Source organism: Vitis vinifera, chromosome 3 (assembly GCF_030704535.1).
Source record: "Vitis vinifera cultivar Pinot Noir 40024 chromosome 3, ASM3070453v1".
Taxonomy (NCBI): domain Eukaryota; kingdom Viridiplantae; phylum Streptophyta; class Magnoliopsida; order Vitales; family Vitaceae; genus Vitis; species Vitis vinifera.
The window spans coordinates 20,499,674-20,561,200 of NC_081807.1; the positions used below are offsets into that span (position 1 = coordinate 20,499,674).

The following is a 61,527-nucleotide window of genomic DNA, read 5'->3' on the forward strand; positions in this document are numbered from 1 at the left end:
ATCAACATTACAATTTTATCACAAATATTTGAATTTTTAAGATCTAAAATTCAAAGGTTGTTAGGGAATGATTATTAGAGGATTAAAATTATTTCTTAATGCTTAAAAGAACTTTCCTAATAAAAATTAAATACTTAATGAAATTATAAAAACACTTGAAATAATTGTTGCACTAGAACCTTGAATCCTTGATACGGGATTCTTCCAAAAATTAAATTATTATTTTTTATAACACATTGCTAAAAACACTTCTCTTATATATAAAAATGCTAATGAATGTCCATAAATGTGTTTTTAATAAACTCACTTTGATAAAAATAATAAAAAAATTAAGAAAGACTTTCATTAAAATCACCCAAAATAAAGTTTTAATAAAATATATTTCTTAAATTTTTTTTAAAAAAATCAATAAATAGGATAACAATTAATAATAACATATTAACTTCAAAAACAAACTCTTGAACATCATAATCCAAATTATAAAATACAAATCACAAGAGGCTAATAAATAAATATCATTAGTCTAAGTTATAAAAGGTAAATCACAAGAGGGCAAGAAGAAGAAAAGATGTCATGAATGAGCTAAGAAAGCTACACATTTGATGAGTGGGATTAAGAAGACCAAGTCAAAGAAAATGAAATTATTTCCAAAAAAAGAAAAAAAAAATTTCAATGTACTTATCTATCAGAATCTTAACTATAGATTATGCTTTTAAGTATATGATAATCTATTAAAGTTTTTCAAACTAATTTAATAAAAAAAATTAATATAAAAAACTTAAAATATTAATTTATTCAATGTATTTATTTCTTATAATTTTGATCAGGTACTAACCAATCTATGATTATGGATAATTATTTACATTAACTTAGTAATAATATTATCACTAATATTATTTACATATACTTGAATAGCATTTTTTTATATTTTTAAATGACACCTTATATATGAAGACAAATTTATCATTAAAATATTTTCAAGGCAATGTTATTTTTAGTAGTATTTAATTTTGAGAAAATAAATGTGTTTAGAAAATTTATGCTGCATTTGTGCTCTTTTAACTCTTTTATGGATGGCAATATCCAGCAAATTAACCTTAATTAATTAGGTAAAAATCACTTGTTCATTTCATCTATTAAGTGTTAAATTCAAATGATCTCAATTAAAATATTTTTATTATATTTTGTCAATGTCTATGTGTAGACCCCGCATTTTACTCAATGCGTTCCCACTCAAAGGCGAAACTCGTTTTTTATTTTATTTGATGAAAATTTGATTTTTAGAAAAAAAGACTTGGAGTCGCCACTTATTTTTGTTTTATTTTAAAAGGGCGAACAAAATAAGAAAGAAAACCCTATGTGCGACTCCTTATTTTGGAAAAGGTGATCTACGAAAAATCGGATCGGGTTCGGGGGTCAGGTTACTTATCGGGAAGGCACGGTAAAAAACCGTAGCACCCCTCGAAGTTCCTAAAGTCGGGTCTTTACTAATAAAATTGAAGCAATCATGGCAATGGATGAATAAATCAATGAATACCCAGAATAAATCATGCACATGTGAGAATCGGGACATGCATAGACAACGACTAGAGGGAAAATGGGTACATACCTAGGCAACGAGCCACCATGCGCTATCAATAGAGAGAGTTAGTGCACACTTTAGGAATAATCTCATGCATGCCAGAGAGTGGGATGAATCAATCATGTACGATAATCGAATCAAACAATCAATCAATCAATCATAAAGTCACCCATGTTGGGCCCCCACCAAAGCCCGTTTATTTTGCATGAATTAATGTCACAGATTCCATTTATTCTGGAATTATGAAAAATTCATTTATGCCTATTAAAATCAAGAGGAGCAGAAGATCGTTCGAAAACCAGAGCGAAATTAAAATTATTCGAGAGAAAATTGGATTTTTGAAATTTATTTGAAAAATTGGAATCTCGAAGATTACTGGAAAATTGGAGTTTTAGAGTTTATTTGAAGATCAGACTTTTAGAGATTAAATGTGAGAATGAGAATTTTAGAAATTAAATTTGAATGAGATTGGAATTTTGAAAATGATTTAAGAGTTCGGGATTTTAAATGAGTGGATAAGTGGATGAGTGAATAAGTAAATGAATGAAATAATAACAATGGTGAAATGATAAAGATTAGGTAAATAATTGCGAAAGATGGAATTTTTAGAGATTGAAGATTAAACTTAGAGATTAAAAAATTAAGAATTTATTTAGAGATGAGATCTTTGATATATGAATAACTAAATAAATAAATGGATGGGATAACATTAATACCGAGAATAATCATTAAACAGCGGTATATGAACGGTGGAGCTTTTGAAATTGGAAATTAGATTTGGAAGTCGGGTTCTAAAGAATTAAACTTTAACGATTAGAATAAATAAATAAATATGGAATAATAATGCCAATTAACGAAAATAATATTTAAACGAATAAAAAATGAGTAGTGGAATTTTTGAAATTGAAAATTAAATTAGGACGTTGGATTTTTTAAGATTTGGACTTTAAATAAATAAATAAATATGGGATAATAATTCTAATTAACGAAAATAAAATTTAGACGAATAGTGAAATTTTTAGGATTGAAAATTAAATTAGGACATTGGATTTTTGAAGGATTGAGCTTTAAATAAATAGATAAATATGGGATAATAATTCTAATCGATGAAAATAACATTTAAACGAATAGTGGGATTTTTAGGATTGAAAATTAAATTAGGACATTGAATTTTTGAAGGATTAGACTTTAAATAAATAAATAAATATGAGATAATAACTCTAATTAACGAAAATAATATTTAGACGAATAGTGGAATTTTTAGGATTAAAAAATTAAATTAGGGCATTGGATTTTTGAAGGATTAGACTTTAAATAAATAAATAAATAAATATGGGATAATAATTCTAATTAACGAAAATAACATTTAGGCGAATAGTGGAATTTTTAAGATTGAAAAATTAAATTAGGGCATTGGATTTTTGAAGAATTAAACTTTAATGAATGAGATTTTTAAAAGAGGATAAATAAATACATGCGAAATAATAATAATTAACAAACATGATATTTAAACGAATAAAATTGGGCAATGGAAATTTTGAGATTGAAGATTAAATTGGGACATTGGATTTTTGAAGGATTGGACTTTAAATAAATAAATAAATATGTGATGATAATTATAATTAATGAAAATAACATTTAGACGAATAGTGGAATTTTTAGGATTGAAAATTAAATTAGGACATTGGATTTTTGAAGGATTAGACTTTAAATAAATAGATAAATATGAGATAATAATTCTAATTGACGAAAATAACATTTAAACGAATAGTGGAATTTTTAGGATTGAAAAATTAAATTAGGGCATTGGATTTTTGAAGGATTAGACTTTAATGAATGAGATTTTTAAAAGAGGATAAATAAATACATGCGAAATAATAATAATAATTAACAAAAATAATATTTAAACGAATAAAATTGGACAGTGGAAATTTTGAGATTGAAAATTAAATTAGGAAGTCAGATTTTTGAAGAATTAAATTTTAATGATTAGAATTTTTAAAAGAATTAAATGAATAAATACAGAATAATGATAATGATAACAAGAATAATATCTAAACGGATGAAAGTAAATAGTCGAATATTTGAAATTGAAGATTAAATTAGGAAGTCAGATTTTCGATAAATGCCTTTGAGAGACATAAGTTTTGGAGATGGGATTTAAAATTTTGGAATGTAGAAAATTCATTGAGACCAACATGAATTGATTATATAAAATTTTTCATATATGATGATTAGACATAATTAAAGAAAGGAAGACGAAATATAAATTATTTTAAGTTTCAAAAACGATATTCCATCCTAATGATTTATCTTTTAGTTGTGTTTAAATTGAGTTAACAAAATAGGTAAAAATAAAATAAGATAAAAAATAAAAGTGAATGAATAAATTAATTAATTATGAATATTAGAGGTTTAAAAAAAACTTATTTAGAATTGAAGCAGCCAAATGGGCTGACTCAACATGGACTTGGGCCATGAGGGTGGCTGGCATGGAGAGCATGAGACCCTTCATCAACGTGCTTGGGCTTAGGCTCCTACTCAAGCCCATATCTGTCACCATGGGCAAGCCCAAGGCACCCATCTCCATCACAAACTTGGGCCTGGGCTCTAACTCAAACCCTTATCCATTGCCATCATGGGCAAGCCCAAAACCCATCTCCATCACAAACTTGGACCTGGTGCTCTAACTCAAGCCCAAATCCAATGCCATCATGGGCAAACCCAAGGCACCCATTCCCCTCACCGCCTACCCTCCTGCCTGGGCAACATCTCCCAGAGAAGGTCACTGCCGCAGACAGGACGAGAGGCGAGATAGCCATTGAGGTGGAGGGCTACGAGGCTTGAGGGGTCCCTGACACGAGCGCCACCGATGGAGACGGCAGGGACGACAGGGCGATGGAAATGACGGACCTCTCGTCATCCGAGAGGGCGGCGTCAATGGCAGAGTTCCTAGCGCGGCCGGGTGAGTCACATGCGGTGCAAGTGATTGGGGCGCTAGCGGGCGTGAGGTCCGGGGTTGCGTCACGCTTGACGCAGGGCAGCCAGCACCGCGAACGGGTCCGGCGAGGCTAAGCTGGGCCCGAATGAGGAGTGCGGTGGGGACTCCACGACTGACAGCAGCTGCTTGGGGGGAAAAAATGGCGATCGTGGGGGTTATCTGGGAGGACGTAGAGGGGTGGAGATACAACCCTTGGCACGTCGACGGCGGAGAGGCTCGCAAGAGGCGGTAGGTGAACTTCCGCCCATTGAAGAATGAGAGGGACGTGGGGGTTGTAGGGGGTGGCCATGCATGAGGTTTGAAAGGAATGAAGCCAAATATCAACCAACCAAATAAGGGGAAGGAATGGATGCTTTATAGCACCCTCAGACCGTCCTAAAGGTCAGAACCCTCCTATGGTCCCCCGTGCCTACTCCCTATCGGCCGTTCATGCTTGGAAATCAAGTGCAAACTAAGCAAAAAACAGAATAACATAATGAAAATGGGAGACAAGAAGATGGCCGGACCTAGACTTTCTGGGTGAAGATGGTCTTAGCTCTCTCTCTCCTCGCCTTCCTCTTCAAAGTGTGTCATCCTCCTTCCCGTTCACCGTTCGTCCCCCTTGGAGAACTCACACCCCCCTCTCAGCTATACCCATCTTCCTATTCATCCCATCAGCCAGCATGACTTCTTCCAACCACCCTCATGGGTAGCCATGCCTTTGGCCAGTTGTCCACGTCTCAGCTCATGCATGGGGTGGCTCCCCCCCCCCCCCCCCCACCCTTCTTCCACAAATGTAATGAAAAGGAGCCCCAAATCATTCTCCCAGGCCCTCCTTACTTCAAAAGGGGTCTACAAATATGCCCCTTTTCGGTAGAGTTTACAAGTGTAAGGAGCATGAACACTAGAGTGAAAGGAAAGTGTGAAAAGTGAGTGGAATGAAGTGAACTCTACTGAAGAACAAAGAAAGACCCTCGAAAGGTACATAAGTAAAACACAAGCTCGCTCAAGGCTCCAAGCAAAAAGGCTCTAATCCTAAGAGAAAAACATCTCTCAAGGTACCCCTAAAACTAACACCAAGGACCCAAACTCCCTATGAACTCATTGGACCATGTCATGTGTAGTAAAAAGGGGAAGCTAGGAGAACAAAGACGAATAGGCGATAAGCACAGGGTAACAAGGTGAGGAAATTGAGGATAAGTGCAAAGCCATGAAGGCAAGATGTGTAATGCCAGTGAATATGAATCCCAAGGACTGCGACCCTGAACGATACAGTTGAGGAGAAGTGACTCTGAACGTCAAAACATGGAAAGATGGTGACTCAAAATGCATGAATGGGTGTGCACAATGGCTTTGAATGCCAGAATGGAGGAAAATGGTGATAAGTCGAATGAAAGATAGGCATGGGGACTCTGAGTGTCAAACTGAAAATGCGGCCCCGAATGCCGAAATAAATTATGTAGCGACCCTGAATGCCAAAACGAAGATGTAATGGCTCTGAATGTCGAAACGAAGATGTGACTCTGAACACCGAACGAAACAAAGTATGGCTCTGAATGCCGGAATGAATTATGCAATGGCTTTGAACGTCGAATGAAGATGAGTAACGACTCTGAATACCAAGATGACCATGCGGCTCTAAACGCTAAATAGAAGATGAGTAATGGCTCTGAACGCCTGAACGAAGATAAGCGATGGCTCTGAATGCTGAAATGAAGATGTGACTCCGAACACCGAACAAAGCAAAACATGGCTCTAAATGCTGGAATGAATGATGCAATGGATCTGAACGTCAAATGAAGATGAGTAACGACTCTGAATACCGAGATGACCATGCTGCTATGAACGCCAAATAGAAGATGAGTAATGGCTCTGAACACCTGAACAAAGATAAGTGATGGCTTTGAAGGCCGAAATGGATGATGAGTAATGGCTCTGAATACCAAGATGACCATGCAGCTCTGAACGCCAAATAGAAGATGAGTAATGGCTCTGAACGCCTGAACGAAGATAAACGATGGCTCTGAATGTCGAAACGAATATGTGACTCCGAACACCGAACAAAGCAAAACATGGCTCTGAATGCCGAAATGAATGATGCAATGGCTCTGAACGTCGAATGAAGATGAGTAATGGCTTTGAATACCAAGATGACCATGCGGCTCTGAACGCCAAATAGAAGATGAGTAATGGCTCTGAACGCCTGAACGAAGATAAGTGATGGCTCTGAAGGCCAAAATGGATGATGAGTAATGGCTCTGAATACCAAGATGACCATGCGGCTTTGAACGCCAAATAGAAAATCGATGATGGCTCTGAATGCCGAAACTGAGAATGTGACTCTGAACGTCAAACTAAGAAGTGATGATGGCTCTGAACGCCGAATGAAGACGTAGCTCTGAATGTCGAACGAAGATGTGGCTCTGAACGTTGAACGAAGCAAAACATGACTTTGAATGCCGAAACGAAGACATATGGCTCTGAACACCAAATGAAGTAAAACACGGCTCTGAACACCAAATAAAGTAAAACACGGCTCTGAATGCCATATAGAAACAAAACACGGCTCTAAACGCCGAAACGAAGATAAGCAATGACTCTGAATGCCATGCAGAAACAAAACACGGCTCTGAACGCCGAAACGAAGACATGTAATGGCTCTGGATGCCGAAAGAAACAAAACACGGCTCTGAGTGCCGAAATGAAACAATGGCTCTGAACGCCAAACCAAAAGAAACATTGATGAATGCCAATCTAAAACAAAAGCTTTGAACGCCCAACTAAACTAGTAACTAGGAATGTCAAGCTGAGAAAGACGACTCTGAACGTCATAAACGAGAAGACACTGTGGCTTTGAACGCCAAAATTGAAACTGATAATGGCTCTGAAGATCAAAACTGGAGAGATGGCTCTGAACGCCGAATGAGGGTGAACTACGGCTCTGAACGCCGATTGAAAAACTAACAATGGCTCTGAACGCAGAAACTGAGAAACGATGGTGGCTCTGAATGCCGAACTGAAAGTGTGACATGATGACTCTGAATGTCGTAAACCGTGAATGAATAGTGGCTCTGAACGCCAAACTATAAGAAAATGATGAAAGAGAAATATGCCCCAGTGTAGCATGCCACCACAACCCTTAATCCGCTAGAAGGGTCTGAAAGAGACTCTATGAGTCCCGAAAGATGCTCTGCTAACGAGTTAGAATGATCAGGTTGATAGTGAACATAGTCTCATGACCCACCCGACGAAATCACGAGGTCTGTCGAAGTGTCACAATAAGCCGAACTCCTTTAACCCATAATGCTTTGCCAGAAGAATCTATCGTCATCCCGAACAGATAATCTGATAGTCTCAGGGAGTAGTTTGGTAAGAGACACACCACGATCTCGACATAACAATCTACCGAATAGTCCTGGCTAGTGGGGCAATCAAAACCCGAACATCGTGCTCCACTGAAAGCTCATCTCGACGAAAAGCACAAGAATAGTGACCAGTGAAGCAAATGCAATATATCTCGATCGAGTAATGAAAACTGTAACAGATCTGTGAGAGAATGATCATCTCCATAGCTAAAGTAGGGAAATATGCCCCAGTATGGCATCAGATATATCTGATCTGTCCTGATAACTCAAGAATAACCCCATGGGGACGTACAAAGGATCTGACTTGTACCCCACTGAAATGACGACGTGAGAATCCAGGCACGTGAGATAACCCTGTCCGAGAATCATGACTATATCAGAGAGTATGAACCTGGCTGAATGACTTAAGAGAGGCTCCTCGGAGTGTCAGGACAAAATGAAATCATATCATCGACCTGACGTGTATCTCATAACCGGGGATGATCACGCAAATCAAATGGGAATCTACAAATCCCAATCGAAATGGGTAATATGCCCCAGTGTGGCATCAAAACGTGATAGGTCGGAAAATCAGATGAGCTCAAATCATCCATGTCTGCAACTGAATCAGGCCCATAAATCAAAGGGGCGTCCCTTGGAAGGAAAGCATGATGACATCTAAGTGTCGAGAAGTGCAGGCCTAACTGGGCAACCTCCGAGAGGTTCCACTGAGGAATCATCGTAAAGATAGCAAATAGATCATCGTCTCAACGTACGTCTCACAAATGGGGATAAGCGCGTAACTCCACCAGGATCTATAAATCTCATCCTGAACGGTAATATGCCCCAGTATGGCATCGAACGTATGACAGGTCGAAGATCAGGCGACATGAAATCATCTATCATCGAACATGCGACATCCATGAAGATTCATAAATCTCATCTGAAATGGAAAACATGCCCTTGTATGGCATTAGGTGCACAACAGGTCAGAAGAACAAGTGGCATGAAATCATCTATCGTCGAACATGTGGCCTCCGTGAAGATCAGTAATTCTCATCTGAAATAGAAATATGCCCCAGTATGGCATCGGATGTGTGACAGGTCAGAAGAACAAGTGACATGAAACCATCTCTCATCAAACATTTAATCCTGGTCATCCGAATCCATAACTGAATCATGCCCACAGATCCAAGATGTACCGGCCGGATGGAGAAGCATGATGGCATCTAAGTGCCGAGAAGTGTGGGCCTAACTGGATGGCTCCAGGGAGGCTCTACTGAGGAATCATGATAAGGTAACAATCATGTCCACGTCTTAGTGAGCATCCAGTAAGTGATAATGATCGTGCAAGTCCAGGAGGATCCATAAACCTCTAAATGAAATGGGATATGCCCTAGTGTGGCACCAGAGGTACGATAGGTCAAAAATCGGGTGACGCCAAATCGTCCATCATCAAACGCATGATCCCAGTAATCCTAACACAACTGAATCAGACCTACACATCAAAGATGCGACTCCTAGAAAAAGAAGCATGACGATATCTAAATATCAACCAGACCTCAAACACTTGCCCAAGTAAAGGCTGTCGAAGACGACATCTGATCTCATGGCCTCAGGGTGGTCTTCAGACACGGGACGTAACGTAGGCTAGGGTGATAGGGTAATAGAAATGAAGGAAAACTAGGCTCAAATACCCAATGATCAGAAACCCATGCCCTCATATATGAAATGCAACATGTATAGTAAATCCCGTGAGCCATGGACCTGAGGATGCCTAACGCGAATATGATGTCAATAATAAGACAATGAGGCAAATCAAACTGATAATGAGATATGCAGGAACGATGAAAGGGAAACGTCAAATCTAGAATAGGTCAGTGTAATAAAAGAACACGGGATGAAGTGAATGAGATGAATCACAAGCAATGACGAAGATGACAGCGAAACAATGAATATATGAAGAAAGGTGGTGATCGACTCAGATCAAACATGAAGTGAAGTCACATCAATAATGAATGTAATGATGGAAAGGACAATGACTCGGAGTCTTTAGAAGAAGGTCACTCATCTCACTCACAAAGAGATATGACAAAACAAATACAAATAACATAGAATCCCAAAGAGCTCACATATGAACTCTCAATAACAAACATACTCGATAAAAATGACCCTCAGATATCAATATACACACTCAATGATCGAGAATACTACGCACATACACACGTGTTTATTTTTCTATTTTTTTTATTTTATTTTTATCATCATTTCAACCTTTTTTTTTTTTTACATATATACAAATACACATACCCTGAACATGAACAAATGAACCCCAATGATGATGTCGATAATGGATGGACACTATGTCAAGTGCTAAGGCAACAAAAACTCTATCTGACGAGATGACCTTCTCAAACTAAGGATCTCTAAACCAATGTCTATGAGATAGATGGTGGAAATGATGTGACTATCCTCCATGTGATGAACTGAGGAGGATCACCACTTAGGGTGGAGAGAATATGAAACAAAACAAGTAGTAGGTAGGATAAGGAAGAAGAGACGAGGAACACAACCAACGAGATGAGATGAAAATGCGGAAGTACAGTGATAGGAAAAGATAATGAGAAGAACGTGCTCCTAGGTCCAAGGCTCGTGAAACTCCTAAACAATGCATGCATACACTAAAGGGCCCCTATCCCGGTGTGAAAATGTGAGCAAGGCAATAAGAAAGAAAAGCTATAATGCGCATGCGAGACTCAATGGGCTAGCAACGGACCATGTATCAAAAGGGAATAACAAGGTATATGGCTAACCGAAATGATGGCCACCCTTCCTGCGACCATGGTCTCAAACATAGTACCTCTTTAACTGATCCACATTGGTCAGCTCTGAGAATCGGTTTCCATCTAAATCCATCAACCATGCAGTGCCCTCTGGGGTCAACTCCCTGATGAAATAAGGTCTGCTCCAGTTGGGTCTGAACTTCCCTCTAGGATCTCTGATCAATCCCCTGATGACTTTCAAAACCAAGTCACCTATCCGTAATGGTCGGGGCTTGACCCGTTTTTTGAAAGTGCGGGCCATCTTTCTCTGATATGCACGAACGTGGTCGGCTGCTCTCAAGCTCCTCTCATTTAGGAGATTAAGTTGATCAAATCGAGCCTGAGCCTAATCTGCCTCGGGAATCTGCTGCTCTAATGCTACCCTCAGTGAACCCATCTCGATCTCGACTAGTAGCACTGCCTCCATACCGTATACCAAAGAGTAAGGTGTGGCTTCTGTAGAGGTGCGAAAAGAAGTCCGATATGCCCACAATGCAAATGAAAGCTTCTCTGACCAATCCCGAGAAGTCTCAACCATCCTCCGTAAAATCTTCTTAATATTCTTATTTGTAGCCTCTACTATCCCATTCGTTTGCGGCTTGTACGCAGACGACCTATGATGCCAGATGTCGTATCCTTGTACTAAGGTGTCAACCTCTACTCTGATATGAACCCCTCTATCTGAAATCAACTCATGAGGGACTCTATAACAACAGATGATGTGTGATCTAATGAAACTAGCAACTCTAGATGATGTCTGATTACTACTCAAAAAGTGCTCTTTTATAGCTTGTTATAAACTCTTTTAAACACTTTTGAGTAGTAATTAATACCTTTTAACTCAATTGGCACGTTAAGGACCCTTGCAAATGTTTTTAATCAAAATTTGGCTAGTTTTGGTGTTTTTGGTAGCTTTTTGATCATTGAAGCAAGCCAAGAATGAGAGAGAACTTTGTGCAACCCTTGGGAATGAGTTTCCAAGCCAATCAAGAGATGCAAGGAAGAGGATCAGAGAAAGAAATCCATCATGAAGCAATTTTGCATGGTGATGCGAAATCTTCACATGCTATGCGAAATTCAAAGGATAGCAGTTGCAAGGAAAATTTGGAGCACTTCTTGGAGTCCATTTTCTCCATTCTATATATCATTTTGAAGCTCGGGAAGTTAGGATTCCAACGATTCAAACAGTGTGCAATTTGGAGCTGAAACGAAGAAGTTATGGCCAATTGAAGGAAACTGCACAAAGTTGAAGAGGAATTTCGCATTGACATTTCCTGATGCGAAAATTTTCGCATTGACATTCCCTGATGCAAAAAATTTTCATTCTGACTTTTCCCAATGCGAAAATTTTCGTAGCACACTTTCCCAATGCAAAAATTTTCGCACTGACTTTCTCCGATGCGAAATTTTTCACACCACCTTTCTCCAATGCGAAAATGTAATAGTTAGATATTTTACACCGACTCTATTAGATTTTTTACCTTAAGATATTTGGTGTAAATTATCAATTCTCTCCTTGTAATCAGTTGAAGATATTTTAAGATATTTAGGATATCTAATTAAAAGGTTGAAAATATCTCTCTTTATATATCCTAAGATATCCCCTTGTAATATATATCCCCGATACAATCCCTCATATCTCAGATATCTCTCATATCTCTCGTCTCTCTAAAGAGGAGAAGACATTGGAGTGGGGATCACTTGTACATGTTTTTAGTAAGAAATATACAGAGCATTGCTCTACCTTACCTACTCATTTTGATTGTATTTTTCATTCTAGCCAAACAACCTCTGAAGATGTTTTCTCAGAGGATGAGTGGCTAAACTTTTTGTCTCTTGGATGGAAGGGAGCTAGGTAAGGGACCCGACTACAAAAGTGGGAGTTTTCCTTGTTTCAGTTTTTAATGAAGAGAAAGTTGTGACCCGTTAATGGTTTTTATATTTTTAGTTAACTTAAAACGCCTTAAAATCACCTGAGTCAACACTTGGTAAGGCAAGTGGACTCCATCCATTGAGTTACACTAGTTTATCTCTTGCGAGCCTCTGGCAGCTGGTTTAAAGGTAAGATTTTCTATAATAGCCAACACTTGGTAAGCTTTTGGACTCTAAGGAGACATCCATTAGTTATCTCTTGCGAGCTTGTGAAGGGTAATCCAAAGTTAAGGATCACCTTGAATGACAAATGATAGGTGAGAGGCACGAGCCATTGCAAGATGCATAAGTGAGAGGGAATTAACGTTGAAACCATTAATGGGAAGCAACTGTAACACACCGGTTGGGAGGATAACTATAGATTAAATCCCTAATGCGAGGAAAGATCTGGAAATCTCCATTTTTGTATAAGGGGCCTGAACCTAGTGACCTGAAAATCCAAGAGACCCTTTTCTTTGTAATTAAAACTTAGTTACTATTTTTGGTTAGTTTACAACCAACCTTTTCCAAATCAAAGATTATGTTTTCTTTGAAAGCTAACTTAGAAAAGAAAAAGCACCAATCCAATTCTTTAAACTAATATCAGGTGTGAAATAAAAACCCATCCCAGTGAAAGATCCTAGAGCCACTATGCTATGCTATGCTAGCCGAGGCTATCCTAGTACATGGTGAAATATGTTATAAATTTTGTTGATTACTCCCGTCTGAGGACTGAATTAGAAGACACCAATTGGGCACGAATCAAAATGGTGTCGTTGCCGGGGATAGATCTCCATTCAAAAAGGCATTGTTGATATCAAGTTGTTGAATTTTCCAATTCCTTGATAATGCTATAGTGAGAACCACCCTAATTGTAGTAGGCTTCACAACAGGGCTAAATGTTTCTGTATAATCAAATCCAGCTGTTTGGTGAAACCCCTTTGCAACGAGTCTAGCTTTATATTTGTTAATAGAACCATCTGGATTTTCTTTAACTCTAAAAATCCACTTGCATCCTATTAATTTTCTACCAGCTGGAAGGTCAACCAAAGACCACATATTGTTTCTCAAGAGAGCAGAATATTCATCTATCATGGCTATTTTCCAATTCTCATTTTGCAAGACTTCATCAGTAGATTGAGGTTCTTTGGTAACACTGTATACTTTTGGTTTAAATATGCCCTTCTTAGATCTGGTAATCATATAGTGTGTATTTCCAACAGTACTTGGGATAGATGATGATACAATGGGAGCATTAGAGTCTTGACAGTTTTCCAAGTGAGTGGTTGTGTTAACAGGAGGAATGAAAGCAATGGGAGAGGGTGATGAGGCTGTAGAAATAGAAGAGACAAGTTGTTTAGAAGAAAGAATTGGTGGTGATTGACTAAAGGAGAGAGGTTGAGAAATGGAAGAATGTTGAGGTTGAGAGGAAAGAGATTCTGAAAATGGAAATAGATGTTCATAAAAAATAACATCTCTGGATATGAAAATTTTACCGGAGGGGTTTAAACACTTGTAGCCTTTATGAGTGAGGCTATAACATAGAAATGTACATTGTACAGACCGAAAGACAAGTTTATGGTTGTTATATGGTCTAGTGTTGGGATAGCAAGCACAACGAAAGATTCTAAGAGCCTTGTAATAAGGAACATGATTAAAAAGAAGCTGTAAGGGAGACTTACCATGTGAAACTCAAGAGGGCAACCTATTATGCAAGAATATAGATGTTCTTAATGATTCATCCTAATATTTGAAAGACATTAAGGCTCTAGCAAGTAACATAAGACCATTCTCAACAATATGTCTACGCTTCATTTCAGCTACACCATTTTGTTGGTGAGTGTGAGGACGAGAAATCCTATGAATAATACCATTTATAGTAAGGTAATCAGTAAAAGCACGAAATTCACTCTCCTCTCTCTCTCTCTCTCTCCCCCCCCCCTCAATCAGATTGTAGGCATTTAATTTTGAACCCTAATTGTAATTCAGCTTGAGCCTTGAAATTTTGAAAGGTTTGAAACGAATTATATTTGTTTCTTAAGAGGTAGATCCAAGTATACCTAGAAAAGGCATCCACAAAATAGATATAGTACTTATAGCCATTGGATGATTGAACAGGTGATGGTCCCCATAAGTCTGAGTACACTAGTTGTAGAGGTTCTTGATATTCAGATATAAAAGTAGGAAAGGGGAGCATATGTATTTTGCCAAGACAGCAAGCTTTACACACAAAATCGGGTAGAATTTTATTGAATTTGGAAAGTTTACAAAGACTCATAACATTTTGTACAATCTTGAAAGATGGATGACCAATTCTATCATGCCAAAGACCAACTGTAGAGCTACCATTATGAGATTGGAGATCTGAAACATGTACAGACACTTGACAGTTTGCACTAGGACCAGATTGATGGGAAGTGACACTTTGTGAAAGAGAAACTTGAGATGGAGCAGATTTTTGAAGCTAAATTTGTGATGAATCAAATGCATACAGGCCACCTTTAAGTTTGCCCTCCAGAACCACAATTTTGGAAACCTGATCTTTGGCAAGACAAAAATTAGGATGGAATTCAAAGAATACATTGTTGTCTCTAGCAAATTTAGATACACTCAACAAGTTCTTTGTGATTTTAGGAACATGAAGAAGATAATTTAAAGACAAAAGCTGAGAAGTGAAAGGAGAGGAAAACTGTGAAAGGTCAATATATTTAATAGAGATTCCCATACCATTGCCAACACGAACTTGCTCATTGCCATAGTATGGTGTGTGTTCAACCAGATTATTGGCATTTGCAGTCACATGGTTTGAGGCACCTGAGTCTGGATACCAATTAGTATCACAAATGTTTTCTGGTGTAGCCATTAGGAGTTGCATGTTAGACTTGTTGCCACCCTGAATCTATGTTTGAGGTGACTTTTGAAAACTAGAAGTGAAACCAAGAGTACGAGGACTCTGAAAACTAGGATCGTATCTGTAGTAACACCTATCTGTAGAATGACCAATCTTCATGCACACTTGGCATACCAGTTTTTCAGCATTAGCAGTAGCATTATTATTCCAAGTGTTCCAAGATCTCTAACCACCATTGTTAAAACCACCTCTACCTTGAAAACCATCCCTTCCTCTGGGAGAAAAATTATCTCTGCCAAAATTAGGGCTAAACTGATTGTTACTAGTGAAACCTCTACCTTGAGAAAAATTGCCTCTTCCAAAGTTACCCGAACCTTGTGTAATATTAACAGAAGCAGTTTCAGAGTCTAGCCTCTTGTTGTGTTTCTCAATCCTAGCTTCTTGTGCTAATAAAAGAGACTCAATTTCCTCTACTGAATAATCCTCAGTTCTAGAATTAATTATGAGAAAGAATGTGTCGTATTCACTAGGCAGTCCATCTGTGATAGCAGCAATGTGATCTTTCACAAAGAGATTCACACCAACAAAAACAAGTAGATCAACAAAACCACGAATTTTAAGCAAATATTCATTCATACTCAGAGATTCCTTTTTGGTGTTTTGAAGCAAGGTTTTATATTGTGAGATTTTAGCACGTGTTTGAGAAGCAAAATATACCTCCAATGTCTTCCAAATTTGAAAAGCAGATTCACAATTTACATACCTCGAAAGAACTTCTTCAGACATTGATGAAAGAAGCCAAGAAACTAAGAGTTGATCTTGTTGTTCCCAATCAAGAAAATCTTGATTCAATATTCCTCGAGATCGATCTTCTGAACTTCAAAATTTTAACGGTGGATCATGAACTCCAGTGACAAAGTGCTAAAGATTGTGACCACGAATTGCTGAGAAAATATGTTTTCTCCATATTAGAAAATTATGATTTTCCAGCTTAACTGAGGTAGAATGATTGAATGAAATAGAGACAGAATGACTAGAGGAAGAAGAAGCTAGGGTTTGTTGAAAGCTCTGATACCATGTTAGAACTAAGATAATAAAGAGAGAAAGAAGTGAGAAAGAGGGAAAGAAAGGGCTCAAATTCAATCTGGAAGAAATCCTCTGTGTTTTGTTTACAGAGCAAACCTCAATATTTATATTACAATATTTTGCCAAGGGTCACGATCCAAGTGGCCACGTGTTGCCTCATGACTGGTTGCTAGGGAATCACAATAGTGCTTTTGAGAGGCAATGAGAGGTCGACATGTGCCAATAATATTCCAAGAAAAGCTGTAGGCCGTTAGTGAGCTAGGTTGGTGCTTTTGCTGCCGTTTTGGGGGGATATTTTGTAAGGGTTTTTCTTTTAGGGCTGGGGAGGGGGGGCAAGGAGAGTATTCTGCATCCACAGGGAGGAGACTGTTTTGCTTGGAGAGTCTCTTGGAGAGCAAGTCAGGGAGTTGAGAGAAAAATAGTGTATTCTGTATCTACAGAGGAGATTTTTTCTTTAGTTTTGGAGGGAATTCGTTTAGCTTGAGGAGCAAGCTGCCAAAGTGAGGTTTGGGTGGTTGCTTTATAGAGACATTTTTTGGGAGAGGTTTTTCTTTGGCTTGGACAGCAAGCTAGCTAGGGACGGAGAGAGGAACGTGAGAGGGACACCTTGGAGAGGAGCAAGGTATTCTGTTGTCTGGGAGGAGATGTTTTGGTTGCTTGAGAGGTTACAGAGGGAGGGAGCTGTAGTGTGGTCACTAGAAGAGTAAGATTGCTTGGGCAAAGGGAGATCAACTGGATTTTTTTGGAAGGGAGACCTAGTCAGAGACAAGAAGAAACACGCAGTGGAATCATCCTGAAAGAAGGAGACTCATGTATTATTTCTATAGGCCAGTTCTTCCATGTTCATGCCATTTTATTGTGTTTTCTGGGTATCATGAGATTCTATTTTGGTGTTTGAATGTGTTTATTGGGGACTCTCGTTTGTTTTTATGGAATTTGAGCTTGCTTGCACTCGCCTTATGTTTGATTTCTAACTTGTTTTATGTCCTCTGTTTTGAGATTTCATATGAGATATTGGCATTCACATCTTGATTTCGTTTTAAAACTCATTTGAAATCTGCTTTGGCCCACTCCCGTCTGAGCTCATGGATTGATACATGAAATGAGGTTTGTTGGGGGTTCATTTGGTTCCCATTATTTGTGCTATGTTTGCTGTCTTCCCCTGTTCTTGGTGCTCTGCCATGGTGAGTATCAGATTTCCCATCTCTACCTGAAAGAGTAAGGCGCTGCCGGAGAAAATCTGGTTTGGGTGATTCTGAAGGAGCTCAGCATCAGAGTCTCTGGGAGATATCTGGACAAGGAAAACAGATAGGATTGCTTGGACAGTTTGAGTTGATGAATTTGTTGAAGCTGCATGTTCTGCCTTGTGTGGATCAATAGCAGTATTTGGTGCCTCTGATGCAATCTGTTCACTAGCTGTTAGTTGACTTGCCTCTGGTCCATTGTCCGACCTTTGGATAACTTCAGGACGTAACGGCGACTGATCTTTTGATTCGTGCCTCCTCTGAGGAAGCAACTATATATGATGGCAATATAGTACAAAATCTGGTTGAGGGGTTTGTGATTCATGACCGGAGTGCTCCTGGGGAAAATGAATTCCAGGAGATTAGTAGCCCTGGGTGTGTATCAAAAACTCTCAAGTTGATGGTGGTTAAGTTGGTTGATGGCTACCTTGCTGAAATGGTAACAGGCTTTTCAAGACCATCTCATGATGGACTTTACCACGCCATTGACATGTATATGAAGGAACACCCTGGAATCAGCATGAGTGAGAGAAAGAGAATACGCCGGCTAATGGACTGCAAGAGACTATCCACAGACACTTGCATGCACGCTGTACAAAATGAGCTGCTCTTGCGAGTTGTTGTGCAGGTCCTGTTCTTTGAGCAGGTTGGGGCAGCAGCATCATCAGCAGGCAGTAGTACATTTGATCTACCAGGGTCTGTTAGGGCCTTACTCCCAAGTGGATCCCATGGAAGCTCCAGGTCTGCAACAAAATCATGAAATTCCCCACCTATGCATGGCTATGCATGACCACAAGAATCTTCATAAACCATTCCACCCAAAATCCATCCCATTAAGCTTGAATCCCATGCCAAATCACTCCTGCCTGACTGCCTAAGACGTCATAGCCAGATCACCATGCACCATTTATCACTTCTCATGCCCCCCCATGCATATCATTTTTCCTTTTAACACCACATGTCCTTCATGCTTATATTCCAACCACCTCATTAACCTATTTCTCACTCCGCACCTCCATTCTTCATGCCATCCATGAAACCCACTGCTTTCATACCCATTCTCTACATCCCCATACCCATTCCACATAGTCATATCTCTTATACCCATTTTCTCTCACTACCCGTGTCTATGCTTCATAGCCCTTACCTCCATTCCCATGCAAACACCTCACTAATCACCACCCCATTCTCCATACCTGCCACCCATAATTTGCCTCGCGCAGTTTCATCACCACGCCTCCACATCTTGATACCTTTTTTTTTCTTCTCTTCCATACCATTTTCCGTTCATCTCCAATACCATACCCATCATCTACCCATAACACCCACCCCGTTACCACCCCGACATATCTAACGCCATGCACCATTCATCCCACCCCATGCATATCGTATTTCTTTTTAACACCACGTGTTTTCATACTCCTATCCCACTGCCCATTAAACCCATCCTTCGTCCTTCCTACTCATCCTACCCACATTCTTATTACCACATCATCTCATCACCTAACCTCCATATCCATATCTCATACCCCTCACGCATATACCCATCCAACCACACTACCAAACCCATTTTCTCCCACTACCCTTTCACTCATCTCACCACCGCGCCATTTTTTTTCCACCGTTCCCTCCATGCAAACTCTCTTCCATCTTCTCTCATACACGCGCAACCTTCATGCAAGCTTATTACCCATCTCGGCGTCTTCGACACTTGGCGGCTCCACATTGAAGGATGGAAATGGTGGAGATCCTGCCATCAGAATTGATCTCGGAACCACCTGCTCTTGTGTTGGAGTATGGCCACACGACCATGTTGCGATCATCACCAACCTCCAGGGCAGACATTACATGGTGCACTAGTAGATATTTCTGAAATTTTCAACAAGTCCAAAGAGGATGGTGCCAATAATGATGCATCGGGAGAGTTGAAGAAACTTGACAGCTTTGGGAAATGGATGGATAAAGAAATTGGTGGGGACTGTGATGATTCCTTGATGGCGTCTGCCTCTCGAAATTATTGGAATACACTTGATACGCAGAATGAAAACAAGGAGATTGGGCTTATTCTGAAGATGAAACAAAGGTTTCAATCATAGGTACATTTTTGGGAGGCATGGAGCATTCTACGGTTTCTACCAACACTAAATGGTGTTGTATGTTTGGGGAAATTGAGGTTTCTGATGAAGTTTTGACTAATAATGCCATCCGATGTCATGCTCCTTTGCATGCCCCTGGGCGTATTCCATTCTATGTCACTTATAGTAATCGGTTAGCCTGTAGTGAGGTTCAGGAGTTTGAATATCGTGAAAAACCATCAGGAGTTGCTTTTTCTATGGCTGTTAGAAGTACACCAGAAGATGATGTGTAGTTCTAAATACGACTGGCAAAAATGTTACATTTAGGCCAGGAGAGGAAAGGGTCATTGCACTTGTTAAACTGGGAACATCTCTAGATGTTCCATACACTTCTGATGCAACGTTGGGTAACATGCTCGGCAATATTCTTATTGATTCAAGCAAGTATGATTCTAAACGGCACCATCTCCATGTTCAAATGAGATAGTCGAAGCTGCCATTCCTTTTAGAGAAATAGCAGCTTACAGCGAGTCGTTCGAGAGAAACAACTCCATGCCAGATTACTGAAATTGCAAGTAAGCCTGGACTTGAATTGCTGAAGGTCAATGATAACTTCATGTCAGATGAGAGAGAACACCACTTGCCATCATCAATCTCACAATACAATGCCACATGCACCCCTGGGGACCCACTTTATGGTTTGCATGGCCTCATTGGGGCTACGTGTCATCTTCATTTTCTTCCTCTTTGATTTAAATTTATTTTTTTTTCCAAATCCCATTTTTCAAATAATTCTTTAGATTTTAGTTTTTTTTTAAAAAAAATAATTTCAAATCTCTCATTTTTCATCTTTAGCATTTTTCTTTGGTTTCGAAAATCCATTTTCCAATAAAAAAATATGCCGCCATTTTCTTATCGGTGAGCCTCATTTTCATATCTTCCATGATTTTGTTTAAAATTTTTTAAAATAAGCAAGAATCCAATTTCGCAATTCCAAGTGGTGGAGTTATTGGAATTGATTCATGCAAAATAAAATGGGCTTTGGTGGGGGCCCAACATCAGAAGAATAAAAATAAACCTGAGTGAAGTGCAAGATTTGTCATTGGTGACTTATTACACTATTTAGTGATGCATGCGTGCTATATTTTATGTCTATTAATTGTGCACTAACCTCACTTCTTGATAGCGCATTGAGGATCGTTGCTCAGATACGCATCCACTTCCCATTCTGGTCATTCTCTATACATGTTCTGATTGTCATATGTGCATGATCGATTTGAGTATCCATTGATTTTCTTATTGATTGTCATGTTAGCTGCATTTTATTAGTAGATACCTGACTTTAGAGACTTAGAAGGGTGCTACGGTCTTTACTGTACATTTCCAATAAGTAACCTAACCCCCGAACCCGATCCGATTTTTCATAGATAACCTTTTTCCCAAATAAGGAGTCACACTTAGGGTTTTCTTTCTTATTTGGTTTACCCTTTTAAAAATAAAACAAAAATAAGTGGCGACTCCAAGTCATTTTCCAAACAATAAATCATTTTCCAAAATAAAAATCGAGCTCACCATTGAGTGGAAGTGTATGAGCCGAAATACGGGGTCCACAGTTCCTTTTTTTTTTTTTTTTTCCTGACATCCAATAATAAAATCATTTTTCACTTATCTTATAAATTAAGTTTGGTAGCTAGAACGCACGAAGGAAAAAAATATGTATTAAGAAAATAAAATTTTCATTTTTTTATTGTCTTATAAAAAATACCAAAAATAAAATAAACATAATTAAAATTAATTATAAACTTATATTTTTAAAATTATTTTAAATAATAAATAAAAATAATTTATTAACTTTAAATCTTTTTTTTCTTCCATTTTTCTTTCCTTCTAATCTTGGTTTATGTTTGGTTTATGAAAAATATTAATGATAAAAATTACTAAGAAAAATTATTTTTTTCATATTTAGTTATCGTATGAAAATATAATATAATTAAAACTAGTTAGAAATTTTTACACTTCTAAATTATTTAATTTTTGTATTAATGAGTTAAAATATGTGAAATGAGTTTGAAATAACATATAAAAATAATTTATTAACTTCAAGACTATATTTGGTTTTGAGGAAAAATGTGAGGAAAAAAAAAATAATAATAATAATAATAAAACGGAATGAAAGAAAATTCTAAAAAATAAAAAAAATAAATTCGAAACCAATAAATTATTTTTATATATTTTTTTCATATTCATCTAACTTATTTTTCTTCATTATATAATTTTTGTGAGAAAATTGATAATTTTTGTCTTTTTGATGTTTTTTATTTATACATTTCCTCAAACTCTATTAAATAAATCGACTAAATTGGTCCTTTCTCTCATAAACACCTTCATATTTTACTCAGTGAGAGGTTTGAAAATATATTTGAGTTTATGTTTAAAAAACTTTCTTTTCTCCATCTCAAATCATCACTCAAAAAAAATGAAATGGAGTTTTTTTTTTAAAGTAGATATATATATATATATATATAAATGGATTTGAGTTTGTGCTTAAAAAACTCTAGGCCTTGGCAACTATTCTTAAAATGAATTTTGCAAACTTAAAAAATCAATTGGGTTTTGAAAATAGTTCTTTGAAAATTTATCTGATAAAGATGTTATTTTTTAAGATAAATTTAAGGTATTTTAAGCGTTTTTTTAGAATGTTTTGAGAAACAATTGAAAATATAATGAATATTTTAAAACTTTTACATTATATGTAAGTATATATTATCTTTATAGAGAATAACATTTATAGTTTAACTTTTAGATAGGATTTTATTCTTAAAAACAATTAAAAAGTATTAAAAATGTTTTCAAAAATTATATTGAAAACGGGTTTTAAAAACTATCGTCTTGCATATCTTCCTTTTCTCATTCTTCAACCATCATAATCATAATGATAACAAAAATAATGAAATTAGTTTTTTTTTTTTTCTTTTTATTGTGAAACATTAAAAAATGGGATTTGCTTCATGAAATTAGTAGCTTCACTGGTTTTTTTTTTGGTATTATTCTCAAAACTTTTCTGTTGTCGAGAACAACAAACATATCTCGATTTCGCAGGCAAACTAACCCTAAATTTTTTTTCCTCTAAAGATGATAATTCTGAATTCTGAATTGTCACACACTTTCATCACACCAGATAAACCTCTTACTTTTACGCTAAACCCGCACCCGGAATTAATATAAAATTGAAAAAAAAAATTCTTTCCCAAACTGCAAACCGAAGAGAAAAGGATCGATCGTAGGAAATAAATAAATAAATAAACCTTTGCCGGCCAGAATAAAATGAAATCAAACAACTTAAATGGTTGAGGAATAAAACAAACCGGTAGAGGACGTCAAAGCAGACGGCGGCGCGGGCGTGGCCAAGATGACTGAGGTCGTAAGCGGTGACACCGCAGGCGTACATGGACACTTTGCCATCGACAACAGGCTTGAAGATCTCCTTCTGCTGAGTCATGGTGTTGTACACTCTCAATTCCGTCGTCTCCGCCATCGAAGATACCGCCAAGCTATCCCTCAAAGGCTTGAAGAAGAAACCCGAACCCCTCAAGCCTTTTCAGGTTGAAACGGTAATACTCTTTTGATTATTGTAAGTTTTAAAACCGTGGAGTAAATAACGTCGAGTAAGATTTGCTGAAATTTCATAAATATATTTTTTTTTTTAAAAAAAAAGGGGGAAAAAAAAGGGGATCAGAGGAATTTGCTCTAACTTCATTCTCATGAAATTACTAAAATAGCCTTAAAATTTAAAATTCTTTAAATATTAAATTGTGTTGTGATAAAGAATCTTTTTGAGAACTGTCCTGGAAACCAAGGTTATCAAATTTTTAATAGAAAGCTTATTCTAAAAATGAGGTGTTTTTAACATATTTTAATTATTCTTTTTATTCTTTTCAATTATTTATTGAAAATATTTTTAAAAAAAAATTATTTTTGAAATCATTTCCAAACAAATCCTAACCTTCCTCAAGATTTGTTCTTTATACCTATTCATGTGAAGAATCTAAATATTATCACAAAAATTATAAGATAGTTCGACATTAGATTCTACACACATCTTAGTATGCTATAAATTGAAATAGTTTCTTTTATCAAACTTTTCAACTTCAAACTTTATTGTCAGTCCAGGTCTAACAACTTTAGCTTTGATACTAGTTTGTTATGGAAAACCATGAAAAGGAAAAATAATAGTAAGAAGAAAATAAAAGAACAAAATAAAAAACACATAAAATGTATAATGATTTATGTGGTTTAGCTTTGATACTAGTTTGTTATGGAAAACCATGAAAAGGAAAAATAATAGTAAGAAGAAAATAAGAGAACAAAATAAAAAACACATAAAATGTATAATGATTTATGTGGTTTAGCTTAAAGTCCATATCCATGGGAAAAGACAAAGAAAAACTTTCATTCTTTTTTTCAATGAGATTGCAATCCCAGGGCTTTCAAATCTCAGAGTCCCAATTACACCTAAATAAGGACTTTCTCTTTGTCAAAGACTTAAAAAATTAACTTAAAAGAGAATTTAACACACTTTCTAATATCTTTGTAATGCCTCAAACCCTTTATGCATTGGAAGTGGCATTTATATAAAGTAACTTTAGTATTTGTTGAGTGATGTCTTAGGTTCTTTGTGGTTTGTTATAAAACAGTTCTGCTCTTTATTGAGTGATATCTCATGCATGTTCTTTGTACTTCACAAGTGCTAGCTACATGGAATTGTTTTGTTCCTTGTTGAGTGATGCCTTAGGTTCTTTATGCTTTGGAAGTAGTGGCCACATATGAAGTATAATTAGTGAAGAGGAAAGAAAATATTATTATTTTTGTATGACAAACAAATATTTACTTTGTTTTTATTGTACCCCTTTATTTTGTATACTTTTAACATGTTGCCTTTTTTAAAACCTTAGGTTAGATTGATAAGAAATAAAACCTTTAGCTTTATGTTAATAGTATTAAGAACAAATTTTCTAATCCCAATTATACAAATTTTAACCAACTTACATATAGTACACCAATAGTTGTATTACAATTCACAAGTTCTCGGATTTTATGGTAAATGCTAAAAATGGATTTACAAGTGAACCAAATTGGAGACATGACCAATTAATGACTCAACCAATTTTATTGGCCATGCCTCTTTCCAAGAATTTCTAATGCTCTAATGCCGTTATTGAGTTGTGATTTGTTCAAATGCCTTTATAGTATTTCTATGGTAGTATTTTTAATGGAAAATGAAACTCTATATCTTTTAGCTATTTTTTTAGTAGTTTCATAAATAATTGTTAAGATTCTAAGCCTAATTTCTACATAAAATTGTCAAAACTATAATTATTGGTACAACATTGGAATTTATAGAAGCTTTGTTAGTAGCTAAACCAAATATATAACAAGGAATGGAAAATGAAACATTATCTAAGGTGTTGTTTGTTTTCTTACCTTTTTGCTGAAAACAACTTACTTTTAGATTTCAGATAGTTTATTTTTCTACTTTTTGTTGATTTATTACTTATTTCTTGAATTTTTTTACTTAATAGAAAAAGTTAAAATATTTGGCTTGTTTTTTTTTTTTTTTTTTATAATGTTAAAAGTAACATGTTGGTCTTCTTTACTTCTTATTTTTGAATAGAAATAAAATATTTAAAAAAACAAACAATTTAATACTTAATAGTACTAATTACTATTTAGTTTTAAGTTTTATTTAGAATTAAGTAAAAAAACAAACATTACCTAATCTTTATTTTTATTTTTATTTTTCTTTGTTTTTGGTTTTCTTTTATTTTTTTATTTTATTTTATAAAACCCCCATCACTTTTTAGAGTTGTACTATAAAGTATAAATATTTATAATTAAGGATAAAAAAATAAAGTTCTTTTTATTAAAATTTATGAAATGAAAACAAATATTTTCAGTCTACTCAATTGGATAGCAATTATATGAAATATTTACTCACTATAAAAGTAATACAACTAGATTGTTCTGGCGTGGACTGAGAACACCACTCAACTCTTTGGAAGACATTCAATATCTCTCATCGAGCGATTTGAATTTGCATCTTGAGTTGGAATTTACAAACACCTTTGTTTTTCCTGAATGATAGATCTCAATCACCTTATTGTCATCCTCAATAGGGAGAGGATGTTTCCATCTATTCCCGTCAATGCTCATATGGATATTGTTGACTGCACTATTGTAAAGCTCAAAGCGGATTGTTTCCACCTAAATTGGAAAGCAAAAATAGAACTTATCTTAATGAATTTTCTTATTTATAGTCTTGAGCATTGTAATGGTATAATAAAAATTAGAAGAAAATTCCCTAAACTAAAATAAGATCATATTTGCCATATGAGATGAATTTGTTTATAATGAAACCATGTGATTAATAACAAATATTCGAGTAACATTAAACACTACTATAATTGAAAATTGTTGTAAACATTATTGAATCAATGGTGCATCCTTGCAAACTATGGGTTATTCCACACATAAATAACTGATGGATATACCATAGAAAAAATTGTTTGCTTCAAGTTATTTTTGTTAAGCAGTATTTCAATTGAAACTTATGAGTTAACTTGTCAACATGGGTGTAGAAGTTGGCAATCTAGAATATAAACACACAATGTTTGTGTATTTTAGTTAGTTGCCAATTTTGTTCCATTTCTTATTGATTAGATTCAACTTACTTCTTTGGATCTTAATGGTTAAAAGGACTTCATGCTTCTATAGAATTGAGTTTGGGAGGGTACAAAGTCATCTAATTTGAGGCAAGAATGTATATATGGTTCGTAAAGCTTTTGAACTGACTAATACAAGAAATTAAGATGAAAATTACTTTCTGTTTTCTAATTCGATTTTACTACTTTTTTAATTCAAAAAATGATTTTTGGTAAGTTTTAAAATTGTGTTTGTTTCTAAATTGTAGTTTGATTCTAAAAAGATTTTTGGAATATTTTTAAAAAATTAAAAACTCTCCTAATTGGTTACTAGGGTTTTTAGAATATTTTACAATTAGGAAACTTTTCATAACAAAAGTGTAAGGTATTTTTAATATAAAAGAATTTGTTTTGTTGAAAATTATGGGACTTCAAGAAAATTCTAAGCGAAAAAGAAAAACCATAAAAGAGTAGTTGTCATCTCAAAGCTTCATCCTTCAACTCTCAAATCTTTCAAGATCCCTTTGAAAGTACATCTTGGTTTCAACAAATGTATGAATTCAAATTACTTCAACCTTGATAAAGGCTTCAAGGGATTCACTAAGCAACATAGAGAAGTGTTGCATTAGGGAAGTTAAGTGTAGGTGTTGCTGATCTAAGACCCTAGGGAGTAGGTCTATTGGGTTAAGTAAAACTATGTACCATTTTCTCATATTTAGTGAATTATTTGCAATTAAGACCACTTGTGGCTTTTACATCTCGTAGGTTGCTAGGTGGTTTTCAATGTTATACCTTGTGTACTATTAGAATCGCTTTTATTTATCTGTGCATGAGATTTTTTTCTCTTGCTTAAAAACTAATCTAAAGGAAGAAACTAAGCAAGTAATAAAAAATAAAATTTGAGGATTAATTCAGGGGCTACCAATTCACCCCCTCTAGGTAGTTTCATTATATCAAGAGTAAACACAAAATTTCTTTCAAATAGTAATATTATTGGTTAGCCTTAAGGGTTCCATAATAAATTTTCACCTGTTTTCTTACCTGATTGCTTATTTAATGTACCAATGTGAGTATCTAAATATATATAGATCAATACTACATATTTGTAAGTTTCTTTTGTAAGAATCCTTGAGTTCAAACAACTTAAGACATTACCTAGTTCCAAGTTTAAGGCAAATATAGATGCATTCTAACTAACCTGCACAAGACATTCCCCTCGATCTTTGGAAGGAAGAAAATCATTTCCATGCCATGCATCTTTAAAACAAATAACTTCAAGAAGCCCATCATCTACAAAAGGATCTTTAAAGTTTCTCTGTGCATCAAAACAAACTTTGTCTCTTTAGTGAAAGTTCTAATGATGTAATCATAAAGTTGGCTTGTTGCATCCATTAAAAAATTAGTCTTCTTTTTGGACATAAAAGAGTACATTTAAGAAAAAGAACTTACATATTTTTTTTTAACATTTGGTCTATCTGGAAAGCAAGGCAAGTTAACACAAATGATTGACCTGGTGCTACATATAAGAGAAATAAGTAACAATGATGATTAATTAAGTACAACCCATATAGACAATACCTAAAAATAAATTCTTAGCTTTAGATGACATACAACAAACCTTTGTTACCTTAATACTGGGAAGTTATAATGGTATAAAGATTGGGTTACATTCCACAACTAAGAGGTTTATTATCTAACAACTTAAGCTTTTGAGATTCAATATTAGTTTATTATGATAATATTGAAGTCATTCTAAGATAATATACTTTTTTTTAGAACTATTCTTTCCACTTCTTTGTTTTCTTTCAATAAATAGTCCTTTTTTTGTTTTTACTACTATTACTTGTCATCATCATTTTTTAAATACCAACATCATATATCTTTTATCAATCAAGCTAGATAATCAAATTCATCATCTGGGGCAATCTTAGATTTTTCACTCAAAGGTTATGACCTTGATGGCTATGTTAGTAGAGTGCTTTCTTTTCTTCCTCAATTTATCATATCTAAAGATGATATGAACAACTTGAATATCAAACTATACATGGCCTTGAAAAATTAATATTAGATCTTATTATATGGACACTATTACTACTCTTTGAATCCTTCTTTACACATGTTATTGATCTCCTTACTCCACAACTTGTTGGACATGCTATTAAAAACCAATTTACACCTTGCTTAGGCGCAATCATCAAAATTTGTAGTGTTTCCCTCAAACATTAATATAAGGTGGTCAAACTATGATGAATTTATCTCAAACATGCAAAAATACTTCCTATATGATTTTCCTAGATTATATATGAATCCAAACTTCAACAATTGATTTATTTTTATTTTTATTTTTATTTTTTATAATCTTCCTTATGAGCATGACCTCAACATGTACAAATTTTACCACCATTTTAATTATATTTCAATGGAATGTTTTTAAGTTCACTTATGATCCTTTGAAAACACTTGGAATAACTACGTACAAAATTAGCACAACACTATTTTTTGTGTGTTGATATCCTCTTTAATTTTGAGAGTGCTCTTCTTCATAAAATACTTAACAAGATTACCAATCCCTTTTCAAGGTTATGGCATAAACTTAAGAGATAAAAGACATTGTTATTATACTCAAAATGCTTTCAACGGTCTATAGGTGGTTGACTACATTGTATGCACTAAATAGGCATGCTTAATTGTGTGGCATTAGTAATGTTACAATCATTACATGTTCTTATCCATATCATCCCTCTCCTCAAGCCAAACCTCTTTCAAATTTGATATCTCAATTTAGGGAATTGTTGGAAGGTTCATGAAGATCATCTATAGGTAAAGTGGCTAAACATAGTAATTCATCTTAATCTTATTATCATTCTCCTTGTGCTATGGAGTTCAGGTAGCTATTCGATCATTATCTTCTACTACAAAGGCACTTAGAAATGTAAGCCCATTAGATCCATTTACACTTTCATGTGACCAAGTGTGGAAGCTATAGTTCAAGAAAGTTTAATTAAAAAATATAAATTAGAATATAGCAACATAATATATTTACGTGTGTGGTATGCTTATTTCCTTCCACTCTCCTTGTTCATCTTTAGTTTTAATACCGATAGGTAGAACAATGTTCCTGCATTCTCATGCTCCTCACATTATTAAATAAATAAATAAACAAAATGCTAGTGTAAAATTAAATATTCCTTTTAAGTACATAAAACAATCCAAAAGTCAACTTATTTGATGGCCTTCAAATTAAGATATCCTAGCACAATGATAACTATGAATTCAAGCACAAGTCAAGATTTCAACCTCCTATGTTGACATAAGCTATGAACAAACTATCATTAAAGTGAAGTCAAATTTTGTTATTAAAAATGTTAAAGTAAGACTTTCCAATAATAGATACACGTGGAGAGGGTAGTTGTTTCAGGAACATGAGTTGTAAATTGAAAAGAGTAAATTTGATCTTTAATACTTCAATCTTGAGTTTTAATAATATAATTAATTTAAAGTGAAAGGTAAAGTGTCGACATACATGAACATGTGCTTGTGTATGTATATATATCTATATATGAGGATATAATTAAACATAGACATGCATATATGGCGATCCCATAATCCTAGTTGTGTACTTTGTATGCCAAGGTTAGATCCTCCTAATTAACCTTCACTAGTTGGGTCTCATTAGAACCTTCTCACTCCATCAAGGGTTCCTTCAATTATCATCCTCATCACTTCTCAAAAAAGTGGTTATATGAATCAACATTTTTCCAAGAGGCCATGAAGAGTAAGCACCTAGTTACCTCATCAAGAGGATATATTCACAACAAGGATCATGAAGAATTTAGTCACTCAATTGATAAACTCATATTTTACATTTCTTTCAAGGGTGACTAAGAACATATAAACTATATGTTTTAGTTCCATCTCACTCGATAATAAAGCTTGAGGTCCTTAACATGGTCTTGGTCCATCTTGATAGATAGCTTACCTTTTCCTTATACTAAGTAAAATAGGATGGTTTGAGGGCCTTGGTTTAATGAGTGGGTTGGGAAGCTTGCTAAGAAAGAATGATATATAAATTTCCAGACTTGCTTTGGTTCAATGTAGAAGGATGGAACCATTATTGTCCATGGGCAAATTCTATCTCCACCACGTTAAGTTGTCCTTAAAGCCATATCTAGTCACCAAAATGGATCCAAACTTGAACCTTACATCTATGTGGTCAACTTCTTCTAATAAAAAAACATCCATCAAATAAAACTAATTAGGATTGATAAAAATAAGATTATAAAAAATCATCCTTATTGATTAAGCTCTTGATTGGATTGATAGGATAAAAGATTTTACCATTTGACTAATGACCATTTTTCATTGTCGATCTTGCAAGAAAATTAGGTTAACCAATCTAATAGTGGATGACACAAGCTTCTTAATTCATGCCAACCTAAAATGATTGCAAACTTTATATCTTCAAAAATCTAGAATTCTATTTTAGATTAAACCCCTTCCTACAAATATTAATTTTGAGATACAATTATGTTATATTCCCCTATTTATTAATTCTTCTTTATATTTCCAATTTGAGACAAAAGACATGGAAAGGATTCTTTTCAAAGAGAAATAAAAATCTCATAATCCATTCTTAGAGTAACAAAATGAAATCCTTAGACATTGTAGCAACATCAAACTTGGTACTTATGAATTTGCCTAAAGGCCTGTGAAGAGAGATGTTCTAGATTTATTTTCATAAATGACTAGTGGATGCAAGTATTCAACTTTGGGGAGTTCAGACTAGTGATGTTTTACCATTCAAATATTGAACTTGATTTGCTAAAATATTTGTTCTTATAATGGTGTAGAGTAAGATTTCATGAAAGATACTACTTAAGATTCAAGACTTGAATTGTAAGTATACCTAAATATTTTTTGTGCCCTTAGATATGCAACGTTTTATATAGGCAAGGTTCTATGATCTTTTGAGAAGATTCTTCAATATAACTGATTAAGCTTCCTTCTCATGTCCATTGTGCTCTACATAGTTTTTCATGATGCATTTTTTCTTATAATAATTGAAGTACTTGTTTCTCTAGACATCAATTATGATCCAAACTTACTTTCACCATGATAATTCTTCTTTTATATTCTCCCTTTAGCAACCAAAATCACCTATGCCTTCTACTTTGAGACAATTTTTTCTCAACTAATTGAAGTTCAAAATTAGCTTTTAACTTTCTCCATTGAAAAAGTATTTTTGCCATATTTCATGGGCATCAACAACAATACTCCTTAAAACCATAATGGTTATTAAATTGAAATGATGAAGATAGTCTTTAGTATAATTCTTCTATATATTTGAAGATTGAGCATTTTTTTTTCAAATAGAAACAATTTATCATTGGCTTAGTGATATTTATAAGTGATGGAAGTCATAAGTTGAGCATTTAATAAGGCTAAAATCACATATTAGGTGCATGATAGGTGATAAACACACTCCCAATGTGGTATTTTATTTAAGGTATTTTAGAGTTGGTGACGACATCCCATTGCATATGGCAATCTAGTTTAGGAGAAAGAGACCCTTATGACCATTCTTTTGTCCATGAAGTGTTTCTCAAATCTTAGGTGTTTGGTGATAAACTTAGCTTGTAATCTAGACTTCCTTGCTTTGATTAGAACATTGGTTCTTGATGCCTAAAAATTTGAGTTTAGGAGCCTCTTTAAGAGTATCTCAAGTGCATAATAGTCAAAATCCATTTTCAATGTAAGACAACTCTTATTGAGCTCCTAAAGGAATGGTTTAACAAACAAATAAGTAGTGGAAACTTTAAGGATACATATAAAGGTGTAACTCACAAGTGTGAGACTTATAGATTGGTTAAAAATAGCTTGTATTGAAAACCTTCTAGTTGAGAATACTTGTAGGTAATCTAAGTTGTCTTAATTTGATTAAGGGTCTTTTCATAAAAGTAAAGGAGCTAAAGGGACCCCTCAATCATCAGAACTTTCGCAAATCTTTTCAAATATAATTTCATTTTAATTTCACCTAGGTTTTACCCTTTTACCCTTGTTTTAAGAAAATTTATCAACATTTTTTTTGTTAACAATTGAATGATAGGGTCACCTTAAAATTTTTTGCTCACTTTTCAAAGCTTTCCATTTCCCCTATACCTCTAAGGCCATCTCCTCGTGGATAATACTCAACTCACTGAGATTCTTATCTATAACTTCTTTTTATATTTAGGGACTCTGCCATATAGTATACTTATTTAAGAGCGATTAATAAACTCCCTAACTCTATTGATAACATATAAGTATATTAGAATTTCATTTTATATTTTCTCTATGAGTTCATTAATTTCCATAAAGGACATCCTCATCACTAAAGAGTTTGTACCTTGTGCACTACATTAAAAAAGAAAAAAGAAAAAAATAATAATCATAAAGGATGTAATGATTTATATGGTTTGACCCATTTAGACCATCTCCTACAACATCAAATTATTACTATTAAATTGGACTATCTTCCAAATAATAAGCCTTACTTCCTTACATATTTGGATTCTAAGAAGTGAAGAAACTACCAAAAAAGAGTTGACCTTTTCATTTACCATCTTAAGGTGAATTCTAACACCCTATCAGTTGGGTGGGTTCATGTTAAACATGTCTTCTTCTTTATTTGGATTGATTCCAAGGATACTAGCTTGATCTTAATGGCCTAAAATAACCCTATGAAAAATCCTATACTATTGTTTTCTAATTAGATGAAATGATCTTCAAGATGGCATAACTTAAGTCTCACATAATCCAATACTCGAAGACATGATTATTCCAAAGATAAGTAGAGGTACCTAGATAAAACACATTCAAAAAAAGTAATGCTTGTTTAAGGGTTTATTATCTTTATTTTGACTTTTGTCACAAGCAACCATGAACCACCAAATATCAAATAAAAGTATCCTTTTTTTTTTTTGTCTTTTGACTAGTTTAGAATTTCATTATCATAAATAATAAAAAATCACTCTCTATTTCTCTCTCCCACTCCATTTTTTTCTCACATTATTTTCTTTTTCCTTCCCTTCTATCCCTTGTTAAGAAGAAGATTACACATAAATTTAAAGTACTTTTTGGTCATCAAACAAACATATGTTTAAATATATCTCAAAATCTTAATTTGAACTAACTAGAACATCATAAGGAATAGGAAATAAAGAAATACATATAATGAAATCTCTCTCTCTCTCTCCCTCTCTCTCTCTCAAGCCTCACTCTACCTCCAAGGATAATATCACATCATAATTTAATGCATTTTTAATTTACAAAACAAACATATATCTAAGACATATTTTAACAAAACCAAGTAAACTTCGATCTAGCCACATAATTGTTACTCTAAACTAAGTAGAGTATTATAAGAAGTATGAAATAAAGACAAATACAATTATTTGTAAATGTTGAAAATATCATTATCAAACAATCACCTTGGCCAAGACGTCAAAGAACAACTACCACAACATCCATCCTTTTTCTGTGACAAATCTTCAATATCCAATCCTAATATAAAAATGTTAAATCAATCAACAATGTAATCCAAGTTAATTTGGCTTGATTTTCATTAATTAGCAGTTTTGGTTGAATATCTAACTCATAATGCAATAATGTAGAGGAAAAAAAAAGAAATTAGTATAAAAATACAATTTATTTACATACAATGTTAAGTGCAATAAATGAGTAATTGAATGTTTACTTCTAAAATATCAAATAATGGTTTTCTAAAAATATGAAGGCAAGTCTATATGATAAAATGAGGTGACTATAATGAGACATGATATCGATCAATTTAAGGAAACAAAAATCCACTAAATATTTCATAGATAGAACAATTAGTTTGAAGTAGAATAAAAAAAAGATCCAAAGGAATCAACAAACTAGGCCATAAAATTGTCAAATGTGATATGAAAGTATGCATAGTAGCCTTGAAAAACTTAGAGAAAAATGAATAGTCCTACTATATTATTTACTAAATGAATCCTAGATGAGGAACTATTAGGATCAACCAAAGTTTATAGTTTCTCAATTATAGGATTGAGTAACAAAAATATGATTTATTAAATAAAAGTTTCTAGCAATGAAATATAAGATTTTACTAATTCAAGTAAGCCCTAAAGGATGGGGAATGATGTTCAAAAAGTGATAATCTATGTGAGACCTTTGAACACAAGAATACAAATATATGCTAGTTAAATTGAACCTAAACTCAAGTACTTTATGAACTCACATTTTTGAAAATTTACTCTCTATAATCCACATAATTCACAACATTTCTAAGAAAAAAATAGAGTTTCTTTGGAACAATGATGAGAACTCAAATTAAACACTTGGATGACTATTTAGTATATTAGAGAAAACATATTGATTATCTCTCAAATAAATGTTTATATATGCTAAAAATGAATTTTTATATACCTTAAGTGATAATCATTTTGTTTTAGCATAAACGTATGCTATGTTCCAATTTAAGTACTAATATGTTTATCTAGTGTAGAATGCAAAATAAAAAAAAGGATTAGGTCTTGGTGGGAAGTATCAAAGACAATTTAGAGTTATGAGAATGATGAAAGCAAGGTGGAGAAGCTTGGATCCATAAGAAAATATGAAAAAGGCAAGGAAAAGGGCATAGTTGAAATGCTAAATCCAAATCAATACCTAAAGGTGTATTTTGATGTTGAAAATTGTGAAGGGAAGGATTGTTAACAAAAGAATTTCGAAGCCCAATGGTTTATATTGAAACAAAATTGATACATGAGATGACTCATCAAAATTTCAATAGAGGCCTTAGAGATATCAAGTCTTGGTGTTATTTAGCAATTACAATTGACAACACTTTGATACAAATTTGATGCAAGTAAGACTTGGTATCAAAGATTCAATACCCACTTCAACAACATACTCATTGAACAATATTTGGAACAAATTACTTCACCTAATTATCGAAATTGTAATACTAGTTTGACGCCTCATCCAAAATATTGATATAAGTATGCAAATTTTCTTTTTGAGCTTGATTCCATGAAAATGGTGTTTTAAGGAGTAGTTTGTGATTACTAGGGTGTGTTTGTGGTATGAGAAACTTGAGAAAGTCATGAGGAATGGTACTTTTGAAGTTGCCAATTTTAGACCAACACTAGAAATTTTGAAACCATGTTTAGTACATAGTACACATTTTAAAACAAGCACTTGAAAGATGATACGATTCATCGAAATTTTGTTACCACAATGATGATGTATTAAAATTTTTGATAGCAATAGTTTATTTTGTTATTTTGTTTTAGTGAATTGTACTTGTTTATTGTTCAATATTTTAGATATTTTATTGATGTTTGTAGATTTGAGAAGTAGATATAAATACTGACTTTACAACCTTTAAGGTGGGGATGGTGACTATTGAAGATAATATACATTCTTTCTTGATACTTGTTCTATTCTTCTTGACTTCAATGTCAAATGTTAGATTAAATATAAGTGGTTAAAATCCTTGATATCAAGAGGAGGAGGATCTCTTAAGGGAAAAAAAAAATAGAGGAATGCATCCATGATGAGGTAAATAATTATCCCTACTTTAAGATGCACAATTCTCATGATCTCAAAAAGGAAAAAGTAACTCTTGACTTTGCTAAGACAAAATATATTTAATACCTATTGGATTTAATGAATGCTTTCTATAAAAAAGGTTGATTTGCTAATATCTAATTTGATAATTAATATGCAAAGTCTTAGGTTTGGTATTTAAGATGAGCATAGGGCTTATTTTAGTTGAGAAATGAAAGTTGCATCCATGAAGGATGTTAGAGAACTAGAAGTATAAGAATGTAATTATATGCTAGTTACATCAAACTCAAAGGCATATAGGTCACAAGAATCACTAATTTATAATTTGAAAAATCCTTACTCTTTTGAACCACGTGTGTCAAAGATCAATTTCATGCCCAGTCTTTTTTATGAATCTTTCTTTAATGAAGTTTCACCTTAATAGTTGGTCCTTATGAGCACACAAGATTTTTTAGCTAATAGATTTGATGGGTTTAAAAAACAAAGAAAAATTAATGTTTTTTCATAGATCAAGTTTTGTATTTCAAGAGAAGTCCTCCATAATGTTTCTCAAACTAAAAGTCTAATGGCCAAGCTCATGGGGAAGTCCATAATATGTTATCTAAGAATCAAGAGAATGAAATACAAAAAATGAGGGAGGAAGGACTCCACAATTTCATTCCTTGTAGTCATCACCTAAATATTGAATTATCTCACACATTGATGAAGATTCTACATGGATGGCTGAATATAACATTACCAATAATTGTACTAATGCATAAATCAATTGGTATTGGATATAGTTTAATAAAATGGACAAATGTTATAATCTTTTTAATTTTTTTATTATGGATAAATAAGTTTTAAGGTTTTAAAATAGCTCAAATCTTTATAAAAAATGTTGTAATAATTATTGAACAAACAATGTTGAAATTGACTAAACATTCAAAATTATTTTTTGACCTTAACATATGATAACCCATTATTCATCACTTGTTCCTTTAGATATTTTTTTTTTAAATCTATTTCCCATGGCATAACATTATGCTCACTATTACCAACTAATATGATTTATTTTTCTATTTTTAGTTCACTAAGAAAAATCAAGTTAACTAAAATGATGCATTTTTTTTATCAAATTTGAAAAGATAAAACAACAATCTGTTATGTTACCTTCCAAAAGTTATCTTCTACAGCTCTTCATATGTAAGCCTTGTATATAATTAAATATAAATATAACTAAATAGCTACATAATTAATAGGCAATTTAAAAAATAAAAAGTGGAATGAATCAACATAAAAAAGATAGTAGGAAACTTTTGTCCTTAGTCTCATGAAACATATATAGAAAACAAGATAATAGTTAAAGTTTTGGAATACAAATCAATGTTTCATAAATGCATCTATATAATAATGAATCTTAATAGAGAATAAATATATTACCTATAAAAGAAGGGAAAAAGAGTAAGATAAAGTTCTTACCGATAATAAAGTAGTTCCAAAATATTACATGAAATTCTTTGTCAGCTTCCTAAAAAAATGTTGTTACAAGAAGTATCAGTACTACAAAAAATTAAATAAAATTTCATCCAATTGAAGTATTAATGCATATAATGATTAATATGCTAAAGGATAGTTCTTCCTGATTTGAGATTAAGTTAGGGAATCAATTCTCATTGATGTTTCAAGAGTTTGGTTTAACAAAATTAATTAACCATCATGTTAGTAAATGTTAGGATAGAGCCTTTAAAAGTATGACATGATGTAATAAACTTTTGTGTTTTAATATTTATTAATAAATTTATAATTCACTTTTATCTATCCTCATTCTATGTATTATACCTTATAAGCATTCTACCTTGCATCTCTTGCATTATATGTGACTTGGGTGCATTAGGAGTTGCAAGGAAGATCCAAATCATGATTCCTTGCAAGTAGATGACTTAGTTATAGTGGTTTGTGGGCTTAGGCGACCCATTAGAGGTTGTAGTGCACTACCTCCTAATTGGAGGGACGAGTAGTCCTTGACCATCAGGATGGTCTCCTAGGGTGAGTGCACTAGTGTGTATGGTTACACATTGGATAAGACTTATAATAAGTCATGACTTAAGGCTATCAATTAGTTATGACTTCACCAAGTTGCTTCATTGTGTTTTCTCTCAACCTTAAGAAAACACCGAGTTTGTGGTAAAGTTAACAATGACTTTGACCTATGAGTGAAATCATAAGCTAATCATATATTCCCTATGGATTGGGTCACTATTGATGGAAATTGGTAGCAATAGGTACATGTTCTTAATAAAGGCTACATGATATCTCATGGGATTGAGACAAAGTGTTTGATTAGAGTTGAAACATGTGCTCCAATATGATAAGGAATATGGCAAAGAAAGATATAGATTGGAAAACACTAAAAGATAGTCCTACATTGCATAGAATACTATGGATCTAAAGGTAGTCCTACATTGCATAGAATACTATGGATATAAAGGTATAAGCACATTCCATTCTCAGTATTTCTAGTACACAAGTGCCTCATCATAGTAGGAGTTTTGTATCCCACAGGTTATGATGAAGTAGTGAGTTGCATTAGTGCTCACTTATGGCAAGGAGCTATGAAGGGATGGTTAAAATATTTGTGTTCTAACATAGTTTAGGTTCCTATAGAAGCATTGGAAGAGGTAAAACCCGTATGAAAGTAGATGGAAAGACTGAGTTTTATGTGGCTAGGTTGTAGCTAAAGTTATAGTTTGATAACATTCTTTCAACTATAACAAACCTTTTACCAGTAGTTATACTAAAATTCATTAGAGTGTTTGCCATCCATTGCAGTGTATCTCAACTATGAGATACAACAATTGAATATCAAGATAGCATTCTTGAATGATTATCTTGATGTTAGCATCACTATGATGTAACCAAATATTTTCATAGCAAAAGGCCTTGTGTGTACAAGAAGGCGAAAGAAAGCATGATGGTGCTTTAAGATCTTGCAGGTAGATGACAATCTACTCATTGGTATGATATAAGGATATTGTCATCAGTTAAGATTTGGTTCTCTACTTATCTCTAGATGAAAATTTAGAAGATGGCACAATATATTCTTGGGTTTGAAGTATTTTTGGACTATAAGAATGGGAAATTGTGCTATATCACCTACATTGACAAGCATTTGATCAAGTGCATGATACAAGACTCCAAGGGTTTCTACCCTTAAGTTTAGAGTTGTCTTTCTTAGGATTAGCGCCTTTGACATATGAAGAGATAAATTGCATTAAGCTAGTACCCTATGTTTCTACGATGTGTAGGATTATGTATGTGTTGCTATGTGCTAGATCGAATATTTGCTTTGTTGTAGAAATGGCAAGTTGATATTAGTCTAATCAAGGATTAGACTTTTGGACGTATGTCAAGCATATACTCAAGTATCTTATGAGAATGAGGGATTATATGTTTATGAGTCATGCATTGAGTTGGTATTCCTTGGGTATCAGGAATTAGACTTTCAGTTTAATGAGGACTCTCGTAGGTCTACCTTTAGATATGTGTTTACACTCTAAGTGATATTTGTTGCTACTTCTAAAGCAACAAAGGATATCGTTTGGCTTAGGATTTTCATTATGGGATTAGGGCTAATTCTCTTGGTTGTATCATCTAAGATCCTATTATGTGATAATAGTGGGGTAGTGACACAATTTAAAGAACCAAAATACCACTAAAAAATAAAATGCATAGAGAGAAAGTACCACCTATTTTATGAGATAGTATAGAGAGGTGATGTGATTGTGGAACATATTCTTTCTATAGTGCTCAATCTTTTTTTTTTTGGGTTAGTTTGGGATTGAGCCCTTAAAAGCAAGACATGATATAACAAAGTTAGACTTCAGTTTCCTCTAACTATCTTTTTTATGCATTGACATTGATTTGATAATTTAAACCCATATAATTTGCATTATACATGACTTGGGTGCATTAGGAGTTGCACATAAGATAAAAGTCATAGGTTCCTTGTAAGATGATAAGTAGTTCACAGTTGATTCATGGATTTGGGCAATCTTGTAGAGACTATAGTACATTACCTCCTGATTGGAATGATGACTTGTCTTGGTCTTTTGGATGGGTTTCTCATGGTGAATGTACTAGTGTGTATGGTTACACATTGGATAAGACCTAGGGTGAATCATGATGTAAGGCTATCGAGTTTTAATGCTTCACCAAGCTACTAGATTGTATGGATTTTCAACTTTGAGAGGATATTGAGCTTGTGCTAAAATCAATAGGAGGCTTTGACCTATAGGTGAGACTCTAAAGTGGTCATATATCCCTATAGATTAGGTCACTATTGATGAAGGTTGTTAACAACAAGTATTCTCAATAGAGGCACCATGATATCTCATAGGATTGAGACAGTATGTCCCCTTAGGTGATCTTAAGAATATGTGATCATGAAATCTATATATGGTCGTAGTAATTCCTTTAGTGGAATCTGACATATGCTCATTGGAGTTAATTGATCACATAATAGGAAGATTTGTAACTCAAGGATTGGAAAGGTAATCTTAACGGGTTTACCTTTTTAGACCAGGGACACCAATTTATCGGGAGTTTGAAGTTTTAATGACTACCTTGGTTTAAAATTTGAACTAGTAAAGTGTATTGAAAATTATTTCTAGATTTTGTTTAAACCAAGAACATTCCTAATGGGAGAATTGGTGTTGTTAATAAGTAACCTTTTGTACTTAATGTCCATACTGATGTTCCTAACATACACAGAACCGTGGCAACTTGCCTCATGACAAAACCAAAAACTGGCGCCATCATTGGGAAAGTTTGGCTAGCCCTTCCCTAGGACGAACCAAGGTTGAACCGGGAATAGATAAATTTGGGGTTTCCAAGATAAGGCATGTGACAATAGGTATTCTCAAGATATGTACCATGATATCTAATAAGTCTAAGAAAATATGTCCACTTAGATGATCTTAAGGATTTGTAATCATGAAATATGTGGTCATAGTAAATCCTTTAGTGGAATTTAATATATGCTCTTTGTGAGTTAGAGTATGTTAGTTGATCACATAATAGAAAGATTTGAGACTTAATAATGATAGAGGTAATCTTGAGAGGTTAATAACTTTCACCTTATTAACTTATAAACATCAGTTCATGTGGAGTCTACATCTAGTGGATAGTAGTTCATGAACTCAAGAAATTGATTAAATTGGATTAATCAATTTTTATCTCGATGTAATATCATACGATATTGGAGTGCAGTTTACTTTCTTTAGAGAAATGTCGAGTCAATTTTAAAATTTGATTTTGAGAGGGATAGTATTTTCCTATGGGTCCTAATGGTCCCTACTCGAGCTTATAGTCTTTGTTGGCCCAAAGTTTTGATGTTTTATGGAGAGTTAATAATTTGTATACATAAGAGAGTTTTGGTAAAAGAGAAAGGTTGCACATGAATTTATGATTAATTTTTTTAGGTTTTTCTGGATTGGGCTATTTACTTAACTAAAGCCCATTATGGCTAATTAATTAATTAAGATGTAGTGAGTTAGATTAAGTGACCCAAGCTTAAGTTAGGCCAAAGTTACTTAAGCCCATAGAAGAGTTTATATAAACCCCTTGGGTTTTAGGGTTAGACTCTAACTTTGAGACTAGTAGTCTTTTAAAAACCTAGCCTCTCTTTATCTCTCTCTTTAAGGCGTGTAGCCACTTTACACATGTGCCAAGAATCGAAGATAGTGACATCAGGTGGAAGATCACGAGATTTTTAAGATCATTGCATCAACTAGAGTAGGATCTGGGAACATCCAAATCCAAAGGTACAATTTTTATAACACCTAGATCTATGTTTCCTTGCTTTCACTATCTAGTAGATCTAGTAGCCTTAGGATCTAAAGAGCATGTACCCCTATTATCTTGGTGTCATCCAAAAATTACAAAAGGGAGTGATGAATTTAAGAGATTTGGAGAAAGGCTAGAGATTGATCTTTGGAAGGAAATGAAGAATCCAAGCTTGGTTGGGAACTTCATGCATTAAGCAACTTTAAAGGTTGAAATTTCATGGTTGGAAGTTTGTATGAATAGTTAATTTGATAAGGGAATTGTAGCTATATTTGAACGAGAAACAACCAATTTTGAATATCCATGTGAATCTTTGGATTATTATGCCAACAAAGTTATAATCTGTATGCTTTTGATTGGTTTTATAATGGTTGGAATGCCTATGCAAAGCTCCATAAAAGGCCATCATTGAGCATTATTTTCACACTATTTTTTAACACCTATGTGAGCCTTTTAAATCCCTATTCGAGCAGCCACAAAATTGGTGTAATCCAGCTACATTCTCATGTGCTATTCGCACTAGACTCATTCAAAGAAAGGTTGAGTAATGTCATAATGATGAATTCTCCATAAAGCCTTGCATGCACATATGAGTATCAAATCCACCATGTGAGAAGAATTCAACTCAATGCTAATTCTCCATATTTAAAATTGAAAGGCTCATTCCATTACTGGGTTAGCATAATTGGAAAATTCTTGATGGGCTAAAAAAATTAGTCACCTATTTTTGTACCATGTGTTCATTGTAATCACTATACGTAGGAGTTAAGAATTTTCATTTAAGATTTTTTTTAGCCATTTTTGTAATTGAGAGAGCTGTATAATTTTTCATTTGGAGAAATAACTTTTTATTTTACTTTCTTAGCAATTTTCATTCATTTTCTTTAGAGTCAAACATATTTTGTACCATTAGATCTCCAAAAAATGAGTGGCTAATTTTCACTTTTATAGAGAAGAAAAGAACTAGAGTCAAGATCCATGGTGAATTGGTTAATTGGAGCTATGAATGGATGGTGATCTTGATTAAATTTTTTGATTGATTATTTTAAGAAAATATGCCTAGAATAAGGAATATAATGTAATCTTTCTCGATTCACTGAATACTTAATGTTAGATTTGGTGAAATTATGTAGTTTCATTATAGGATATATGGGAAGGGTGGTTGAAGATGAATTAAACTAATTATGTATTCTTGATCCATGCAACTAAGAGACCCAATTTGAGCATTAAATTGATATAAACTTAAAGCTAAATCATATATCAATTTAAATGAGATTTTAAAGTCTTTAACCTAGATTGATAAAGTGTAGATCATAATTGTTAGGATAAAACCCTTAAAAGCATGACATGATGTAATAAACTTTTGAATTTTATTATTTATTAATAAATTTCTAGTTCACTTTTATTTATCTCCATTTGATGCATTATACCTTGTAAGTATTATGACTTGCATCTCTTTCAATGTATGTAACTTGGGTGCATTAGGAGTTGTATGAAAGGTCCAAGTCACAGGTTCCTTGCAAGTAAATGACTTGTTCACAACCAGTTCATGGGCCTAGGTAATCCATTAGAGGTTGTAGTACACTACCTCCTAATTGGAAAGATTGTTAGTTTTAGCCATTGAAATGGATTTTCCAAGGTGAGTGCACTAGTGTATATGGTTACACATCGAACAAGACCTATGGTAAGCCATGATATAAAACTATTAAGTTGTCATGACTTCACCAAATTGCTTCATCATGTTGTTTCTCAGCCTTGAGAGAATACTGAGTTTGTGGTAAAGTTAATAATGGCTTTAATGTAGGGATGAGATCATAAATTGATTATATATTTCCTATGGATTGGGTCACAATTGATGGAAGTCAGTAGCAATAGGTATTCTGAATAAAGACAATATGATATTTCATAGGATTGAGATAGAATGTCCCCTTGGGTGATCCTAAAGATGTGTGTCTATGTAAATTATGTCGTAGTTCCTTAAGTTTAACTTGATTTAAGCTCTTTGAGAGCTAAGATATGTCAATTGAACACATAATAAGAAGATCTATAACTCAAGGATAGAAAAGGAAGCCTTGAAAGGTTGATAGTGTTTACTTGGTTAGACTATGAACACCTATTCAAAAGGAGATTGAACGCAATGGATAACAAGTCAAAAATTTGAGCACTTAGTGTCTCATTGTTATTTACATAAAGTACTGGAGTGTAGCTGATTCTTTGTAATGGGATGTTGAATTAACTTCATAATTGGATTCTGAGGGCGCCTATACTATCCTATAAGTCCTAGTGGTCCCTGCTTGAGATTATATACCTTGATGGCACAATCTATGAGGGTTGGATTGACTTTTAGTTCACTTTTATGCATAAGGGAATTTTGGTAACTACACAAGGTTGCACAGGGGTTAGTGAGCAAAGTATCGGGATTGGACTAATTGATTAATTAGATGGCACCATAAGGTTAATTAATTAATTAGAACCCATTTTGGGCTAGATCAAGTAACCCAAGCCTTTAGTGGACTTAAATCACTTAAGCCTAATTAAGGAACCATATAAATACCCCCTTAGGGCCTAAGGTTTTCAAGAGAGTTGTCTTCCACCTCCAAAGAAAGAAGAGTAACAACCTCCATCCTTCATACCTTCTTATCAGTTAAAATGCCAAGATCATGTTAAAGCCATCAGGTGGAAGATTTTGGGTGTACGAGACTTCCGGAGAATTCATCTTCATTTTCACCGCATAGATTAGATTTGTTAATATCCAAATATTAAAGTTCTTTAAAGTGTACCTTATCACTTGATTCTTCATTTTCACATTTTTTTTCTATCTTAATTACTTACAATTTTAACCATCCAAGTGGAAGACAATTGGTTCCACTGTACTACCATAGCTTCTTGTTGTACACATTTTTTACCATGTAAGAACTACCTACATATAGTAAGATCATTTTAATTCATTTTAACATGATCAACTACCTAGTCATCACATCTCTAGGTATCTTCACAACAAGGAAACCCATTTTACTTAGCATTAAAATTATCCACAACACCAACCACAAAGTCACTTATCTAAGCAAGGATGACATAAATAGATGGTACCACTAAGAAGCACCTACTTCCCATATGGTGTGTGTCACTTTGTATTCTCCAATATAAGCTTTTCCTTCAATCGTTTGCTCATCAATCTACGAATTATCAATTTTATATATTCCTATTTTCAACTGAATTTGTATTGTCCTATTATCGATTTGTTAATCAACCTAGCCTATCTTTGTGTTTCTAACATACTTTATAAGAATGAAATTTTTATTTCTTTGATCTAGTTTAACACTTAGACATATTGCAATAATGTGCATAATTTATAAAATATATTTTTAAAAATGATTAAATTTCTTCTAGCAATCTATTACTACCACCAAAACTTAGAGCAATATCTAACTCTTACTTCAAAACATACTTTGATACCTTTTCTTAATTAGGTAATAGATGGTATGGGTATGATTTGAAAGAATTTTAAGTAGAGTTAAAATCCTATGTTAAGCATGTGATAATTAACAAGTCTATATATGAAAAACTACAAAGCCAACTAAAAACAAAGAATAAAGATCCTCAAGCTTAATTAGTGGACTAATGAGTGCATTGATATTTTTTAGAATCAAAAGGAGATATGGTTGTGTAAATTAAAGAAAAATGCATTTCGATAAACATTACCATAGGTTGCGAGTTTTCTTCAATAGCACTGTCAAACGGAAAACCTTCTGGAATAGATTTCATTTTCATTACAACCCCCCAACTGGAACACATGTAAGAAAAAGTATAACTAAAATGAGGTTATATTAATGTTAAGGAAGGTTGAGAGGTTTCAACAAACAAAGCAAGAGTGGCCAAAAGCCATTGGGTATAAAAACAAATGGTGCAAAAATAGTCAAAGCCCTCAAAGGACAACCAAAATCAATTTTCATTTCAACTTGGAAATAGAACATTACTTACTATCATAACAATTGAAATTAATTAAGGAATGTAGTAATAAATAATTTGTGAATAGGATATAAGAAGCCTTTTATAATCAAATTTGTAACTCACAACTGCCTAATGTTAAATAATGACAAAATGGATAGGATCTAAAATAGAAACATATAAAAACTTTAAATAAAGCCATGTCACCTAAGTGCTACATATGTAGGCCTTGCTTTCTATTCATTTTAAAAGATTTTTTTGTAGAAAAAATGGTTCCTAAATTCCTTGACTTTCAATAAGTATTTGAATTTATTGAAGATTTCTATTATGTCTCTAAACTTATGTATCTTTGAGCCAAGGAGTGAGAGAGATGGTGTGTGATTACGTTTCAATTTAGTTTTAAAATTGGGATGATGTAAAATTAGGAGTTTTTGATAACTATAAAAGACGATACGGAACATGCTATTTTTTAGCCACCTATAATCTTTTAATGAAGGCTTGCCCAACAATACTTTAGTAGAAAAATCATACTTAGTTAAAAGCCTATGAGATCCTTTTAGATTTATTAAACGTTTAGCATTTGGGTACAAAAGTGTCAACAAAGCTAGTAACCTGAAATCTATTTTCAAAGATGAGGAAACTTTCATACCTTATCAACCATTTCAATATTCCTTGATTGGAAAATATTTTTAGATGACTCCATAGAATGAGGACCATAGTTGGATGGTTGAGAGGGTATGATCACTTCATCCAAGGACATTGGATCCTAGGTTCCAATAGGAGCATCGAGTGTGCAAGGTCAACTTCAATCCACAATTTCGGCTTAATAGTTTAGAGGGACAACTTGTTAATTTTATAAGATCTAAAATCTGTAGATGTTCACATGTGCTAACATTATTATAAATCTATATTCTTTGTCTATTTAAATAACAATACATGTCCTATAATTTGGTTTCATATATGCTAGGTGTCATGTATTGATCAAAATATGTGCTATCAAGGTTCAAAATATAACCATTATGGTAAATGGAAGATTACCTTACAAGAAAGAGGAGAAAAAAAAAATTGGAAAATGCAACTAAAAGACCCATGAAAACAATAAATGGAAGCTTCTTTTAGAACCATGAGACCTTGTGATAAAATTTTAACAAAATTTATACTAGAATGAAGATGTACTACCCTATAATAAAATTTGAGTCTTCTTGCAATTGATCGAGAAAAAAGAGTCTTTTCTATACCAAAGAAATAATGTAAGGAAATGAAATAAAAACCTTAGGGAAGAAATTTTTTTGAATAATCATAACTATAATCTTCAACCAGTGTTCTATTAGGTGCCTTTTAAATGCAAACTTCATTCCCTGTCTATATCCTTTCCTGGTTTGTTCCAGAACTCTCTACATAATTCGAACATATGCTTAGGTAATGTTCCTAGTTCTAGGATATGAGAAGGAAAAGTTTGTGAATTTAATCATAAATATCATGCCAAGTACGTAGAAATGTAAAACATGAAGGATAAATAGTGGAATAAGGTTTAGAGTCCAAGTATAGATATTAAAAGCCAACAAATATGAGATGTTTCAAGGGTCAAGAGACATCTTTGTTTTCTTTTTCCTCAATAAATTCTCTATGGTATATTAAACTTGTTCTCACATGCATGCATATATAAGTAATATTGGTGGCATCAAACCGTTTTAAGACCTTATATATATGCATGCAATTATTTTTATCTTTAGGTTATTGCACCAACACCTTCATATTACAAATTTCATTAAATATTGGTCAAGTCATCTTGTGGATGGATTGAAAGACCTCAAATATTGGAAGCCTTTTTTTCAGGAAAAAAAAAAATCTATTTAATGAAGCATGAAATATTTTAAGGCTTAATCGTTTTTTGCAAGAATACTATTAATAGAAACTACAATGTATTTAAAGCATGTAAAGAACAATTTTGAGGTTTCTAATGTAAGAACTGGAATCAATCTCTAGTGGCTTAGCATTCTCTTTGTTTGAAAAGATTGAATTTATTGGATTTTTTAATGTCTTTAGCTACAATATTATCATCATTTGTTGGATGGATCAATAATAATAAATATAAAATTATAGAATAAAATTGCAAGTATCAAATTTTTAGGAATGCAGTATGAATAATATGCTTAAAACTCAATCAGTTCTAATTTATTGGAAGGAAAATGGAGGAAGGAACAAAATATGCTTAAAAGTATGGGATCTTTAGACCATACTTTCCTAAGTTTTTTCTAAGAAATTTACCTTCCTTCCATTTAGGTAGTATAGATAAAACTGAAAATTAGGTACAAAACACCATTGATGTTGAAATTATAGTGTTGAATTAATGAAAATGAAAAGTATTTGTTATTATCTTATGTTTAAGCGTTGAATGTAATTTGATTGTTTGATAATGAAATTGTACAAATTTAAAATTACTTACATTTATCATGTTATCTCTAAAAATTTAAAAATATATTGTTTGAATGAAGTAATTAAATCTTTATTTAATAATAAAATTTTGCATGATGTGATTAAAATATATAAAAAAAAAAATTGTCATTTTATATTCTACATAATTTTAAGGATTATTTTTTAACTATCATTTACGTCGAAAGTAATAAAAAAGAAAAAAAAATATCAAACATTCATTCACTACTTTGTCTTAACCTCAAAATTTTAATTATAAGAATAAAATTAATTGAGCAGTTTTTATTTGTAATTTTATTTTTAATTTATATAATAAAAAATTTATCTAAAAAAAGTCAAATTTTAATTTAAAATAAGATTCAATATTCTTCTTATAAATCCACAATGTTTGTTACTTTGTTTTTCATCTTAATTAATTTAATTATAAATAATACTTGAATTATTTATAGATTTATAATTAAGTATAATTAACTCTACCTTTAAAGTATCTCATAAAATATTAAATAATTAAAAATGATGAATTATTTAATTTACGTCATCATAATATATTTTTTTTTCTTTTAATAAAAACTATTGAGATTGTGTTAGGTTCTCAAAAAAATGTTAGAAAAAGAAAAAGAAAGTTAAGAAAAATCATTTTTAGTCCAAGGAAAACCAGATAGAAAAAAATAAAAAAGGAAATACTATGAATTTTTTTTTAAACATTTTCCTAAAAAAATATAGAAAGTTTGAGAAAGTAATTTGTTAATAATTTAAATTTATTTTTTCAATTTTTTAAAAGAAGTTCTATTCACTATTTTCCTTTGTTAATTTCAAATTTTTTATTACTATATTTTTTAAGTAATATATAAGAAGAAAATCAATAAAAATAAATTATGGAGTAAACATTATAACAAAACAGAAAAAAGATATTATATACAATAAATAGCTTATAGGAAATAAAAATAATATATTTCATCATCATTTTATTTTTTTATCAAAAATATTTAAAGAAATATAATGATGCTTTTTATTTTTTTCATTAATTCTTTAATGCAAAAATAGTTCTTATAAATAAATTAAGTATCATTTATTTGGAATTCTAATTTTATTATATTAAATAACTAATAGAAAAGATTTCGCCTTTAAGAAATTCAATTTTAACATAATCAATTAACAATAGAGTTTCATTTAAACAACAACTAAAAAATATATGAGAATTACACCGGGTGTTAGAGATAGAAGTTTCGTAAATGACTATGAAAAGGGAAAAAAAATCTGGACAATATTAAAGTAAAAATATATGATGCAGATTTTAACTTACCCATCCAAGTGAAAACGAAATATTAGCTTTTGATCCCAAAGGTAATAATAAGAGAATTGGTGGGTTTGAATGAAGCTCGAGATTTCTGACTACGTGCATGATTAATTGCATGAGTTGATTAGCCATTGCATCCCCACTCCAAACCTTGTGAATATATATATATGGTCTCAAATCAAATCTAATGTATTGATATAATAAATAGAATATATAGAAAGTGATTGCAATTCAACTTACTATTATCATCCTAATAGGCCGACCTCTTGATTCCCATGATGATATATATTGATGGACTTTGTTGAATACAACATGAAGATGAAGCTTTGATACATCTATCACCTGATGATGAAAAGCAAACTATCTCATTAAATGAATCTTTTATCATAATATAAAAAGGTTATGTTTTAAAACCAAACCCATTCTTCATTAGCTGAGATGCCACGCCATGTTAACAAGAGCTCATTTCCCAATATAGCATCATCTTCAAGGTTGACCAACACCATCACATCACATGTCCTCCAAGATAAATACCTGTAACAACAATTTTAAAGATTTAATTAAAATATTTAAAAAGATTTTATACATATTTAATTTTAAAAAATCTTCTTTAAAATGGTTTTCACATAAATTTAAATAATTTTAAAGGAAAATATTAAGAAACCGGAACTCCTATATGTTTATATATTTCGATTTTCATTTTTTTTTTAAAAAAAGGCACATTTTCAATTTTTATTTTTTTAAGAGAACCGGCAAGGAAAAAGAATCACCTTATGGAATCCAAAATATATATATATATATATATAGATATATATATATATATATGAATATTAACAAAACACGATAAATCAAATGTTATTTGGAAAATATTGTATAAATATTTTACTTTCTTTATTAGACTATAAATTATGATAAGTTGTTATACTTTTAGATATTAATTTATTTTTGTGTCTTTAACTATAAATGTATTAAAACGCTTTATTATACCTTAAAATAAAAAATATAACAAAAAAATAAAAATAATAATGAAAATATCCAATTTCATAATAATATTTTGTTTCCAAAGTTGGTAAATGTTGAAATTAGGTCCAACTACAAATTTTGTAAGACAACAACAACTAATAATAAGCTTGATTTTAATGACATATTTAGGGAGAAGTCCAAAAAATAAATAAATAAAATATATATTTATTTTATTTATGAAAAATACTAGAATAGAAAATTTGTGTTGTGAATGAGATTTACTTCAAGATTCATATATTATCAAAAGCAATTTTTGTGCTACGTTGAAACAAAAACCAAATTATTTGTCCAATTTATGATTATATGGACTGACAAATTATATAAATTCTATTAAATCACATATTGTTAGGCAGGTTGGTGAGAAGTAAATAAAAACAAAAAATATACATAAGAGGTTATAAAGATTTAATTTAAGCAACTTGTACTTAAAAAATATTAAAAAATGGGAAGTCCTATTTGTTTACATTCTTTTTATATTTTCATTTTCAATTTTTCGGAAGAGGTGAGTTTACAAAAGGAAAAATTGAAAACATTAATTTGACATTTTCAAAACTAAAAATTTAAGGTTATGTTTGGTTCCTGAAAAATTTGAAAGAAAATATAAGGAAAAAAAAAATAAAGAGGAAGAGTTGAAGGAAAAAAAATTAAAGAAAATAAAAAATAGATTTAAAATTAAAAAATTATTTTTATATATTTCTTCTAACTCATTTCACTTCATTTCTTCCATTATATAAAGATTAAATAATTTTAAAATATATAAATTTCTAACTAATTTTAATCATATTTAATAATTTTTTAAAAATTTTATAGTGAAACCAAATATGAGAAAATCATTTTTTTTTATATTTTTTTTCTTTACTTAATATTTTCCGGGAGCCAAACATAACCTAAAGAAAACAAAAGCTGAAAAGAAAAAAGAAAAAAAAAACTTTATGAGATCTATAATATAAAAAATAAGAATATTATAAATATAATAGGAATATAAATACGAACAAAATATGATCTTTTATATATGTATATTGCTTTTTCAATTATACTACAAAAAAAAAATGAATTAACAAATAAAAGTTGGTAAAAATTGAACTAATGGATTTTGTTTTGACAATTAACAAATAACTTTTAAACCTTTATTTCATAATATAAAATTTTCTAAATCATATTTCTATATTTTTAAATGAAATAAATTATGAAACCATTAAAACAAATAAAAACCAACAATACCATAAATGCTCAGATATTACCTGTTTCCCAGGATCTGGTCTTCAATCACTGGTGCCAATGTGTGCATTGCTAATGGAGGCCATCACATTGCTCTATAACCTCATCCTTCAATTTCAACTTATACCTTTTAAGCCTACTCAATATTTGTCTGAATTGCCACGTGTCCTCCATGGAATTTAATGGAGGCTGTATGTGATACAGATTGTGAGGGCCCACCATCATTCTTGCTTTGTGGGGGAGACGGCTGGTGATGATGACGTGCCCATCACCATCACCATCACCAGTTAGAGACTTCAACTTTTCCTTTAACTTGAAATACCAGTCGATGTTGATGTCCCAGATGCCGTCCAACACCATCAAATACCTTTTACCCTTCAAAGCTTTCCCAAGATTCTCCAACAGCTCTTCTACTTCTATTTCTACCCCATCATCCACCACTGCTGCTGCCCCGCACTGCTTCAACATGTCTTTTATCATCTCCTTGAAGCCCACATCTCCACTCAGTTTCGGGAATAAGCAGATCCAAATTCTGTTATCCCGTAGATACCCATCGATTTTAGTAAAAACCAATTGGGCCAGAGTGGTTTTACCCGAGCCCCCAATCCCCACGATTCCAATTTCCTGAAATCCTTTCCCAAAATCAAGTCGATCAATAATTTCATTTCTTTGTCCATAAAAAATTTGAAAATAGCGGGGATCAAAATTCCTAGGGTCAGGTCTTGGAATAAATGGTAAGGAGGTGGAGGATGAACTTCCCGCCATGTCGGTCATACCAGGAATAATGGCATCAGCCGGAGCAGTAAGCTTTCTCTTTACTTGAACCAACAACCTTCTGGTTTTGCATATCAGCCAATGCTCCGCCAGAGTGTATCCATGCATCGGACCATCCTTCTTCTTTCGGGGTTCACGCTTCTCCGACAACACCACGCACTCTTCTATTGCGCTGATGGCGTTGTATATACAATTCTTCAATCTGATGGGTGTAGATGCCGTCATGTCCTTTGCTTTCAACGCATCTCTAATCTGTTGAAAACGAGAGAGAAGGGGGATCTCATTTTCCCCGGAGTGTTCCTCCTCCGCTTCTTCCAAGTCCAGAATGAACTTGTTCTTCAAGAACTGCAAATGATCAGCAGACATTTTGTTGATGATATTCAAAGTGATGGTGAGGCAATTGGATGTATTTGCTAAAACTGTGGGTGTTTATGGTCTCAAATCTGAGTCTTCCATAGTCATGTTGTGTATATCTTTGATTTTTTTTCTCCGTGAAGAAAGAATATTCTTGTGTTTGAAGGAGGGGAAAAGAACAAACAACAGGGAAAAGAAAATTAGGTTGAAAGAAAGGAAAGCTCTTTATTCTTTTGTATATACCTCCGTGCTTAAGCAAAGAAATCAATGGGGTTCCTTTCGGCATTAGCAAAGAATAATCCTCTTTATATTTTCCCCACCTCACAGGGTGCTTGAGATTCTTCCTTGTTTTGGGGGAAAGAATTTAATGTGTTTAAAGGAAAGTAAAAGGAATAAATTAAAAAAAAAAAAAGTAAAAGTGTTTACTTATATGTGAGGGAAGGAATTCTCTTTTTATATTTTGTAAGTGTTTATGCTTATGATTTCCTCTTTCTTAAATAAAGAATCCTACCTAAAATTTTCTAATTAAAAATACTAGTACATATGTATACATATATTTTTCTAATAGATTGGTTTGCTTTGACTAGAAATATAGTCTTTTCTTTTCTTAAATAGTATTTTTCTGATAAAAATATTATTTAAATAAAGATTATAAATGGTGTGACTATAGCAAATGATTGCAGACTTTTTTTTTTAGTATTCTAATTTTTTTAAACCGTAATTAATAGAAATAGAATGATAAAGTACTAACTATAAGATTAAATATATAAGTCTTATTGATTTTGATAATTTTTATAAAAAAAAATACGAATTCAATAGAAAAAAATTCTATTGTTTAAAAAATGATAATTTTTTTAAGCGTAATTATAAATACGAGTCTTGACTAATGTTTAAAAATTAAATAAGAAATTTGTTTTGGAAAAAAGTTTTGGAAGTAGTTTATATTTATAAAATTCAATAATCACATCAATTTGTTTTACCAAAATGTTTAAACCTTTTTAGTAAATAGTTAAACTTTTAATAAAAAAGCTTTATAGTTTTTTTTTTCTAAAAAGAAAATTTAAAAAATAACTATATATTTAAGAGATACATATGATTTTGTTAAATACATCATGCAAATTCTTTTTATTGGAAGAAAAATCTATTTTTATTAAGTTTGTTAATTTTCTTTGCTGAACATTATTTAAGAGTTACACAGTAGAAGGAGAGCGACAAGCTTTTTGTTTTTTGTTTTTTTTTTTTAATCTCTCTTTCCATTTATCTTAAGGAAGCATGTACCTTCCCTTGATTCCTAATTTTGGGGGCCCATCATGTAAAAAGGAAGCCCATGCCAATTCCTTATGAAAAAAAATTCCAATGTAAATTAATTTCATATTATAAAACATGATATATACTAACTTTTTGGAAAACATTTATCAAAACATAGTGTTTAAGAATTGTTTTTAAAAGCAGTTATTTAATATTTTTTAAAATAAAAGTATTGATTAAGAAGTTGAATTGTTTTTAACTTATTTTATATATTTTCAAATTTTTTTTTTTTTTAAAAATTCTATACATAGTATTTTATATTTAATAATTTTACACAATTATTTTTTAAAATAATCCCTAAAAAAATTTGAAAACAATTAAAATATATTTATAATATAAAAAAATGATGACATCTGTATGATTTTTTGAAACATATTTATATTTTTTATATTTAATTAATATACAAAAGATATAAGAAAAAGTTAGTTACAAAAATGATCATAATGTAGGGTTTTCATATTCTTAACAATGGATTAAATGAAATTTAAAAATAAAATATTGAATTATGTTCATGAATATCCTATAAGGCTAAGATACCAAGTTGGTTAGCATCTTATTGGTTTATTAGGCATGACACAGGCTCTCTCTCCCTGGCGTTGACTGGTCAAAAACAAAGGACATGACTGGACAAGGGAGGCTCAGCAGCAATCATTCCTTTTCTTTTTCCAGCTTTTTTTTTTTCCTTCTTTTCTCCACCTATAGCTCTCCAAACATCTCCGCTACCCTCTTCCCCTTGCAGAGGCCTTTCATCAGCTTTTTGCCTCCAATCCCCGGCCCACAGATTCTCTCTTCTAGCTCTTTCTTTTCCCTATTCTCTACGACTCCCTTTCTCCTTTTCTCCACTGTAACCCTCCTCTGATCTTCCACTTTCTTTTTCTATGAAGGCAAAAACCCCTAAACCAGAGAGAACCAAGACAGACAACCCACCAAACAAAGCCCAAGAAACCTCACCAGTCCCAGAGAAATCTTCAAAGACACAGTTCCAAAGCCCGTTGGAAAGAGTTCCAAACAAACCTCTAAACCCTCCATCCATAGTTGCTGAAAATAAAGAATAGAAAATTGCTTCAAAAACCCTAGCAACCTAGAGAGATCCCTAGAGTGTCGAAAACCTCACCTCACTGCTCTCGTCCCAAAATCAGCCCCATACCATAGAGCCTTAGTTTGAAAAGTCACTTCCCTGGGAAAGGGTAGAGTGGGCGTCATAGAGTGAATGAAGAAGAGAGGTGGGGTCCATGTTATGATGGAAAAGAAAAGGTTTTATTTTGATGGGCATATTTTTAGTGGGTCCCATAGAAGAGAAAAATAGTTGAATGGTGAGGATTTTTTTAGAAAAGGTATTTTATATGTGTATAATAATATAAAATATGAAATAAAACTATGAATAAAATAAAAATAAAATGGGCCCATATCATACATGCAGGAAGAAAACGAGAGTTTTATATTCCATTTCTATTACTTTATCATTCGATGTATGATATAAAGTTTTTAAAAAAATGGAAAATAGGAATACTAAAAAATAATTAAAATTTGAAATAATTAAGTTATAAAAGTAGATGAATTTGATAATGATCCTAAAAGTCATATTATTTTTGGTTCAAAGAAAAATACAATTGCAATCCAACTTCGTTTTCCTAAAATTTGATTGAATTCGGATTAATATAAGCTAAACTTTTAATTGGTCCAGTTAATTCGAGTTCGATCGAATTAGACTCGAGTTAGTTGGATTAATTAGGTTGTATGATTCAAATCTATATGTGGTTTTTTAAAAACTTTTTTTTTTTTTTATATCAAAATTTAAATAGTAAATAAAATAAAACTTCAAGATAACAATAAAAATGTAAAATAAACTTATGTATCATTTAAAAGAAAAAAGAAAAAAAAATTATTATATAATATAATAAATATTATAAAAATTATAAAAACATTAAATTAGGTTCGAAGCCTAAATTGTTTAAACATTGGTTCAAGTCATACCTAAATTAAGTTTAACTTAATTCAAACTCAACTTGAATATTAAAAATGTGTTGGGTTGGATCATCCCACCCAAGTTGCACCCCTACAAATCAATATTGTTAATGACAAAGATTATAAATGCAAGTCTTGATTTCACTCATTTTTAAGAATTAAATAAGAAATATTTTTGGAAAAAAGTTTTAAAAGTAGTTTATATTTATAAAATTCAATAATTTCATCAATTTGTTTTACCAAAATGTTTAAACCTTTTTAATAAGCAGTTAATAATTAAATACAAAATTTTTTAGTTTTCTTTAAAAAAAAAAAAGAACTATATATTTAAGAGATACATATGATTTTGTTAAATATATCATACGGGGCGAAGCCCATGCCAATTCTTTATGAAAAAATTTTCAATGTAAACTAACTTCATATTATTAAACATAAACATGAGATGTGCTCGCAACAAGTTTGAGTTATATATTTATATACCTATTTTAAGGGTATGTTTGAGAAAGTGTTTAAAAATAGTTTTTTAAAAAAAAAGTAATTATTTAATATTTTTAAAAATAAAAGTCTATTTAAAAAGTTAAAATATTTTTTAAAAATAATTTTTATAAATAGTACTTTATTTTTAATAATTTTGTATAACTAATTTTAAAAATAGTCCCTAAAAATAATTAAAATATATCTACGAAAAAGACTTTGTTTTAAAAACAATGCTCAAAAACCTGTTTTCTAAACAACTAATAACCAAATGAGCTACAAATGTAAGAGGAGAAAACACCATACAAATTTAAGGGAGAGAACTAATAAACATGGATGGTTTATTTATTATAGCTTTTGACACAAGATTTTTTGTCATATCAAATACTGCCTCTTTCGCCATAACATATATATTATTTATTACAAGCCTTCCCTTTTTGGGGAAGAAATTTAATGTGTTAAAATAAACAACAGTAAAAAAATAAATTAAAAATATAAAAAAATTAGAAATACAGCTAAAGATAGAATATAAAAAAAAACTATAAAGATTGACATTTAAATAAAGTTTTAAATATTTACTTATTAATTAAGCATCGAGATTTTACATGGGTTTTAAGTAAAATTTATATTTTAATTAATTGGAATTAATTATTTTTAAATATTTTATATCTAATTTCATTTAGGTTAGATGTATTTAGTAAAAATGTGGGGATTTATGGTCTCAAATTTCAATTTCCTATACATATGTTGTGTATATCACGTGTTTTTTTTTTTTTTTAATCTACGAAGAAAGAATATTTGCGTTTGAAGAAAGATCAAAATAGAAAAAGGAAAATTAAGTTAAAAAAGAAAAAAGAAAAAAAGAAAGCTCTTTATTCTTTTACATATAGCTCTCTTAAGCAAAGAATCCTCATTAGACTTTAACACTTTTACATAAGCAAAGAACCCTCTTTATACTATATTTTGATGATGAATTTGTGTTATTTCATATGAATAGGGGAAGAAGTTTCTAACTCTCAACTTTTAAATATGTTTTTAATTTATATTTTCATGAATTCAATTGGTTATTATAAAAGTACTAATTTTACCCAACTCAAAGATTGCTTGAGATTCTTTACTAACTATTATCGGAGAAGAAGGTTTCACAAGAGACATCTTCCATATTGTAAGTAATATTCTTTAATTAAGCAAATGATGCTCATGAGTCATAATGCTTCCATTCAATGAGAAAGAATGTCTAGAGCCACTAATTATCTTGATTGGTATCTATGGATGTGACCCACCAAATGGGACACACTTTGAGAAAGAAGAAGGGGAACATGACCCAAAAGAAACAAGTGAAGGACCACTAATCATAATACCATTTTATGTTATTGAAGTAAAGAGCTTGGGAGAAAGGCTACTTTCACTTTTCCAACTTTTAAAATTAACCATCCTTTCATGACTCCTTGGTTGGTGTTGGAGTTGGGTTTCCATGAACAAAGATTGAAAATTAAATTTGATCCATAAATAACTCTTAAAATTAAAAATTACAAGTAAATTGAAAGGGGAAATATATATACATATTTTTAAATTGAATGCAAATATTTGACCAATAAATCAAACATGCTTTTTCAAATGATAGAAGTACTAAAAAATTTTAGTAAAACAAATTTTGAAATTTTATAAAATTATTGAAGGATTATAAATATAAGTCTTATTGATTTTGATAATTTAAAAAGAATTAATTCAATAAAAAGATTCATCTAAAAAATATTTTAAAATAACAATATTGTTTTTATGAACAATTCAATAATGTTAATGATAAAACTCATAAATATTAGTTTAGATTTCCATATTTTTTTTCAGAATTAAATAGAAAACTCTTTAAAAATTAAATAGATTTTGAGAAAGATTAGTTTCACTTAGACTTTCAAAGGTTTGATTTAAATACACCTAATTTTTATTGATTTCCAATTTTATTAGTTAGCACTTTTATAGGTGTATTTCATATATAAAATTTATTTTATAAAAATTTTAGATAGGTGTATTTATCAATTCTCAAAAATTATTTTATTTTTTAAAAAATAAATTTTATATGTATAATACAAATTCTATTTTAATTTATTCATCTTCCACTAAGGGATACAATATGGGATGCCCAACTAAAAAAAAATAACAAGAACATGTGATGCCCCCTAAATAATAATAATAATAATACTAATAAAATAAAACATTTATTGACAAGAAGAAAACTAATCTCAAGCTAATTTTGTCCTCTTAGCTGGGCACTTCACTTTTTGAAATGAAGTTTTTGTATTTTTCCTTTAACATTTTAACTTGTCTATTGCTTTTTCCTTTTTCTTTTTTTTTTTGCCACTTTGAACAAAGAGATTTCTTGTGTATGAAGGAGGGGGGAAAATAAAGTTCAAATAAAGGAACGTTGTTTGTTCATTTGTAAATAACTCTCAACTCAAACAAAGAATTCTCATTACATTTTTATAAAGTACTAATTAAAAATAAATTTCTTTGTGAAAATTTTTTCCTCAAAGGTTACAGTTGACCCACCAAAAAAAAAAAAAAAAAAAAAAAAAAAATCTTAAAAATAAAATGACATACATATTAGTTCAAAAAAGTAAGAAAAATTTAACCAAAAAATTTTTTTTTTTTGAATGCAAAAATTTGACCAATAAACAAAACAATTGTTTTTAAATAATACAAGTACTAAACAATTTCAATAAAACAAAATTTGAAATTTTATGAGATGATAGATTATAAATATAAGTGTTATTGATTTTGATTATTTTTTTTAAAAAATTAAAAGATATTTGTGGACCCCGCATTTTCACTCGATGCGTCCCCATTCAATGGCGAAACTCGCCTTTTTTTTATTTATTTGTTTAAAACTATGATTTTTTTGAAAAGACTTGAAGTCGCCACTTATTTTTGTTTTATTTTTAAAGGGAAAACAAAATAAGAAAAAAAAACTGTAAGTGTGATTCCTTATTTGGAAAAGCAGGTCTATGAAAAATCGAGTTGGGTCCGGGAGTCAGGTTACTTATTGGGAAGGTATAGTGGTGAGTCGTAACACATCTCCAAGTCCCTAAAAACAGGTCTCTACTAATAAGATGAAGCAAACAGGACAATTGGTAAGGAAATCAATGGATACCAAAGTGATCACAAATCAGAAACAAGTCATGATAATGAATAAATGAACGATGTGAGAGCAAGAGTGTACCTTGGCAGCAGGTAATAAAGCGCTATCATGAAACAAAGTTAGTGCGCAATAACAAATATAAAATATATCGCATGCATGTCAAAGATCAGAACAAAAATAAAAAAATATCCATTAGGCATAACAATTAACAATCAGAAGAGAAATCTCATATGTAGGGGCCCCCACCAAAGCCCAATTTATCTTGCATACATTGGTCTCACAAATTTCATTATTTCATAATTATGAAAAATTCATTCTTACTTATGAAAAAAAAAAAAAACAGAAGATTATTTGAAAACCGGAGTGAAATTAAAACTGTTCGAGAGAAAACTGGATTTTTGGAATTTATTTGAAAATTGGAGTCTAAAAAATTATTTGAAAATTGAAGTCTTGGGAATTAAATTTAAGAATTGGAGTTTTGAAAATTAAATTTGAAAGAAATTGGAATTTTTAAAATTATTTGAGAATTAGAGTTTTGAAAATTATATTAAGGAATTAGAACTTTAGAAATTAAATTTGAAAGAAATTAGCAAATTATTTGAGAATTGGAGTTATGAAAATTAAATTATGAAAATTGGAATCGTGGAAATTATTTGAAGATGGAAAAAATAAACAAAATAATAATAGTAATAATAAATAAATAAATGTGAAAATTGGAATTTTGGAAATTGGAAATTAAATTCGGAAATTGGAAAATTTGAATTTCAGAAATTGGGAATTAAATTTGGAAATCAGAATTTTGAAGAATTATTTAAAGATGGGATTTTAAAAATAAATAAATAAATAAATAAATAAATAAATAAATAAATAAATAGATAAATAAAAATAAATAAATAAAATGAATGAATTTGAAACGTTGGGATTTTAGAAGAATTATTTGATAATAGAATTTAAAAAAAATGAAAATTTTAACACGAAAAGTGGAATTAAGAAGATGACACATGAGAGAAAAGAAAAAAAACTAATAATAAATCACCTTGAGGCCACTGGACACATGCCACTAATGAAAAAAAAAAACTCATGCCTTTGACTTTTCATTCACCAATTGTTTAAATAGTTTCATGCCATCGGTGAACCACCAGGAAGTGGAGTAACGAAGCCCCACTTCTCCATGAAAAAAAAAAAACGCCAACTCGCAGCCAGTTTACAGACGATTGCACATGAGTTCTAGCAAGCATGGTATGACGTGTTGAGCTTCAACCACGCATCGACACAGTAGAGACGGGAGCAGTAGCGGCAATTCGGCAGCACCCAAAAAACGCTGCTGCCGTTACTGGTGACTGACACAATTGGTTCTCGTATTGGCTGGGAGTGGAAGAGGATGGTGATGAGAATAAGGAGGCAGTTGCTGTCGCCGCTGCTATGCTGTCCTTGAGGTCGTCAGTGGTGGTGCCGACCGCCATGGTGTTGATGTTGATGCTTGCGCTGTCTGTGTTGGAAGTACCCATTTCCGAAACTGAAACCATGGGTAAATGTTTGATCTTTGGGCGGATGCAGGAGTGGAGGATGAGCTGAAGGTGG

At 32.2% G+C, this 61,527-nt stretch overlaps 2 protein-coding genes across 3 annotated transcripts; both read right to left on the minus strand.

Annotated features, from left to right (window-relative positions):
* Positions 1–25,795: 25,795 nt before the first annotated feature.
* On the minus strand, positions 25,796–45,803 carry LOC104878932 (diacylglycerol kinase 6). Of its 2 annotated transcripts, XM_010649910.3 has the most exons (6): positions 45,719–45,797; positions 37,652–37,700; positions 34,063–34,135; positions 28,043–28,109; positions 27,792–27,908; positions 25,796–26,156 (listed from the first exon to the last, which is right to left on the minus strand). In XM_010649910.3, exons 1-6 carry the CDS (start codon positions 45,785–45,787, stop codon positions 25,959–25,961), a joined length of 573 nt encoding a protein of 190 aa, XP_010648212.3. In that variant the 5' UTR covers positions 45,788–45,797; the 3' UTR covers positions 25,796–25,958. The 2 variants fall into 2 exon arrangements, 1 of the variants encoding a protein (XP_010648212.3); XR_009465434.1 differs by lacking the exon at positions 28,043–28,109 and having other exon boundaries at positions 45,719–45,803.
* Positions 45,804–52,007: 6,204 nt separating this feature from the next.
* On the minus strand, positions 52,008–53,075 carry LOC104878967 (putative disease resistance protein RGA3). Its single transcript, XM_010649963.1, has one exon. It carries the CDS (start codon positions 53,073–53,075, stop codon positions 52,008–52,010), a length of 1,068 nt encoding a protein of 355 aa, XP_010648265.1.
* Between the last annotated feature and the right edge of the window lie 8,452 nt (positions 53,076–61,527).

What these genes read in the sequence shown, in the direction of transcription:
- LOC104878967 (XM_010649963.1), bottom strand. Translation starts at nt 53,075, where the DNA reads ATGTCTGCTGATCATTTGCAGTTCTTGAAGAACAAGTTCATTCTGGAC.
- LOC104878932 (XM_010649910.3), bottom strand. Translation starts at nt 45,787, where the DNA reads ATGAAAATGAAATCTATTCCAGAAGGTTTTCCGTTTGACAGTGCTATT. An exon ending in TTGGAACTACTTTATTATCG is followed by an intron (nt 34,136 to 37,651) that starts GTAAGAACTTTA and finishes TTTTTATATTAG; the next exon opens with GATTGGATATTGAAGATTTG. An exon ending in CAAATGTTAAAAAAAAATAT is followed by an intron (nt 27,909 to 28,042) that starts GTAAGTTCTTTT and finishes TTTGATGCACAG; the next exon opens with AGAAACTTTAAAGATCCTTT.